This window comes from Symsagittifera roscoffensis, chromosome 9, assembly GCF_963678635.1.
Source record: "Symsagittifera roscoffensis chromosome 9, txSymRosc1.1, whole genome shotgun sequence".
Taxonomy (NCBI): Eukaryota; Metazoa; Xenacoelomorpha; order Acoela; family Convolutidae; genus Symsagittifera; species Symsagittifera roscoffensis.
The window spans coordinates 36752668-36824756 of record NC_087070.1 but is presented as its reverse complement, the minus strand read 5'-3'; the positions used below and the strand labels follow the sequence as shown (position 1 = coordinate 36824756).

At 36.9% G+C, this 72089-nt stretch overlaps 4 protein-coding genes across 5 annotated transcripts in view; 2 read left to right on the top strand and 2 right to left on the bottom strand.

Moving 5' to 3' along the window:
* LOC134854832 (dynein intermediate chain 3, ciliary-like) overlaps positions 1–4730 on the top strand; it is a 14854-nt gene extending 10124 nt beyond the window's left edge. The window contains exons 4-6 of the mRNA XM_063871191.1: positions 2028–2234; positions 3221–3377; positions 4362–4730. Coding sequence (XP_063727261.1) covers positions 2028–2234; positions 3221–3377; positions 4362–4730 — 733 coding nt within the window. The remainder of the gene's footprint in view (positions 1–2027; positions 2235–3220; positions 3378–4361) is intronic.
* Positions 4731–16552: 11822 nt separating this feature from the next.
* Positions 16553–18816, bottom strand: LOC134854304 (uncharacterized). Its single transcript, XM_063870505.1, has 2 exons — positions 17743–18816; positions 16553–17368 (listed from the first exon to the last, which is right to left on the bottom strand). Exons 1-2 carry the CDS (start codon positions 18779–18781, stop codon positions 16581–16583), a joined length of 1827 nt encoding a protein of 608 aa, XP_063726575.1. The 5' UTR covers positions 18782–18816; the 3' UTR covers positions 16553–16580.
* A 13452-nt stretch (positions 18817–32268) lies between these two features.
* On the top strand, positions 32269–46123 carry LOC134854090 (solute carrier family 2, facilitated glucose transporter member 1-like). The gene is made up of 7 exons (XM_063870190.1): positions 32269–32722; positions 35508–35790; positions 36046–36311; positions 36727–36872; positions 40887–41004; positions 44269–44392; positions 45188–46123. The coding sequence occupies exons 1-7, from the start codon at positions 32501–32503 to the stop codon at positions 45613–45615; spliced, it is 1587 nt and encodes a 528-aa protein (XP_063726260.1). The 5' UTR covers positions 32269–32500; the 3' UTR covers positions 45616–46123.
* A 17694-nt stretch (positions 46124–63817) lies between these two features.
* Positions 63818–71368, bottom strand: LOC134853924 (uncharacterized). 2 transcript variants are annotated; one of them, XM_063869895.1, is made up of 4 exons: positions 69178–71368; positions 67795–67812; positions 65924–66078; positions 63818–65357 (listed from the first exon to the last, which is right to left on the bottom strand). In XM_063869895.1, exons 1-4 carry the CDS (start codon positions 70887–70889, stop codon positions 63895–63897), a joined length of 3348 nt encoding a protein of 1115 aa, XP_063725965.1. In that variant the 5' UTR covers positions 70890–71368; the 3' UTR covers positions 63818–63894. The 2 variants fall into 2 exon arrangements, with proteins under 2 accessions (XP_063725965.1, XP_063725966.1); XM_063869896.1 differs by lacking the exon at positions 67795–67812.
* Between the last annotated feature and the right edge of the window lie 721 nt (positions 71369–72089).

Sequence of the window (72089 nt, the reverse complement as noted above, 5' to 3'; positions counted from 1 at the left end):
GAAAAGTCAGTGTTTTGATTTTTTGACCGTTTTTTCAAATTTTTTGACTTTTCTCGAAATAATCTTTCCAAATTTAACTTTTTGGGTTCAATGGAGAGAACAAGTTCTAGGAAACTCCTATGAGTTAGCGGCTAAAACTGCAACTTTTGGCACGAAAAATTATGACTCTTGGAAAACTCAAACTTTTGTCTTTTCGATTGTTTTTTCTAACATTTTGATTTTTCTCAAAAACTAGCTTAGCAAATCTGAGATGTTGTGTTTAATGGAGAGAACAGGTTAGGGGAAGTTCTTTTGTTCTAGCTGCTGGGACCCAGTTTTTTCTGTTCAAACACTTATCGTCCTTGAAAAAGTCACTTATCATCTTTTCAAATTTTTGTCAAAAACTGCCCTCCGAAATCTGAGAATTTGGTTTCAATTGAAAAAAAGATTTCTCGCGAAATGTTAGGATCCGAGAAAAAATCAATGTTGACTTTTTGAAAGTTCTGAAATTTTTCAACTTTTCTCAAAAACTACCATCTCAAATCTAATATTTTGATTTCAATTCAACAAATGACGAGTTGTGAGAAGTTCCCTTGCATAATTTTTTCCCTTTTGAATACTTTGCCTAAATTTTTTCTCCACAAAATGTTAGGGTCCTCGGAAAAGTCATAAGTTTGATTTTTTGATCGTTTTTGGAACTTTCTTAACTTTTCTCAGAAATTATCCTGTCAAGTCTGAGAATTTGGATTAATGTAGAGAACGAGTTGTAAGAAAATCCCCGGTAATATCGGCTAATCCCAAACTTTTTTACACAAAATATATCGTCCTGGGAAAAATCATATTTCTGATTTTTTGACCGTTTTTTGGAATGTTGACTTTTCTCAAAAACTATGTTCGCAGATCTGAGATTTTAAATTCAATAAAAAATTTCATTAAGTGAATTTCCCTGAAAAGCGGTTTTTCCGATTTTTTTCCAAAAATTGCTAGGCTTCTCAGAAAAGTGAAGTATTTGATCTTTTTTTTTTGGTGTTCAAACTTTTTGACTTTTCTCGAAAACTATCATCCCAAATCTGAGGTTTTGGGCTTAAAGGAGAAAATGAGTTTTAAGATAAACTCCTGCTGAAAAATTGGACCTCGGAAAAATCAAATATTTGTTTGTTTGACCGTTTTTTGAAACATAATTTTTGACCGTTTGTTGAAACTTTTTGACATGTCTTGAAAAGTACCACAGCAAATCTCAGATTTTGGGATCAATCAAAGGAAGAGTTAAGCAAAGCTCTCTTGTATGAACGGTGATCTCCAAATTTCCTAACAAAAAATATGGCCCTCAGAAAAGCCACTATTTTGATTTCGTGTCGTTTTTTGTTGGCTCTTCTCGAAAACTACTCAGCTGAACCTGATATCTTGGGTTTAATCGAGGCAACAGGTTGTGGGAAACCTCCGTGAAAAAACCGTCACGCCTCAATTTTTGTTTTAAATATTTTAAATCTTTGGGAAAATTCCAAGTTGAAGATATTTAATTGAAGAAGCAACTGGGTGGGGCCAAACTTTTGATATTAAGAAATTGTCTATTTCATCTCACATCAGTGGAACAAATTCAAAAAATATCAAACAGATACCCCCAGTTTTAGCTGAGCCCATTCTTCCCTGAAATGGAAGAAGTTGAGAAACTTAGTTATTTAATTTGAATGAAAATTATTTATCACTGCGTGCAACAAATGCCACGATTCTGATTGGCTCAAAATTCCAATTAAGAAAGAAGTCAACACTCCTGTTCTACCACTATGAGCGGAGGGAATTAGGTTTACTCGATTCGTTAAAAGTGAAGTTGATGAAATTTTAAGAAAATATATAAAATAAATTTAAAAAAATTAAAAAGTAGAAGAGATTTGGAGATGCCACCCGACAGACTGATGCCTTTTTGGTATACTTCCAAGCCCAATTAAAATGTACCATACAACTTCTGGTTATCTAGAATGTCTGGTTATAAGTTTCAGGCTTGAGTTTTAAATAATTGATTATAATAGTTAAAAATGATGTGAACTTAGGTACCATGAGGACATAGACCGATCGAGTGAGAAGACACACAGAATGTACGCTGAGATGATACACCACGGGAGGAGTCTGTTCCAGTTGGATGACAAGGCGTTGGAGGAGTTGCAGAGAGACATGGATCTCACACATACAGACATGAACCACATTGAACTACTCATCAATACGATTAAGAATGAAGAGAAAGCCAAAGCACGCAGGAGGTGATAGAAGGATCAAATCAAGTTAACAACACCCCCTCCCCTCCCAGATAGATTGGTCCAAAGGATCTTCGTAACAATCCCCCCTATGGTACCTACTAAAGAGTCTCCACCTCTGTAAGAAGAAACCGTAAATTAGCACTTTAGTTTTCTAGTGAGAATTCTAATTTTGCTGCATTATGATTGGTCGAAAATTTGACTAACTTTGAATGGGAGCTTGTTGGGTAGCTCCGAAAAAAAAAAGATTCAAACCGGATATTCTCAGCTCCGTAGAGGAAAACGGCCTTTGCCAAAACCTTGAGCTATCAAAAAATCCTTCAACTTAATACGATTCACCTAAATGCAAACAAAACTCACTTCGCTTTCACTTAAAAATGATAATTTGAAAAATCGAAGTTCTGTCGAGGAGCTAACGAGCAAGTTAAAGTTTTTTAATGATCCAATAAAAAGTCATCGTTTTTATTCATGATTTGATTTGTATGTGGATGTACGAGTTTATTCGTTTCTTAGTTTAGAAAATCCAAACACCCCGGGCTGAAGAATAATGCAAACAAAAGCATCCAAAAACCAAGAAGTACTGGTTGAAACCCTCCAAAATTGAACATCTAAATAAAACATTCATGATAATTAAAGAATCTAAATGAGAAGTTACAATGTTAGATAGTCGTTGAGTTTTTTGAATGACTGCTTTTGTGAATGTTTCCATTTATGTTTCAATTTTTCATGGAGATACCACCCGACAGGCTATGATGTCTTTTTCTAATGTTCTCCCAAGCCGAACTAAAACGTATTTCATACAATGTTTGGTTATAAGTTTCTGGCTTGAAAATAAAATAATTGTTCTTAAGTTTCTGTTTTTCGTTCAGATCCTTTTAAGACACCACGCAGAAAATAACAACACTTTTTTTTAGTTTATGGTCGGGACATTCTTAGCTTATTACTCTTCAATTGCACTTAGCTTATGAAATACATGCAGACATAATGTGTAGGTCATCGGTGACTTCTGTGTCGTCGCGAGTGAAGGCGCCTCGGAGGATCTCACACACAATTGTGGAGGAGCCAAGATTCAATCCAGACAAGAACAGAAACAACAACAACACACTGGCCATCGAAGAACAGACCGAGATACAGTCTACCAGGAATGCTGTATTTTTACTCAACCCTAAACACACCAAAACGCAAAGCCCCGTACCCCCCCCCCCCCCCCGCCACCCCCAGAGCCCCCAAATCTGCTTGCTTTTTTCAAAAAGAGCCACCCCTTGTCAAGTTGCTCCAGGAGTTTCCTTGCTTATATTTGAAGGAAGTCCCCAAAATCCGCCAGCCCTTTTTTCATAGACCCAGATTTGCCCTTCTCTCTTTCCATGCACTTTCCGGTTCGCCAATTCTTCAAAATTTCCCCTTCCAAACTGTTTTAAATACATTTGAATTAATTGGTGAGAAACTGCTGCAAAAAAATTAGCACGGATTCCGCAGATTAGTGAAGAATTCCTGTTTGATGCATTGCAATTCGGATTTTCGAAGATTATCAATCAGGTACCTGCAGCTTTTTAAGTACAGAACATTTTAACTCTCAGCAGTGGCGTGCGTAGAATTTTTTCTAAGGGGGGCGGGGGTTCTGCGGTTTCTCTCCGAAAATATTTAAAGGGCCCTAATAAATCAAAAATTTTCTGCGCCGCCGGCAAATTTTTTAAAAAAGAAACGGCTAAAAAAAATTTGAGCACGTTTTGAGCACTTTTTAAAAACCGTCGACCAAAAATTTGCGTTTTTTCGGGGCACGCTCCTCTCTCAAGTTCAGTTTTTTGGCACCAAAGGAGCCTTTAAAAAATTTTGAGGTTGGCCAGCCAAAAATGGATGAAAATGAATTTGTTCGACCTAAAAAAGGCCAACAAAACTTTCAGTTTTTTGTTTGAAAATCCGCTCCGCCCCCTCGAGAAAATCCTAGATCTGCCCCCCACCTTCAATTTTTGTTCACATTGTTCGATTGTTACAAAAATTGGGCTCTTTTTCAGTTTCCCCTCCCCTTTCAAATTCAATTTAGAAAAATCTATTTAAGGTTGTCATAATGCAATGAAATTTGGCGTGGTGAACAAATCGACAATTCTGAAAAGATTTGTTCTTCATACGTTACAGCGTAACATCGCGTATTTAGCCGTAATAACACGTAAAACATACATAAAACTCGGTATTTCGAAAGGGAGGAACTGGAAAAGAGCCGAAAATTGGCATGGGGGGAGGGGAGAAAGGAGCCACGTTCAGTTATTTATCAGGTATGGCGGCACTACCAACATGAGCCAAGAGGTGCCCGATTGGGAGACGGAGGACGGAGACGAGGCAGGGGGAGGGAGAGGGGGCATCAAGGAGGAGGAGGAAGGAGAGGGCAAGTCAGCCCCGGGTGGGGAGCAGGGGACCGAAGGACGCCCAGAGGGCGGAGGAGCAAGCGGGGGAGGAGCTGAGAGCAAAATCGAGCAAGACCGAGCAGAGTCTGAGACGAAAAAATAAAAAATAACAAATGCCAAAACATGCTGATTACATTTTCATAATTAACAATAGTTATTGCAAAAGAAACTTGAAATCAGTGATTTAGAAGCCTTTTGACAGCAACGAAACTGTATACAAGCGTACCGAGAGAAAGGGGGCGACTGCCCCCGCCGCCGCCCGCTCATATCTGGTTGCCAAATTTTCCAAAACGTCCCCTTTTGGTGTAAATTCACGAAATCAATTTTTGGCTGGCTAACATTAAAAATATTCTGAAGTCGTCTTCGGCGCCAATAAAGCTAATATTGAGGTGGAGCCCGCGCCGAAAAAGCGCAAATTTTTGGACAAACAATTTTTAAAAGGGCTCAAAACGTCAATTTTTTGATAGTTTGCTTGCGGCAAAGAAAATTTTTGACAAAATAGGGTCGTGAAATATTTTCGGAGAGCTCGGAAAATCAAATCGGTCGACCTTAAAAAAAAGACGACAAAAATATTTTTTTAACAAAAATTTCAATTTTTTTTTCAAAAACCCACTAGAAACATTTGTGTGTAAGAAGCGGAGAATTTTTAACGTGATACACCTCTCCGACTTTTGAAGACCATAAGGAATTTAGATATAGATGCTCGTGGTGACTTTTTATTCAGACCAATTTTTAAAAGAATTTGTCTCTCAAGTCATGATTTTTCAAATATTCATGTTCTTTTCTAATTGTAGCTAATTGTTTTCATTAATTCAATGCACAACTCAAAGTTTACCATTTAAAATTTTATATTATCAAATAATGGGCAGCTTAATATGCAATCGAAACTTGCATTGATACGAGCAGTTTTGTTGTTCCGACTTTATTTCGTTGGTTTTCTTATTAAGACCAACTTTAGAAAAGTTGACTGCATATGGGCTTTTCAGATTGCCAAGCGAGTATGCTTGCACTAGAATAAAGTGCTGTTTTGCTGTTGGAGTATTACTTTGAAAGTTTGTTTCAATACGCGAAATATTTAAGCGTGGCGAATTGTCAGCATTCATAAACGTTCCAAATTGAATTGACGCGAGCTAATTGGTCTTATTAGTTCCATAAACGACTCAAATATTTACTCCGTATTTCAAGATTTTATATTGATGCTACATGCCTTATCTGAAAAAGAGAGCGACAAATTTTTTTATGCGCCAGGCTATGTATTAGGATATGATATTTATGTTTTGAGATAAAGAATAGATTTCGTCTTGTATTAAAATATGATATAGGTTTTCCTAGATATTGAGATAAGTCCTATCCTGTTTCCAGGTTTTACCATCTTTTAAAATTTTGGCGCGCAATTTTCCCATGTTTTACGATAAGGAATTAAATCCATGCTTTAAAATAGGGAAGTTTCATGTATCAGGGTCTCCAATGTTTTAAGATAGAGTTTGTTTTGTTTCAAGGTAGGAAACAAAAAGTTTGCGTGTTAAGATGAGAATAGTAAGATCACTGATAAATTTTTGTCGAACTGACTCAAATATTTATGTTTGTTTAGCGTTTAAATTGTTCACCAAATTGCTAAGAACATTCTAAAACAAGCTAACATTTTGCTATGAACTGGCTTAAAATTGAATAAAAATTCAAACAATTGGTAAAGACGTCGATTTTCAACTAATTTAGATAGATTACACGTGCAAACCAAATTTAAAAAGTTTCGACCGAGACCGCTAAATCCGGATTAAAGACAAGACTGTAATTTTGTCCCCACTATTTTGAAATAGCTTTTTTTTAATTGTATTGTCGCGCAATTTCATTTATTGAATGCGTTTTGCAAAGTGAGGTTAGAGGACCAACCTTTCAAAACTTTTTTAAGACAATTAGAAAGCAACGCTATGAGTTTGCCGATCTAAAGCATTTGACTTTAATTTTTGAAAAATCTCATGGTATGAATGTTTTAAATCTAACTCCAATTAATTGTTCCATTTTTTCTACTGAAAACAATTGAGCTAAATAATTAATTTTCACCGTTTTCAAATGTTATTTTTCCCTTTTTTTAAAACTGTTCTTAAGTTTGGTCTATTGTGTGTAACGGCACCTTTCTTTGGTTGAATGGATGTAAATGGGTTTTAAGACGTGATAGTTTTTGTATCATGTGGAAATTAATTAAATTTTATAAATAGATGCTTATTTTTCGCTATGCTTATGATTAATACAACAAATGCAACAATGAATAAATTTTGACCGCTGTTTCGATATAGTTGATGGATTTTAAAAGTGAAAAAATTTAGTTTTGGAAAATGTAGTTAAATTCAGAAAATATACAAATACAAACATTGCATTTTATCAATTTAATTGAAAGAAAAGATCAAAGATTGCAAATTTGCATCGTTTCAAAATTGATTGCAAAATTGACTCAATCGTTTTTTTTTACTGTTTTTTTTCTAAGTTTTTATCCTCGATATCATATCGCTGAATCTCAATCAGTTTATCTAATATACTGAGAACTGACAAGCCACTCGCTAAAAATTGTTCTTTTACTCTACGAACTAACTACTCGGCTCTCCAGTACCCTCTAGTTTCTTATCTTTCTTTATACTTAGTTTTAGTTTATTCAGGCCTTTTCTGTCAGATCTGGCATCCACTTAGTTCACTCCTCAGCACCTGTTTTTTTTTCACGCCGTCTCTCCCATTTCATTACTGGCGAATGCCAAGTTTGGTTTCTTTGATCAATTTTGTCACGCATATTAGACCTTATTCGTGGGTGACTAAGTCGTTTCGAGAATCTCAAATTTCAATCTATACTCTATTCTAGCCCCGACTTTCTAGGGAACGTTAAGGGGGTTAACACATCGCGGGGACTTTTTTAATCTTTTAAGGGTTAAGTTGAGCCAGAAGGTCACCTCCGGGATCCCAGTGATTTTCCCGTTCAATCACATCATTTTTGAGACTTACTTCCCATGCCTCACTCCTTTCACTGCATATTGCGTTTGCTCTAGTTGAATTCCTGTTAAAACTCTTAACTATCATAATCACCTCAATCGAATGTTTAAAAGCTCCATTTGATTTATTTTTACTATTTCAAAACTATAAGCAAAGAACAAGATAAATATTAGGCCCCAATTTTTTCAATGCCTCCCACTCCTGTTCATCCTAAGCAACCCCATTTGATCCCACTAAAAACTTTCAAGACTAAGTTCCCTTTAGGTGTTAATTCTAAAGGTTTCCATGCATTTTGGGATCATAACACCCAAAGGTCAACCTAAGGTCACCCGGAGTCAATCTCTCATTTTTGGGATAAACATCCCATGAAGGAACTGCCCATCACGTTTCATCCATAACCCATTTTTGGGGAAAGGTTGTTTTCCAAAGTGCTGAAAACTTCCGGTTCAACAGATATAAAACACCGGAAAACTATGTGACGCATCGAAGTTAAATTTGTATATGGTTTTTGAAAAATCAAGAAAAAACTTTGTGAGGCTTTTTTAACAAATCTTTAAGTGGCAAGAACCCTTGCAAACCATGTGGTGCTTCATGAGCAAATCCGTATTAGATATAAAAAAAATAGTATTCCATGAGATACATCAAGAACAAATCTGTATGAGGTATAAATCACTAGAAAACACTCCGAGGCATCACGAATAAGTCTTTAACAAGTATACATCACTAAAAAACTTTAGTAGATACCAAGGACAAACATGTAGCTAGTATGTTTTTCTAGTAAACCAAAGAGGCATCAAAATCAAATCTGTAACTTATAAAAACTCTATATAACCATAGGAGGCACAAGTCAAAATTAAGTCTGGAACATGCATAAGAATCTAGCCAACCAAATGAGGCATCGAGAACAAACATGTACCAAGTTTAAACCAATAGTTACCATGTGAGGCATCCAGAACATATCTGCTACATGTATAAAACACTAGTAAACCATGTGATCCATTAAGAACAAATATGTAAAATGTACACAACACTATCAATCCATAAGGGCATCAAAAACAAACAAGTAATTGGTTTGAAACAATACAAAAACCCTGTGAAGTATCGAAAACAAATCTATAACAAGCATGCTACACTAGTACTACACGTGAGGCATCAAAAACTCTTATGTAACAGATATAAAGTACTACTAAATTCTGTGAGGCAACAAAAACAAATCTGTGATAGGTATTGAAAAAAATTAACCATGGGATTCATCAAGGACAACCTTTAACAATCAATAACAACCTATAAATCAATAACAAAAACCCTCCGAGGTATGAAGAATAAGTCTGTAACAAGTATAAAATACTAGAAAACTATGTGACGCGTCAAGATTAAAGCTGTATCTGGTTTTTAAAAATTCACTAGCAATACATGTAAGGCTTTTTAACTAATTTGTGAAAGGTAAAAAAAAACCAGGAAAAAATGTGGTTCCTCAAAAAAAAAATCTGTAATAGGCATAAAAAATTAGTATGCCATGAGCTATACATCAAAAACAAATCTGTAACAGGTATAAAACACAAGAAACACTCCGAGGCATCACGAATAAGTCTAGAACAAGTATAAAACAATAGAAAACTATGTGACGCATCAGGATTAAATCTGTAACTGGTTTTGAAAAAATCACTAGTAAACCATGTGAGGCTTTTTAAACAAACCTGTAAAAGGTGCAAACACTAGAAAACCATGTGTTGCTTCAAGAACAATTCTGAAATAGATATAAAAAACTAGTAGGCCATGAGATACATCAAGAACAAATCTGTAACAGGTATAAATCACTAGAAAATCCTCTGAGGCATAACTAATAAGTCTTTACATCACATAATAAGTCTTTACAAGTATACATCACTAGAAAACTTTAGTAGTTACCAAGGACAAACCTGTAGCTAGTATGTTTTTCTATTAAACTATTAGAGGCATCAAAATCAAATCTGTAACTTATAAAAATTCTATAAAACCATAGGAGGCACAACAAGTCAAGTACAAGTCTGTAACATGCATAAGAATCTAGCCAACCAAATGAGGCATCGAGAACAAACATGTACCAAGTTTAAACCAAAAGTTACCAAATGAGGCATCCAGAACATATATGTTATATGTATACAACACTAGTAAACCATGTGATGCATTAAGAACAAATATGTAAAATGTACACAACACTATCAATCCATAAGATCATCAAAAACAAACAAATAATTGGTTTGAAACACTACAAAAACTCTGTGAAGCATCGAAAAAAAATCTGTAACAAGCATGCTACACTATTGAACCACTACAAAAATTCTGTGATGCATCGAAAAAAAATCTGTAACAAGCATGCTACACTATTGAACCACGTGAGGCATCAAAAATTCATATGTAACAGATATAAAGTACTGATAAATTCTGTGAGGCAACAAAAACAAATCTGTGATAGGTATTGAAAAAACTAATCAAGGGATTCATCAAGGACAAACTTTAACAGGTATAAATCAATAATAAAAACCCTCCGAGGTATGAGGAATAAGTCTGTAACAGTAAGTAAAATACTAGAACACTATGCGACGCGTCAAGACTAAAACTGTATCTGGTTTTTTAAAAGTTCACTAGCAATACATGTGAGGCTTTTTAACTAATCTGTGAAAGGTACAAAAACTAGTAAAAAATATGGTGCTCAAAAAAATTTGTAATAGGTATAAATCACAAGAAACCTACCGAGGCATCACGAATAAGTCTGTAACAAGTATAAAATATAGAAAACTATGTGACGCATCAGGATTAAATCTGTAACTGATTCTAAAAAATCAGTAGTAAACCTTGTGAGTCTTTATTAACAAATCTGTAAAAGGTATAAAAAGGTAGTAAGCCGTGAGATACATCATGAACAACTCTGTAACAGTTTTAAATCACTAGAAAAACTTCTGAGGCACCACAAATAAGTCTGTAACAAGTATAGATCACTAGAAAACTATAATACATATCAACGACAAACCACCTGTATCTAGTATGGTTTTAGAGTAAATTATGGGAGGCATCAAAGAGAAATCTGTAACAAAAAAATCTATAAAACCAAGGAAGGCACAAATCAAGTTTAATTCTGTAATTTGTATAAGCTTTTAGGAGACCAATGAGGCATCATGAACAAATCTGTAACAAATATAAGTCAATCGTAACCATGTGAGGCGTCAAAAACATATCTGCAACAGGTATAAAACACTTGTAAATCATTTGGTGCATTAAGAACAAATATGTTAATGCATACAACAATATTAAGTCAAGTGAGGCATCAAAAACAAACAAGCAATTGGTATAAAAAACCTGTGAAGCATCAAGAATAATTTTGTAAGAAGCATAATACGGTGGTGAACCATATGAGGCATCAAGAAACCATCTGTAACAGATATAAGACACTAGCAAAATTTGTGAGGCAACAAGAAAAAATCAGTTAGAACTTTTTGAAAATTAGTAAGCCATAGGATACATCAAGAGTCTCTAGCAGGTATAAATCACCGAAAAACTCTTTAAAGTATCAATAATAAGTCAGTAACAAGTATAAAACACTAAAAAATACTTGACGCATCAAGATTAAATCTGTATCTGGTTTTAAAAAACAACAATAGTAAAGCCATGTGAGGCTTTCTTAAGTAATATGTAAGTAGTAAAAATACTAGTAAACCATGTGGTGCTTCACGAAAAAACCTGTAATAGGCATAAAAAACTAGTAAGCCAGGAGATACGTCAAAGACAAATCTTTAACAGGTATAAATCACTAGAAAACCCACTGGGGCGTCAAGAAGAAGTCTGTAACGAGTTTAAATCATTAGAAAACTATATGACGCATCAAAATTAAATCTGTATGTGATTTTAAAGCAAACAATACTAAACCACTTGAGGTTTTTTTTTACTAGAAGGTAAGTACTAAAAAAACTAGTATACCATGTGTTGCTTCAAGAAAAAATCTGTATTAGGCATTAAAAACTAGTAGGCCATGAGAGACATAGAGAACAAATCTGTAACAGGTATGAATCACTAGAAAACCCTCTGAGGCATCACGAAGAAGTCTGTAACAAGTATACATCACTAGAAAACTTTAGTAGATACCATGGACAAATCTGTAGCTAGTATGTTTTTCTAGTAAATCATTAGAGACATCAAAATCAAATCTCTAACATATAAAAACTCTATAAAACCATAAGAGGCTTAAGTCAAGTACAAGTCTTTTACTTGTATAAGATTCTAGCCGAGCAAAAGAGGCATCGAGAACAAACAAGTACCAAGTTTAAATTAATAGGTACCATGTGAGGCATCCAGAACATATCTGTTATATGTATAAAACACTTGTAAACCATGTGATGGATTAAGAACAAATATGTAAAATGTACACAACACTATCAATCCATAAGATCATCAAAAACAAACAATTAATTGGTTTGAAACACTACAAAACTCTGTGAAGCATCGAAAACAAGTCTGTAACAAGCATGCTACACTATTGAACCACGTAAGGCGTCAAGAAATCAGATGTAACAGATAAAAATTACAAATAAAATCTGTGAGGCAACAAAAACAAATCTGTGATAGTTATGAAAAACAATAAACCATGGTATTCATCAAGGGCAATCTTTAACAGGTATAAATCAATAACAAAAACCCTCTGAGGTATCAAGAATAAGTTTGTAACAAGTATAAAACACTAGAAAACTATATGACGCGTCAAGATTAAAGCTATATCTGCCTTTTTAATAAATCCTTGGCAATACATGTGAGGCTTTTTAACTAAACCGTGAAAGGTAAAAAAACTAGTTAACAATGTGGTGCTTCAAAAAAACCTGTAATAGGCATAAAAAACTAGTAAGCCAGGAGATACGTCAAAGAAAAATGTTAAACAGGTATAAATCACTAGAAAACCTTCTGGGGCATCACAAAAAAGTCTGTAACGAGTTTAGACCACTGAAAAAAGACGAATCGAAATTAAAAATGCACCTGATTCCAAATCCAGTAATACTAAACGTGAGGCTTTTTAACTAGACTTCAAGTACTAAAAACACTAGTAAACCACGTGGTGCTTCAAAAAAAATCTGTATTAGGCATAAAAAATTAATAAAACTTGAGATACATCAAAAACAAAACTGTCACAGGTATAAATCAACAGAAGACCCACTGAGGCACCACGAATAAGATTGTAACAGGTTTAAATCACTAGAAAAACTATGAAAGATATCAAGGACACAGCTGTAACTTGTATGATTTTCTAGTATACTACCAGAATCATCGAAACCAATTCTGTAGTTAATAAAAAACACTATAACCATGATATGCACTAGCCAAAACAAATATGTTACATGTATAAGTTTCTAGCATCACGAAAAAGTCTGATACTGAAAAAAAATTGAAACAATTAAGACATCGAGATAAAAACAGTATCAGTTAGTGAACACCAGTAAACACTGCGAAGCAAAAAGAATAAATCTGTATGAGCTATAATACACTAGTAAGTCTGTAACAAGTATAAAACACAAGTAAACGACAAAAGGCATAAAGATCAAGTCTGTAATAGGAAAAAAAAAACATTTTAAAACTTTATGAGTAATCTGCAACTAATACAAATCGTGTTTTAAAAATTCGTAAGCCAATTCAGGTATTAAGAACAAATCTGCAACCGGCATGAAACTCTAGTAAGCTATGTGAGTCATCAAGCAGAAACCTGTAACAGGTTTAAACCACTAGAATCAAATTGTAACAGATAAAATCAAGAGTCAGCCATGTGATGCTTCAGGATCAAATACATAACTCGTATAGAACACAAATATATATCTAAGAATGTTCAAGAACTAATTTCTTTTTGGCATGAAAAATTTGCGAATCTTGTTGGACATCGAGATCAAGTCTCCAATTGCTATAAATTTCTACTAAACCAATTGAGGCATCAAGAACAAAACTATACCTTGTGCAAAACACTACTTAACCTTATGAGGCATCAAGTAAGTCGTTAACTAGCTTAAAACAATACTGAATCACAAAAGACATAAAGAACAAACCTGAAATGGTTATAAAAACTAATAAACTAATCGAAGCATAAGCATCATAAACAAATTTTTAATTGTTAAAAATTACTGGTAACTATAGAATGCATCAAAAACAAGTCTGTTTTTGATATGAAAAACATATGGACCTTGTGAGATATCACATCTGTAAATAATTTAACACTTTAATAAACCATGGGAGGCGACAAGAACAAATCTGCAATTGGTATGAAACACTGTAAGCCATGTGAGGCATCAATAACAAATCTGTAATTGGATTAAAACAATATAAAAAAGTAGTAAATCATAGAGGCATCAGGAACAAGTCTTTCATTGGTATAAAACACTAGTCAACCCGTGGAGGCATCAAAAATCGGTCTGTAACTGGTGTAAACACTAGTAAACCACAAAAAGCAAGTCTGTAATTGGAACAAAATTTTATTAAACTATGACACAATAATGGACTTTGTGAGGTATCGAGAACAAATTTGTAACTAGTGTAGAACTTTAATAAATCATGTGAGTCTTCAAGAACATATCTGTACTTGGAAAGAAACACTGTAAACCATGTGAGGCATCAAAAATAACCTCAAATTTGATTAAGAGAGTATAAAAACGTAGTAAACCTCATGAGGCAATGTGAACAGTCTTTTTTTGGTATAAAACCCTAGTAAACGACAAAAGGCATAGAGATTAGGTCTGTACTTGGAATAAAATTTTATTAAATTATAAGAGTCATCTAGGACAAACTCAAATCTGGTTTAAAAACTAGTAAATCATATGAGGCAATAAAAACAACTCTGTAACAGGTTTAAAAGAAATTAAACCAAGAGAGGCGTCAAGAACGAGACTGTAATTGGAATAAAACAATGGTAAATTATGTGAGGCGTCAAGAACAAATAAGAACAAATCTGTACCTGGTATAAACTACTACCAAATCAAATGAGGTTTTGATCAAATCTGTAATTGTGGTATGAAATTCTAATGAACCAGGTACGGCATCATGAAGAAATCTGTAGCTGGTAAAAAACAAGGGTAAACCAAAAGAGGCATTAAGAGTAAGTCTGCTTTTGGTATAGATGTGAAATAATATTAACTTGTATGACTCATCAAGGTTAAATATTGAATCTGTATCTGGTGTTTAAAAAAATCAAGTAAGCTATGTGAGGCAATATTAACATATCTGTAAGTGATAAAAACATTTTTAAACCGTGTAGGGCTTCAGGAAAAAACGTGCATCTGGTATGAAACACTGTAAATGATGTGAGACAGCAAGAACGAACCTGTAGTTATTATCAGGACTAGCAAACTATGTGAAACATCGTAAACAATTCTATGAATGGTATTAAACGCAACAAGAATTGGTTCGTCGTGCAGAAATTTCAGCATAAAACTGTTGAAATAGTTTTTTCAAACCCTACGAACAAAGAGTGGGGTTCGGTAAAGTGCGATAGAACAAGTTGTAGTTTTGTAATACTACACGGACCGAGGACCATTGACTAAATTGCTTACTTAAAACAACCCAATTCTAAATTAAAGCGTGCCTTTTAAATGAAAACTTAACTCACTAAATCAGACTTTGAATGATTTATTCTCAATAGGACTTTGATATCATGTTTTGAAAACATGCTACTTTTTATATACTTGTCCAATTTTTCTCTTTTTTTCATGCTCATAATTTCATAAGGGCGGTGATTCTTAACACTTCCCTTTTATACATAACATAACACAATGTGGGTTAATATTTAATAGTCTTGCCGGCTGCCCAGTTTTTCTCCTTGCTTTGATTAAACAGAGATGCACCTGAAATATGATGCATCGGAAGAAATACTTTCAATTTTTAATAAGATTGAACTGAAGGCTGAGTTTTTATTCAAAAGCGACTAAAAAATAAAAAATATTTGATTCGAAAAAATCAACTAAATTCTAGTTGAAAAATCCCATATGATGAAGGGAGATTAAAGGAGCAGGTGAAACCTGAGTGCTTTGATAGATGAATTAGCCACCGGTTTAGGCTTACAAGCAAAAGGACTGGCCTGAAAACTTCAGTATTTCGTTTTGCTCAGTTGGCAGCAAGTTTATAAATTTAGTTTTTTGAAGAAAAAGAACAGAATTCAGTTTTGTTTCATAACTACGATAAAAAAGCAAATAATCAATAACGACACAAATCAGAGCCTGAAGATCACCGGACAAATCTTCACAAGACGGCTCAGAAGAACGGACCCACCGAAGATTGACTCGATAATTTTACCCCATCATCAACCTTAGTAAGAAGATAAAATATAAAAAAGAAAATAGGACTTAAGACTCCGTCAACCATAGGTATATTTCTTTAAGCTGTTCAATTCCTTTATATAATCTAATAACCCTGTACTTTATATTCATCAAGCTCAAAAATTCACACTCTTTTCTTACTATTTTTTCTACTATAACTTTTGTCAAGAAACTTGACGTCTTATGTGAGATTTATAACTTAAGATAGATTAATCAGCAATCAACCAGCAATGAACGCTCAGTAAAATGTGGTCACTCAACGGGTTTCAACTGAGAATGAAATTTTCGAGTTGGCTGACCTAAAAAAAGATGACAAGAGTTTTCAAAAAGCCAAACGTACCCAACCCTTTCTTTCTTGCTCTACCTCGACTAAGAAAACCACTATCTTGCCATAAATTCAATATAAAAACATATGAAGGGTTCAAAACAACCAATAGCAGATTTAGTGCGGATGCCCTCACGTCAGAAATATAAAACAAATTTACCCCCTTCTGGGACTGACGCCTGAGACGCCTGTAGAAATCTTTGAAAAAGTCAGCTATATTTCGGCGCTGTAAAAAGTATAAGAAGTGGCAATTATGTTTCCTTTAAACCTAAGCATATTAAAAATTGAACTTTGTGTTAGGTCGTTTCCATAAGTTTTAATTAAATAAATAAATACTTCAGGAATAAAACTTGATTTCGTTTTCTGGTGTTGTAAAACTTGACGATGATGCTGCTATCGGCGCTGGTTGTATTGGAAGCTCTGGCGGTATTGATGATACTGATAATGGTAATAATGATGATGACAATGATAATGATGTACTTGCGCTAGCAACGTTTCCAGAGTTGGGACCGTAGACATTTCTGAAGTGGTTTTCCGGATGTTCTATTTCGGCCAAATTAAAGTGAAGTTCACTTGAATTTGTCTCTGTGTTTTCAGTTTTGTTAACTCCATGTGACTTCAAATGTCTCGTCATTGTACACTTTTGTTTGCTAGCATACGAACAAAAAGTACACTTGAAAGGCCTTAGATCTGAGTGGCAATTCATCTTATGAATTTTAACTTTATAAGCACCTTTTCCGTGATAATTACAATACTCGCATTTCACAAGGCGTTTTTCGAGGGGTTTTGTTCGGCTGTTGAAATTTTTCGTTGCAGCTGAGTTCTTATTGGTTGCACTAGTTGCAGGATTTCGTAACGTTGGTATGGGGTAATTCGACTTGTTACCCACATTTGAAGTTAAAATTTCCAACATATTGATACATTTTTGAGGATCTGAGTTTTGAATATTTGTAGGCAAGTTGTTTGGCTCGTTAGAAGTCCTCATTACAAAATCATTCGATGAGTTCGATTCGTTCGGGCTCATTTTCATGAGGCGCGGGGAAGGATCTAAGAAAACGTTCGGTAGCATTTGTTTCGGCAACATTTGAGTTGTTATTGAAGGAGTGTTTTGCACGTCAGCAAAGCCTTTAAAACAACATTCAAGTTAAATGAATAATCTGCATTAAATTTAGGACTTATACACCAAGGTTTTATGTTTAATGGGACAAAAACGCAAAACAGAGGTTATTGTTGGTCTTTTTTTTCTCCAAATAGGCCAAAAATTTTTATCGTTTGGAACATTTTGAAAGGTTTTGATTTTTAAAATGTGTTTTATTCACGCGCGGTTCCTTCTCGCAACGTTATCATTGTTGCACCTGCTTCCTTCAAAAGTTATAAAGTTGATCAGACAAACATGGCTGTCGTAAAATAGTATTAAAGGTGGTTCCTGTGAGAACTGAAGGAGCAAACCGAAACCCCCCCCCCCTACCCTGGTTCCATCTAAATAAAACCCAACTTACCATCAAGTTTGGTAGAAAGAGTAAAATGCGCAACTTTGGGTTCTTCTCTGCTGTTGCGTTTAATCACACTAACTTTACTCGAAGACTGAACGCGGGTGTGTAAACTATCGTTACCGGCACTTCGTTTGCAGTTATTGGGCGACGTAGTCCGCTCTTCTTTTATCTCTGCATGGTCATCGCAGCATAACCTTCTCTTCAAACTTTCATCATCTCTCCAAAAAATTTGTGCTACCCTTCCGTCAATTACGGTTGTTCCGTCACTTTCGGGTTTTCCTTTAAATTTGGCCGTTCCGCCAACTTTGGTTGTTCCGATAACTTCGTTGGTTCCGACAACTTCCGTGGTTCCGACAACTTCGGTGGTTCCGACAACTTCGGTTGTTTCGCTAACTTCTGTTGTTCCGTCAACTTTGGACGTTCCGTCAACTTTAATCGTTTCGTCAATTTCGGGTTTTCCGTTGAATTCAGCCGTTCGGTCAACTTCGGCTGTTCCGCTAGTTTCTGTTATTTTGTTAATTTTGGTTGTTCCGTTAGCCTCTGAGTTTTTGACTGATCCTGCATGCTCATTGTTTTCGCTCTCAAAACTTTCGCAGCATTTACTAGTCAGATCAATGAGTGATTTTCCTGACTGAGTTGACTTTTGGCCGAAGAAATTTTCATTGATGTCTGTCGAGACATCCAACGAGAATTTGATCGAACCAAAACAACGCGCTAAACCTCGGCTCACTAGAAACATTTCCGCAGGAAAGTTATCGGAATCGTTAATTACAGAACAACTTTTTGAATCCACGGAACTCTTAGTAATCAATTGTTCCAAAAAACTCGGATCCAGCGACATGGAAATATTAAAAAGGCCAGACTTTGCTGGCTCGTTTAATGCAAACATTTCACTCTCAAAAATATAAACTCTTCGCTTTTGCAAAACAAAATACCTGCTCGAAGATAAAAATACAAAGAAGACTGACAGTTGAAGATGTTTTGGAGCAAAAAGTAATGCCGTTTGCAAAGTTCTGTTTACTCGCATCTTGTTAAGTAGCTTCATGCGCGCATACCATTACCAAAACAACAAACTTTAGCCAAAAAGGAGTCCCCCTCATGAAACTATCATCAAACTATCAGTATCAGATAGTAAATGCTAGTATATAATACGCTTGTGTTGTGTACTTGTTGTATGAACTTTCATACAAATGACAATATGTTTACTACGGACGCAAGCTGATCAAGTTATGCATTAAAAAACTAATACCATACTACAGGTACACAAGAAAAACTTATTCAAAATGCATGGATGTTTAGATTCATTTCTATTCAAAAACCTCAAAAATATTTGGGAGAACTTCTTTTATTGAAAAATTTGCAGAGAAGATAACAAAATTATGACAATTTCTATCTAAGTAGCTTTGAATATAGTTAGAGTTTTAACAAGGGAAGCAAAAAATAGTTTTTCGGCGCTTCGGTAATTAAAGTTTTTCACCGAGTTACAACACATGAGTAGACGCTTAAATCAACGAGCAAATAAACGGAATTGTTTTTCTCCACGTTTTTTTTTCATTTTCTCTGCAACTAATTAATCTATAGGATTAAAAATTTATCGCATGCAAGATGATATTATTTGAAAGGACTTAGTCAGGTTGAGAAATCATACTTTGAAGGCGTGGAATAGCCAGTATACGCGAAGTAAGTTCAAAGTTGTTCTTGATGTGGAAACATCCTCGCAAACAACACAAGAAACTTAAATTCATAGGCTCAAACTGATTCTTGGGGAGACTGATTTGGCTTACTCTTTATACCGCCGAAAAACGACAGACACAATAACTGAAAGCTAACTCGGTCAGCCGTCAAAAAAATTATTAAATACATAAAAATCACTCATTGAATTTCTCTGTCTGTCGTTTCTCCAGGGTATAATTCGTAAGATAAGCTCATAAGTCTCCCAAAGAACCACTTTGAGCCCATGATGTCATGTTTCATGTTTAATTCATGTGTAATGTTTTGGTAAGTGCAAATTTCTTGCCTCATTTCAATTTTGTTTGATTTAATGTGTCGCTTTGTTTTAAAAACAATTTTGTTTTATTTCATTGAATTTTTAAATGTTATTACTGCTCCATAAACCTTAAAAGGCAATAGCAACTTTCAGGGCTTCGCCCTGATGCGAGCAGTTTTGTTGTTTTAGGTAAATCTTTTTTCAAATGTGATTTTTGGTGACAATGTTCCAATTGGTTTTAAAAACTTACGCAGTATGTTTTTACCATCTGAAACAAATATCAAAACGTTTCGACCGCTTCTACCAATTTAACGTATGGTGCTACTTTCTCAATAAAAAAAATTGTGTTTGACTACTCGACACAAACGAGATATGTTCCGACCATCTCAATCACATTCTAGCATACTTTGAATTTCAATAACAAACAAGACTGCTCGTATCAGCTCGAAGCCCTGAATGTTTTGACTGCTTTTTTATGATTTATGGAGCATCAATAACAAAAAAAATTAAATGTATTAAAAAATGCTTTTTTTCTAAAATCTTAGATTTTTATTTGTAAAAATCATCCCCCCACACGCCATATAAAGTACAAAAGGATAGATTTCGCTGATTGTAGCAAATCAATTATGGCAAATAAGCTTCTTTAGATCAATTTGGAACGATTTCTAGGACGGATTAAAACTCCGCTTACGCGTTCATAATGCGAAAAATATCGCGCTTTAATTGTCCCAAATTGGCCGAAATGGCAATCTTTAAACCCCCATATTTTCACGAAAAATGATCACAGGTAAAACATCTTTTCAAATTTGAGCTCAGGACAACAGTTTGAATGATATTAATTGAAATTGGTCTGAAGAAAAACCCACTCCGAGCAGAAATATTCCGTTACTTTTGTTAAAAAAATAAATGTAATAAAAAAATGAGATGTTGAAAACTATTAATGTTGAAAACATCTTAATGTTGAAAACTAATAAGAAATAAAAAATTGTTCTCTCTGCTTTTGAGTTAAGTCTCTGGGTAATTTTCTACCGACAAAAAATTTTTCAAAATAAAAAGTAATTATATTAGTTTGTAGAAATGAACTTATTTTGGAATCGTGTTGTCTCTCTTACGAATATTCTGTGCTTCATTTTGCGCCAAATTTTGATCTTTGTAAATTATAGGTTTTCTGTAATTTTCTCTGTCCAACTGCTAAACAATTTCGCTCAAGGAATGTATTGGCTGTACTTGAGGTGTATTTTCACGTTCGACGTAGTTTTTATCCTACTTGAGGTATTCTTGGACCTTCCTCGATAAAACATCGATATATTTGAGGTATATCGACCGTGCTTGAGGTATATTTCGAGCTTTTGCTTGACTCAAATTCTTGTTTCAACTATTAATTTTTGGTCAAGTTCTGACATTTGTTTCGAATTCAAAAATTGCGATACAAATTGAGCACATCGAGCGGAAATCATGAAACTTCTCATTATAGAGTTGAAGAGTTTCAGCCACCTAATTGAAACAAACTGCAAACAAGCAATCTTTTTCTCTTTTGCTGCCCTTTTTCTCCCAAAGTACTTGGCCATCTTCAATATTTTCTAGATAACGGCGACATAAGAGTTACACAATGCAATCATTAACCAAAAGTTGATGGTTTTTGGTTCAATCAAAAGAAAATTGATTTTTTTTTCAAAAATGACAATTCTTTTGCTTAAGTTGAAAAGTGACATTTTTAAGTTCTCTATCTGAGCTGTTCGACTGATTTCTTGGCGTAATCTTCAATTGATATCAAAGTGGATGGTCAAAAATTCTCGTCTTTGCTCAAATAGGCTCGCTTTGCTTGATTTTCACGTACACTGTTAGTTTTTGCTTAACTTTTTTTCTACAAACCAACCTGAGTTCATGAAAAAAGAAATCATAGTCCTTCTTTTTCAAGAACACTTTCATAAATGTCACTTGTATACAATAATTCTTAATGTAGTTTTATTTTCCTGGAAAAAACTTACAATATTGCATTGACTTCCAAGCAACTTAGAAACAACAAAAAAAACACTTTTTCAACCTTTTTTGAAATACTGTTTCTACCATTGGAACCATAAGACTTCAATATTTTTAAAAACCCAAAATTTACTAACTGTTTTAAAACATGAGTAGAATGTTGCTCAAAGAAAAATTTCACGGAAGGAGTTATTTTTCGCTGATTAGTTCGATCGAGAACAGAAATAAGTTTTCTGAAGAATTAGTATAAAGGCAAACTAGCTGTGCTGAAGATATGGCTTCATCCTGATTCTCTAATTATTGACTTGACCGATGTAACCGTGTTTGTATTATAATTAGACACTGTTTAAATTTTGGTTCGATCCTGTATGACTCAACTCAGGATTCTAATTATCTCACGACTCACGATTGCACTTCGTCTAAGAATTGAATTATAATATCCAATTCATACAGCTGGCTCAATTTTAGACTGGAACTTGTGAAATTTCGCTTTGGCTGTGTCATACTGCTACTGCAATAGCAGTAATTGCTTGATGTAATAATAACCTTCAGTGGTATCAGTTATTATTATTACGATATGTCCAAGGTCAACAGTGCACTGACATTGGTACACAGCTAAGAGCTCAGAGTTTGAATCTGCAGTATCGCTCTCAGTGACTAAAATTAGACAACAAGAAAATATTTAATTCAAGCAACAAAGAAAATATTCTTGAATTATTACCAACAAGATACCGTATAGGATATCACATGGCGCAGCCAGCAAGATTCGCAGCTCAAGATAATCGTATTGGTATGGGAATACCCGTATTTTGGGCGTCAGCAAATTTAGACCCACCGTGGCAATTTTAAATCTGGTTCGAGCAATTTCTATTTACAGTAACTGTAAAAGAAAATGTAAACCAAGAAGTTATGTTGGTATAACCAAAAGACAAATTAAAAGAACCACCTCCACGACCAGAAAAGCCACGAGAGGGAGAGAATGAAGCTGCGATGACACCCAGAAATCTTAGAGATAAGCTAGCAAGAGATCGAGTAATGCTGGAAAATGCGGACAGAAGAACACGTGTCCCAAGGGTTGACCACAATGTTTTTTATAATGAGGTACAAAAGAAGCTTGCATCCAGATTATTCCTCTCTCTGGGAACAGAAGGAAAGCAAAGATTTTTACAGAAAAATCCACACGCCAAAAATTCCAAAAGGTCGTTCTGGGATATTACGGAGCTAGCAGCGGTCTCGTTTCAAAAGGTAAAGTGCGTCATCTATGAAAGATATAAATTGTTCACACGAATGCAAGAACCGGACATCAAACGAGCAAAACCGGAAAAATCGCTAAAACAAACTGCTATCGCAGTTGATCAGAACAACGAACAATCAATATCCACTCTGGATACCTCAAACAAAGACGTTCAATCGAGCTCCACTCTAAAAACCAAACAAAAGGCTAAACAAAAGAAGATAGACTCAGAAACCCGACGAGGAAATCCTCGACACGTTTCAATACCGAAACCTGGCTTCTGCTGAGTGGGAGAATTTTGCAGACCAACTTCTCAAATTCATTTTCCACTTGAGGGTGTATGTACTACTGCTACTGCAATAGCAGTAATTGCTTGATGTAATAACAACCTTCAGTGGTATCAATTGTTTTTACTATGACGTGTCCAAAGTCACGAGTGCACTGACATTGGTACACAGCTAAGAGCTCAGAGTTTGAATCTGCAGTATCGCTCTCAGTGATTAAAATTAGACAACAAGAATATATTTAATTCAAGCAACAAAGAAAACTCTTTTGAATTATTAGTAGTTTTCCAACAAGATACCGTATAGGATATCACATGGCGCAGCCAGCAAGATTCGCAGCTCAAGATAATCGTATTAGTATGGGAATACCCGTATTTTGGGCGTCAGCAAATTTAAACCCACCGTGGGAATTTTCAATCTGGTTCGAACAATTTCTAATTACAGTAACTGTAAAAGAAAATGTAAACCAAGAAGTTATGTTGGTATAACCAAAAGACAAATTAAAAGAACCACCTCCACGACCAGAAAAGCCACGAGAGGGAGAGAATGAAGCTGCGATGACACCCAGAAATCTTAGAGATAAGCTAGCAAGAAATCGAATAATGCTGGAAAATGAGAAGAGAAGAACACGGGGCCCAGGGGTTGGCCACAAAGTTTTTTATAATGAGGTACAAAAGAAGGTTGTATCCAGATTATTCCTCTCTCTCGGAACAGAAGGAAAAAAAAAATAGTTTTACAGAAAAATCCACACGCCAAAATTTCTAAAAGGTCATTCAGGGACATTACAGAGCTAGCAGCGGTCTCGTTTCAAAAGGTAAAGTGCGTGATCTATGAAAGGTAAAAATTGTTCACACGAATGCAAAAATCCGGGGAATCACTGGAGGCATTTCATGCAGCTTTAACTGCTCAAGCAGCTAGATCAGAACTGAAAACACTGGAAATCGAGATAGTTCGTGACCTATTCATTTTGAAATTGACAATGCAGGATACACTGACTTTTGAAACGTTAGATCCAGAGGAAGTGTTGAAGCGGGCTATAAAAATCGAACATAGCAAATTGACTACAATGGCATTTCAGAAGACAAATGCAGCAGCAACAGTAGGAACGAGTAACAACTACAACTCTGGGGTGAGGATAAAACAAGAACCAGTGATGGCTGTCAGGAACTCAACAGGAAACACAAAAAATCAACAATATAAGAGGGAAGCGAATAACAACAGAAATTCCAATGGTAAAACAAAACCATGTAACAGATGTGGAAGATCATTTGACCAGGGATATTTAAAAAGCTGTTCAGCACTGGGCAAAAGTTGTATGAATTGCGGAAAACCCAATCACTTTGCAAAAATGTGTAGATCTCAGCAAGTGAGTGAGGTCACGGAAGAATCCGAAAGATCAGAAGAGGAATGTGACCTGATAAGAGAAAACTTCGGCTCATCTAGTGACTTTGAAGTAATGTCAACACAAACAATCAGCAGGAGAACGATAGAATCTCGAAATACGTGGGCGATAGAAATAACGAAAACAACAAGAAGAGAAATGGGGAGAAGATGCAAGTTCAACAAAATTGACTTACTCCGAGACCCAACGTCGAATAGAGTAAAATCACTAAGGGCCATGGTTAGAATATATAATCAAATCATACAACTGACGGTAGATACCGGAAGTCCAGCTTCCTCTTAAATTGGGCGACGACAAAAGAAATAATTGATAAATCAAACAAAGCAAGATTCATTCCGTCCGATAAACTGAATTTGGCTACCCAATTCGTCGACTACAAAAAACAACCAATCTGTGTTTTGTGGGCATTGAAGACAAATTGTCGCTCGGTAGGCTCGGAGTTGAAAAGAGCTACCTTTCTGGTGACGGAACGTAAAATCAGATGCATAATGGGATTGGACTTACAAGGACAAGTAGGGAATGCCACCACACAAAAACCAGCACCAAGAGAACTGTCCAAGCTTTGACGTGCTCATGTGCGAGCAGTCAGAAAGTTGTAAAAACAAATTCTTTGATAAATTTAGCGACTTATTTGATAGACAAGGTATCTCAAAAAATCACATTGTTAGTTCAAATTATATATATATATATATACCCTCTATGTCCGATTCAAGAAAATGGGAGAAGAATCCCAATTCTTATGTAAGATAAGGTAGAAAAAGAAATTGAAAAACTGTTGACGGAAGGTCACATCACAAAGCTGGACATATGTACAAGTGATTGCTTCATAGCCACAATTGTAGTAACAGTAAAAAAGGACGACTCGATAAAATTGGCGATGTACGCAAAACTGATAATTAGACAATTGTTCAAAAATAAGTACTAATTGCCCAATGTAGGTGAACTCATAGATGGGGTAAGCCAAATCGTTACAGAAAACAAAGAGGGCACACTTAACTTCACAGTATTAGATTTAAAGTACGCGCATAGCCAGATCAAATTGGCAGTAGATACAGCTAAGCAGTGTAACTTCAATATTGTCGATGGAAAGGCTACCGGGACGTATAGATTCCTTACAGGGTTATATGGACTAGCAGACATGCCAGACGAATATCAAAAAGCCATGGACAGAACTGTTAACCACGCAAAAAAACACACTTTTTGTTTTTTGGATGATTTTCTCATTGTGTCGAAAGGTAGGTAAATGATATTCTCATTGTGTCGAAGGGTCGAAAGTACACGAAAAATTAGTAGAAACGGTACTGAAAAAATTGGATGACGAATATCTGGCATTAAAAATTTCGAAATGCGAATTCTTCAAAAACCAGATAAGCTGGTAGGGGCATCACCTTTCGGAGTCAGGGGTCAGTCCAAAGTTTAATAAACCCGAAGCGATACAAAATCTTAATCCATCAAAAATGCTACAGCAATTAAGATCATTTCTGGGTAGTATAAATCATCTAGCAAAAAATATACCCAACGCAGCAAGCTTAACAGAAAAGTTGTGGCCACTTCTTAAAGAGGAGAATCAAAAGGAAAAGCTGAAAAACATGAAACTACCAGTAAAAAAATTTGAGTGGAGGATGAACACACAGTGGTGTTTGATGCCATACAAAACGCAGTAGCGAACATTTCAAAAGTAAACTACTACGACGCTAATTGTGAACCAAGAGTTTAAATTGACGCAAGCGACAATGGCTTGGGGGCTTCATTAGAACAACAAACAGATGAAGGTTCGTGGGTTCCGATCTCATTTGCATCCAGGTACCTAAATACACAAGAAAAAAAATACTCAACAAATCAGTTGGAGTTACTTGAAGTTGTTTGGGCAGTTGACGGATACAAACATTACCTCTTAGGTAAAACATTTACTATGGCAACACATCACAAAGCTCTAACATCAGCCTTAGATGGGAATAAGTAAAAAAAGAACCAATCTTTCCCGATTGACCCGGTGGGTCGATCGATTGTTGCCATATCAATTTAAAATAGTCCACATTCCAGGGAGGGACATGGGGATAGTCGATTATTTATCGCGTGATCCTTATAACGATTCTTGGCCCGAATCGGAATTAGATGAAAAGTTTGTAGTGGCAACAATAAACTCTTTTCACGAAGCGTTTTAATGCATGAGCAGTAGGCTAGAAAGCACTGGATCGCTCAACCGGAACGAAAACGTTCTAGAATATTCTAGAAGTAATGTTGCAAAACAATCATCGCTTAGTGGTTGCTATGGCAACCAAAACGGTCAAAAATGAGTAAAGCTCGACCGGAACGAAAAAAAAAAACAACTTTCGCGACCGTCCAAACAGCGAAACAGCAGCTCACAAAGGAAACCGATCATTTTTTCTTCATTTCCATTCAGCAAATAGTCGTGTCCAAAAACTGCAAAAACAATTCAGTCGATCAAAAAAATTCAGACAAAAAAAACAGACTCAAAAAAGGAGATGTCAGAAAATTTCAATCGTTCATACGACTGGTGGTCGGATACACCACAGGAATGGCGAAATGATGAAAAAGAGGAGTGCGTTTTGGACCCGAAGCGGAATCGCTCCCTATCAAACATAAACGAATTGTCCGAAGAGGAGGAGGTTACGGAGACACTGCAACGCACAAGAAAAATAATTCGTGGAGGCAGGAGAAACAGTGACAGCTCGGACAGCGAGACAAGACTCCAATCAAAGGTTAAATGGCAACTGCAACCGAAGCAACAAAAAGAAGCGGACAGCAGACTTCTTTCGTTCTGGCAATTGATCGGGGGAGAATCAACCACTACGAAAAACATCATTCGGGAACTAGTGGCAACATCGGAAGAAACTGATAAATATCCGGAAGAAACCGATCAAGGACCGATTAGCATCACACCGGCTAATCCGAACGAAAAAAAATTGAGCGATGTTTAAGTAATCCAGGTAGATCTGACAACCACAGAAGACATGGAGAGCAACCAGGAGGTGTGCGCGATAGAACCGCGCAAAAAGTCCAATAAACAGAAGGAACAGAAGCTGCAGAAACAGCAAACGGAGGAGTCATTGGACAATCTCTCCAAATAGTTTGAGAAAAGTCTCCTGGCAGAATTGACTTCCAAAGACACATGGATGGACCGCCTCAGACAAGTCATAGAAAGAGGAGACAAAGAGGGCTTCGAGCTGATGGGACCGTATACGAATCCATTGTGGTCGCAGATGGCGGTGCAGGACGATTGCATTCTGGTGATCAACAGACTGGCAGTACCTCTTCAACTGAGACAAGCTGTACTCAAACGAACTCATCGGTGACATCCGGGTCAAGTGGCTATGCTAGGGTTGTCACAATACCTGTGGTGGCCGCATACACACAAGAATATAGTGAGCCTCGCGGAAGAGTGTCGTAGTTGCACCAGATATGGTAAGAACGTAAAATATTTTATTCCAAAAAATGCGTCAAAACCACTGCCACTGCTCACGCAACCGGGCCAAGAATTACAATTAGACTACGCGCGACCGTTAAAAAACACCGAGGAAAAAAGATCTACCTTCTAGTAGCTATAGATAGAATCTCGAAATTTTCATCGGTAAGGGTCACTAAATCAACAAGTGGAAAGTGTACGGTAAACTCTTGAGATCGTATATAGACACACATGGCATTCCGGAACCAATACGATCTGACCAATTTTCAGGATTTAAGGGGAAAACACTCAAAAAATTTTGCACTGAACTAAATATCGAACAAAAATTCTGTCCGGTGGGTGATTATCGGGGTTGCGGTCTAGTAGAAAGAACAATACAAACCATAAAAAGAAGATTGGGGGTAATATTGTTAGAAGAAAAAATCGATCGATCAAACTATCTCTTAGTACCATAATGCAAGACTTACGGTGGAACAAGCAGAAAACTATTCAAGTATCTCCTTTCCAGGCACATTTCGGCAGACTTCCAAAAAACTAATTTAATTCTCACGCGATAAATTTATAAACATCTGACTATTTAGACAAACAGCATCTGAAACGATCGGCGCTAACGTCATCACAACTAAAGCGAAGAATTGACCAATCTCGGGAGAATCTGAAGACAGTCAGAAAGGGGGAACTCAGCAGGGACACCAGCCCAATGCACATACAGCAAGTACACTCAGACAGAGATCGTCAGAGAGCAAAAGCTCTCAAGGAACCGCTGGAAGCGAACGCTCACTGGAACGAGGACACAAGAGACGCAGCGAAAAACGAAATACGGCGGATTATCGATGAAACAGGTTTATCTAACCAAAAACTGCGAAAGGAGATGATATACTCCTGGGAGAAGGGGTTCATAGAGGATAGGGAACAGGAAAATACGCAGTGTCCGAAGAAAAAAATTCTGCTAAGGACGAATTACGTAAGAGTGGCCAAGCGCTCACAAAACCGCTAAAGGGGAGAAACGGGGTCGACAGTCAAAACGTCGACAGGATCAATTTACAGGAAATTGGATTTCGCTCAAGCGAAAACTTGCTTACCACAGGAGAAAACTCGGAGCTAAAGCAAAAGTCCATCGGCGGAACCACATAAGAAGCTTCAAAGAATAAGTTCCCCAGAAAATTTAGAGGACATTGATTCGGATGAAGAAATGCGACGGGCCGTGGAACTAGCCGATTTCGTGAACCCGGTGGATCGCTTTCAACAAAGCCAAATTGTCAAAACCTCAAAGGACACGGAAGCTAGAGGGGATCTGAATCTGAACATCAAACGAGCAAAGCCAAATACAGCGGGCCCTAGTTCAATACCTGGACCTAAAACTCAGGAAGAGGTTGCACTAAAGAAGTGTGAGAAAAAGATGAAAGACAAGAAATCAGACGACAAACCGGAAAAATCGCTAAAACAAACTGCTATCGCAGTTGACCAGAACAACAAACAATCAACATCCACTCTGGATACCTCGAAAGAAAACATTCCATCGAGCTCCACTCCAAAAACCAAACAAAAGGCTAAACAAAAGGAGATAGACTCAGAAACCCGACCTGAGGACATCCTCGACACATTTCAAAACCGAAAACTGGCACCTGCGGAGTGGGAGAATTTTGCAGACCAACTTCTCAAAAGGAGGGTCCAAAAGGTGGCGGACGATCTCAGAGGACACGTTCAGCCAGCAACTGAACGGGATACGAGATTTGAGCCTCCTCAGGGGGTTTCAGACGATTCTGGCGCCAAAGAATTGGGAGTACGACGAAGCTCTAGTCAATTTAAGAGTAAAGAGTCAAAACGGTTTGGAGACCCGGTCAAACATTCCATCAAGGAAGTATTGGAGGAGTTGTCAGGGGGAGCATTTCTCAAGGCTGCACTCCAGGAGTACCGAAGAAGACTAACAGACTTCCAAGAACGGGGTGACAGGCCTATAGAGTCCACATTACGACTACTAGAAAGACACTTAGTACGGAGGAAATTCGGCTACGCAACGCTGGACAAAGGAATAAATTGAAATCCTTGCTGGAGAGTCGACCTTGAAAAAAACTAAGGAATTGAATGTCTGAAATTACAAATCTTCCAAATTCGGGAACTCTTTGTGAACTGAGTGTATAAAACTCTTTAAAGAATAAATTATTTCATATATCGAAAAAAAATTTTCCATTTGAGGGGGTATAAAATACTGCTACTGCAATAGCAGTAATTGCATGATGTAATAACAACCTTCAGTGGTATCAATTATTTTTACTATGATGTGACCAAGGTCACGAGTGCAGTGACATTGGTACACAGCTAAGAGCTCAGAGTTTGAATCTGCAGTATCACTCTCAGTGACTAAAATCAGACAACAAGAAAACATTTAATTCAAGCAACAAAGAATACATTCTTGAATTATTACAGTTTTCCAACAAGATACCGTATAGGATATCACAGGCTGCGATGGCTGATTGCGGGGTTTGAGGGCTAGACAAGACATCCAAGCCTGGAAAAAAATTAAATATGTCTTACTCAAGGTCAAACCTTCGGCTTGTATGAACGTCCCCGTATGTTGGTACCTTCCCTCCTGGAAAATTGATGCGGAACAAGTTTTTAGGATGCAAGATATGACCCGGGAAAAAGTTTTGTTTTTTAAATTGCTCTCGGAGTTTTTATCTATTGATTAAATTTATTTTCTAATTCAACCTTCTAATTCAATTTTTGAATTGGTGGTCATTGAGTCAGGGCCAAATAATTATTGTCATGATTGTCATCTGTCAGTAAATTCCCAATTATTTCAAAATGAGAAGATCGCATAAAATCGCCCGCCGTTTTGTCTTCATATTTTTCTCACTTTGTGAGGAGAAAACAAGGCGCTTGGAGGCCCAGGAGAAAACAAGGCGCTTGGAGGCCAATCTTGATCCGTTTTCGTTGCCTGCGGATAGAACCAACAATTATTGGCTCAGAAAAGAACCATGAAAATAATTTTTTTAGGTTTGTAACTGCAGCTTCCTCAATACAGTTCGTACCTCGAGTGGATAAATCAACATAATCTTAAGAACTGAAACATTGTTTATATGAGTTCATTGAGATTTTGGGCTAATTAAAAGCTAATTACTGGCCATCAAGTCATCGCGTTTGCTCCAAGCAAACAGCAAAAAAACCTATAAACCTATAAAAATGTTACTCTTTCTAATAGGTTTGCCATGATACTTTTTGTCGTAACAATCTGTAATGCTTGCACGTCTATCTGCTATTGCACATTAAGTTTGTTCTCTTTGCTTGAAAACAATTCTGGTTGGACAGCTCAAAGCCGTTAAATATAATGTTTTCCAGTCATAAATAGTTAATACGGCTTCAAATTTTTGTTGCCTTCGAACATCTTTTAATGCACATTTTCATTTTTGTTCTAACAATTCACGAAATGATTAGAAGGAACGATGACGAAGGCTTTTCCGCCTAATTTTAGGTACTTAAAGTAAACTTGCATAGGGTCAAGTGTGATGTCAAAACAGAGTCCTATTAATTGCGATTCGGATTCAGAATAAATAAAAAAAATGCCTCAGTTAACAAATAAAAAAATTCGTGTGGAAGTTTTCCGAGTTAAGATTTATGAAAGTATGAAATTAAATTTATAAATGATACGATCACAAACTGAACTCTGAGTTCAATTCTAGTGCAATTTTTTTTTACTTTTAAAGGATTTTTAACGTAAATTTTGGATGTTAAAATAACAAGAATTTAGGTGGAAAAAGAAAAAAAATTGAAGAAAAAAATTTCTCGTTTTTTGTTAAAAACGTTTTTCTTACTTTTGAATTGTTGAATTCAATCATTGCGGTCTGAATTTTTGTACTACTTGTGCAGCGTGCTAGTGCTATCTTTGTTTCTTTGGAAATTTGTTTCATTAGTCAAAGATAAGATTATGACTGATAATTGTCCAAAAATTATTTTAGATTTTAAGTATCTAGTTTACGGGTTGATTTGAAGATACTTTCTTTTCTTTGGTGACAAATCAACGAATTTATCCCTCAAATTATTTAATAAATCCATATTTTGTCGCTCCCCAACGCACTTTTGAACCACAAATAAAGCCTATTTTGCACTTGCAATTAGCCAACAATAAAACAGCTGGCTGTCAAATTCTCCGGCAAACTTCGATGTCCGTTTATTTAAGTGCACCCTTGACATCTTTAGAGAAAACGAAACAAATAAGTATTGAAGTCAACCTATCGAATTAAATTTACCAATGGTGACCAATTTAAACTGGACACACCGTTTAAACTGATTACATTCCATTCGGTTCAAATCCTGTATTCTATTCTTAATTGAACCTTAAGACCAACTTGACTTTTATTTTGCAAATTTTTTTGCTTTTCTCTAGCTAACTTTTTTGGAGCTCTTTTTTGTTTATAAAAATTGCAATAGAAACTTAACTGTTTCTTCAAAAATGCCAAAACGTTCGTTTTCATGCTCGATGCAGAGCAATGATGAAGGCCAGTTTTTGATTAACAACTTGAAAGACTCGAAGGATTCAGGCAAACAAACTGGGCCGAGAAAAGGGGCGCAGGAGGGCTCTTGGACCCCAACTTTGTGTCTGTCTGCTTTCAGTGCTGTGATTGGTGCAGCCTTGCCTATGGGATATAACAATGGAGTCCTGAACACGCCTGAGGTAAGTTGCACGTTGTATAACAACTGTAAAAAAAGGATTTTTGTTTCGACCCCTAGCCTTACTAACTGCTGAGACATCTAGTGGTAAGGAATGTCATTCATTTTACCGTAGCTTTTCCCACTTAGAGGAGTCGGATGACATTGGGAACCCGCCGTCCGGAACTGCAGTGAGATTAGAACCACTTGTGTTAAGAGCCATGCACATTACCCACTTCAAATGCAGCAATCAACGCGCGTTGTTTAATTGCCTAACTAAACCAAGAAAAGTTTCTTTTATTGACTACACCAAAAATCTAAGAAGGGGCGGATCTAGAGTTTTCTCGAGGGGGGGGGGCGGATTTTCAAAATATTTTGGAAAATTTTGTCCAACTTTTTTTAGGTCGACCAAAATGATTTTCCGAGCTCTCCCAAAGCACTATAAAGACCGTGTTTTGTCCAAATTTTCCGCGCAGCAGGCGGCAAAACTGTGGAGAAATAGGCCAAAAATAGCGGTTTCAGGCACTTTTTCGAAAATGTTCACCAAAAAACCGCGGTTTTTTGGCGCGCGCTCCTCCCTAAAATTTAGTGTATATTGGCGACAAAGACTCCTTTTGAAAAATTTTTAGGTTCATCAGCTAAAAATGGATAACCCAAAATAGTACAAAAGGGGACCCTTTGGGTTGGCAGGATGTCGAATCTCTGAGGAAAAAAAGACATCCTCCCCATCCCCGCCCCACCCTAAATCCACCCTTGAATCCTGAATCTAGGTACCAAAAACCATCTTTAACCCTCTTAAGCTATTTTTTGTCCATATAACGGAATTTGGGAAACATCGAAGCAAAAAGTGAATCGGAAGAGATCACTGTAATAAATCTAGTATTGAAGGTTTTCTGAAACATATTATGTGATATTGTCACTTGAACAACTATTAGAAATTTTTCTGATCAGAAACATTGTGTTCCTAATGATTATGTTGAATTAATTTGAACTCGTTGAATTTGAAGTGATAAAAGAAAAACTTGAAAAAAGTGAAACATAAAAACTTGAAAAAGAAGTGATAAAAGAGAAAAAATCTGGCAATGCAGCCCCAACACTGGTTCGTTTCCGCCTTTTTGTTTTACTTTTTATTTTGTTTTTTCTATCAAACCTATAAATTTGATTAAACATGCGTATTTATCATATCATCTCATTGTCTAAGTTTTTGTTTCTAATCATCACAAAAATAACCTCACAAAAGACTTTTATTAGTCGATTGTATTAGCGCTGGTGTCAAGACTATATACCCCAGGACAAATAGACTTATGCTAACTTGCCGCATACTAAAATACCCCAATAAAAGTTTGTAAAATGCCAACTTGCCCCATATGGCAACTTGTCTTATGCCGTTTTCTCCCATAAATAATTCTTCTATTTATTTATTTGATGATCAAATCGAGTAAAGTTTTGGACCAGCAAGTGTTAATGGTAAACTCAACTTGTTTCGTGATAAGAATACAAGCTAATTCAATATGGCTGCATCTTAATCTCAAAAATCATCTGAGCCAAAGTTGTTGTCAATTGAACGCAAAGTTTTGACAATATTCCGATATCAACGCTTTTGAAACAGAATAAACACAGAATATTTTTTTATTTCGCGAAATGGCTTAATCTTTTGTCTGCAAACGTAAAACATAGTTACTATGAGTCAAACTACGTGGGGAAACTCTCAACGAAACAAACGAACGCTCATTATTGATGGAAATGTCTTCACAAAAAAGCAAGCAACAAAAAGAACTGATAACTGGATTTGGGCACAATACAGTTAACATAAATGTTCGAATGCTTGCCGCAACAGCTGGATATGAGCAGCTGTCTAGATGCAACCATTAGCGCTATACTTTATCTATAACTTAATTGATGCATTTTTGGTGGCGATGTTGTTGCAATCCATTCAAAACTGTCTCGCTTCACACATTTATATCTCAGATTAAAACTTCGAAGAAAGTGATTATGCTCGCGGTAGTTTTTTTATTCAGACCATTTTAAAAAAAACTCTGGGCTTTAGGATAATTCATCTCTTGATCTGCATGGGGCCAGCCGATTGTGCACATCACTATAGAAACCTGCTATGAACATGGCTAAAACGGCTAGTTTTTTTTATTCCGCTCTACAGGACCGTTCCAAAATGAGCTGAGGCAGCTATTGGTTTTATTAACTTATAGTTTTGCCATTATTCAATTTACTAAAAACTATTCGAGAATAATTAAAGGCAGTCGGAACTATCAGGGCTTTGCCCTGATACTAGCAGTCTTGTTATATATTTTCCATGTCTACTGTAATTTAAAACATTCAGGTCACTTTAAAACTTTCTGAATTTGTTTAGCTTTTTAATGTTGTTTTGACTTAATAAAAATGTAGATTTAGATGCATATCGAGATGCACCGAAATGATCTGCACAATTTTTTTTAATGTATGAAACACAATCGAAAAACCCTAGTGGATCAAAGAGAATGAAGATTATCTCACAAGATATTGCACAATTTTTTTTATTGCACGCTTTTAAGTATCAAAAAATCATTTTTCAATAAGACTTTTAAAAATGTCAATTTTTAGCTATTTATCATCTTTTTTCTCAAAGACATTCAATATATAGGCGCAAGTTCCGCTCATAAATTTAATCTAACTTCTGAAAATTCTGGAAAAAAAAGATGATAAAAAAATAAAACTGATATCGTTTTTGACCTTGTGAACAGAGCTACATAATAAACTTCCGTTTCATTAACACAGCAACCACAAACTCTTATTATTATGCTTGTATTTCTGTTTAGGATATAATCAAGAACTTCTTTAATCAGTCCCACTTACGCGAACACGACACCCCTTTCAAGCCTGACAATCTCAACTTCATGTGGAACCTCACAGTTGCCAGTTACTGTCTAGGAGCTCCTTTAGGCTGTCTGTTTGGCTCCTGGATTGCAGAGAGGATTGGAAGGAAGTCTTCGCTTCTTTATCTGAACATACTTCTGGTGGTTGGGGGACTGTATCAAGTTGTCTGCTCCGAAGCGGGATTTAATCGGTATCAATTGTTTATAGCTGGACGAGTCATCAATGGTTAGTCCAAGTTATTGTCAAAGTAATTGGACGAGTCAAACTTATTGTTAAATTTGACACATAGAATTTTTGGAACGACCATTTATTCTTCTTATTTTCTAATTGAGGACCAAGTTTTAAGGTCAAGCTGACAAAAAATTATTTGCAACACTCAACCACTTAATCTAATAGTTGTAACACTTCTTGTAGAAAACCTCGTACAAAAATGAACGCCAAAAACGAAAACGATATTTTTAAATTATAATTCCAATTTAGGTTTCAAAGACGGCGCTGCTTGTGTCGTGTGTCCCATGTATCTCTCCGAAATAGCCCCGAATAAAATCCGAGGCGGCATCGGACTAATGTTCCAACTGGCAGTCGTGTTCGGTACTCTTCTCGCGTCACTTCTCGGCTGTGAAATCTGTCTCGGAACTGAAAATCGGTGGCCCTTTTTGTTTGATGTTCTACTCGGTTTTGGATGTCTGCAATGTATTCTTCTATCTCTATGTCCCGAAAGTCCTCGGTTTATTTTGATCAAGCAGGTAAAAACTTTCCAGAATTTGTTTCCCAGAAATATGGAAAATAACGAAAACATTTTGTCAAAAAATGAGAAATGAGAACATGAAAACATTTAAGAGTTTTCATCTACCTCTTGATTTTCTTTTGGATTTATTAGGGCCACTTCGATGGAATACGAGCAGGTTTTTATACCATTTAATCGGATATTGTTTTGTAAATGTTTGGGAAATAAAAATTTTTCTTGACACTGACAAAATTTTTGGGAACCTTCTAAATGTTGATCGACGCAGCGAAGATATATTTAACGTTTAAAAAACTTCCTTACACCCAAATGCATTGTTCTCCCCCACTTTCAGGGGTCAGGACAAAAAACTCAGCAGAATTAAGTTGAAAGTGACAAAGTGAAGTAAGATTAGGGGACAATATTAGATTTTTCAGGGTAATGCAGTCCTGTGTGAAAGTGAGTTGCGCCGATTGAGGGGCGATGGATGTGACTTAGCGGCAGAGATGCACGAGATCATTGACGAGGACAAGAAACTCAAGTCGGAACCGACAAGGACTCTCAAAGACTTCTTCCTCATCAGGTGTGAAAATTGTTCATCGTCACAAACGACCGTATAATATCTTCAAAAACATTTACTTTTTTTCTGGTCACTCAAAAATGAGTCACTGAAATTTTAGAACACCCTGGTTGATTTTTCAGATTAGTGCTAGGAAATTGAAGCGACACTCCATTACGCATAGCATTTTTAGTATATTTTTTTAGTGTTGAAATATTACAAGTTTTTTTGAGTTACCATTCCGGTCGATCTCTGATTTGCGCAGCGAGGCTCGGGGAAATTCACCGCACGCAGTCGACGATTTGTCGCATTTATTAAAAGCGACCATTCGCACCGCTCGACGATTCGAAGCAGGCGACGGTGGCGTCCTCTATGCTGAGGAAATCTCAAATTAGGCGAAAGAATCCAGGCCATTAAAGTCTAAATGACCGATTGCAAAATAAGGAGATTCATGAATTTTCAAATATTATGAGATCGAAGTTGCATTGGAAGAATAAAAGTAATACATCAATTACACCAGTTTTAAAAAAGTGCATAAGGTAAAAAAAATTTGTTTTATATCTGCACGAACCCCGCGCTCAAACTACCATCCCCGCGCGCACCCCCCCCCCCCCAAGCGATAAATGATAAGTGCGAGGTAGGTGAAGACTTCGGTGTCGGTGTGGTGAACTGGGACTTAGACGTGGGCTTGGTAAACTGTGGGGTTGGGAAGGGCAAAAACTGAGTAGGTTCAGATTCCGAATAGGTGGAGAATAATGCAGAAATTGTAGCAAAGTTTGCGAAGAATTTTACAAAAAACTTATAATAGTACCCCTCTTTGGTTTTTTCTGAAAATGGATCAATGAAAGCTCATTCAAAATGACTTTTTATGATTTAAGATGTAACAAAATGTGTCAGTGTGAACAATTGAACAAAATTTCGGCTCTCTTCCAGTCCCCGCTTATTTTTTTCTGAAATTCAACACATGAAAATATAAATTGCGTTAAAACATCAAAGTGAACAGGTGAACAAATTTTAACATTTCTAGCACGTAAAATGCCGTGTTAACAATTTTTGAACAACTTTGTTTTGTAATTTGACGAGAGGGTGCCCGGGTTGAGTTAACAGGAAAAATTATTGCTAATTCAGAGATATCGCAGCGAAATAGCGCTAAATTTTCAGGTATGAATCAGCCATAAATCATCCACAAATCAAGGATAGATTTTCACTGCAATAACCCTGAAGACCTATGAATCAGGGATATCTCATTCCTGGAAAATTCCTGAATAGCCACACACATACAAACATACATTGCATACCTACATTCCATACATAACATTTACCCAACTTGCAAAAATTGGATCAACCGGCAATGTTTTTAATCCGCTGGAAATCTAAAAAAAAAATTCCATTTTCAAAACTAGAAATTGTTCATGATTTTTTTTGCGGCATTCCGTATTATAGAAAATGGAAAAAAAACAGATGGAGTAATTCATCAAACGCTTGATTGATTGTTCATTTTACAGCTATCACTGCATGACAACAAAACATCCGACCACAGATCGGAAAAAAAACAAAAGCGAAAAAATCTGAAAAAAAAACAATTAAATTGTGCCAGTTATTTATTCAGATTCTAAATTTATAGCAAATATTTGAACATTATATTTAGTTCATCAAAAAATACATCACATAATTTTTACCAAAAGTGTTTTTTTTTAAATCACCGGAAGGCTGTAGTTGAATGCAGATGATTGTTGGTTCATAGTAGATTCTGGTTGACGATATTCTGGCTGATAATGGTATATAAAGAGGACGTAAAAAGATTGAGAATCAAACAAGATCTGAATTTACCCTAAACTGGGACAAACTGTAGAATAGGTCACAATAGGTCACAAAGATTAGGTCACAATTTTGTACTTGAACTGGTCATTTGTTTACCGCGATTAAGTTTGAAAAAACCGCAGCGCTATAATGCATACATACAATGCATGCATACATATATTGCAAGCATACATGCATTGCAAGCATACATGCATTGCGAGCATAAATACATTCCATGCATACGCAGCCCTATAATGTGAAATTTAAAAACAACCGCAGCACTATAATGCATGCATACTATTTCTACATTTTCGCGAAAAAAAATTTAACAATTTTAAAAATTACAAGGCATCACTTTTTTATAAAAAAAAAAGACTTTTTTTTCAAAAATTTTTACCAAAAATTGCCGCGTTTCCGGTAAATTCAGTTGCTCATTAATTTTAACCACAAAAAACTACTCATTTCTACTTTTTTGCGGAGAAAAATTTTCATTTTTAGGTTGTTTTGCGCTCATTTTTAGCTGTGCGGGGATGCATCTTTTTTTTTATAAAAAAAAAAGATTTTTTATATTTTTTACCAAAAATTGCCGCGTTTCCGGTATATTTAGTTGCTCATTTTTTTAACCACTAAAGCTTACACATTTCTACATTTTCGCAAAAAAACTGCGTTTCGAGTTTGTTTTGCGCTTATTTTTAGCTGTGGGGTGATGCATCACTTTTTTATTTAAAAAAAAAGTTTTTTTTTTAAATATTTTTTACCAAAAATTGCCGCGTTCCCGGTATTTTTAATTGCTCATTAATTTAAACCGCCAAAACTTACACATTTCTACATTTTCGCGAAAAAAAATAACTGCGTTCTCAGGTTGTTTTGTGCTTATTTTTAAGTATGGGGAATGGGGGGATGTAACACTTCTTTATAAAAAAGATTTTTTAAATAATGTTTACCAAAAATTGCCGCGTTTCCGGTAAATTCAGTTGTTCATTAATTTTAGCCACAAAAATCCTACATATTTCTACTTTTTTGCGGAGAAAAAGTTTCATTTCTAGGTTGTTTTGCGCTCATTTTTAGCTGTGGGGGAATGCATCTTTTTTTTATTAAAAAAAGATTTTTTTTAAATATTTTTCACCAAAAATTGTCGCGTTTCCGTGAAATTTAGTTGCTAATTAAACTTAACCACCAAAGCTTACACATTTCTACATTTTCGCAAAAAAAAACTGCGTTTCGAGTTTGTTTTGCGCTTATTTTTAGCTGTGGGGTGATGCATCACTTTTTTATTTAAAAAAAAAGTTTTTTTTTCAATATTTTTTACCAAAAATTGCCGCGTTCCCGGTATTTTTAATTGCTCATTAATTTAAACCGCCAAAGCTTACACATTTCTACATTTTCGCGAAAAAAAAACTCGTTCTTAGGTTGTTTTGCGCTTATTTTTAACTATGGGGAATGGGGGGATGTATCACTTCTTTATAAAAAAGATTTTTTAAATAATTTTTACCAAAAATTGCCGCGTTTCCGGTAAATTCAGTTGCTCATTAATTTTTGCCACAAAAATTCTACACATTTCTACATTTTCGCAAAAAAAACTACGTTTCGAGTTTGTTTTGCGCTTATTTTTAGCTGTGGGGTGATGCATCACTTTTTAATTTAAAAAAAAAAAAATTTTTTCAATATTTTTTACCAAAAATTGCCGCGTTTCCGGTATATTTAGTTGTTCATTTTTTTAACCACTAAAGCTTACACATTTCTACATTTTTGCAAAAAAAAATTGCGTTTCACGGTTGTTTTCAGCAGTTGGTAGCAACAATTGTTTTACTTTGATGCTAAATATGAAATTTTTGAACTTTGAAACGACACGTGACAAAACTTTGAATCTCATTCGAAATTTTAATTTTTTTTCAGCGCTGTTTCGGGGATTTTTCATGGCTAAATTATCCTTGATTATTGCTGGGAAAATTAGCCATGAAATACCCCTGAGCCATCGCTAAAAATTTCATAAAAATGGGATATGCCTGAATTAGCCATTAGTTTTTCAACAAAACTTATAACTCTGAATCAGCGATAATGTTTCCTGTCAACTTAACCCGGGTGGCAAACTGGAAAAGAGACAATCTTTCTCACATGCAAATTGACGTATGAACAAAATTTAATAAATTAATTTGTTATCTTTCGAGAGGGTTGGGAAACTGGAAAAGAGTTCCAAAATCTGGTTGCCTGCCTAAAAGCCATGTCTGTTGTGTTTAGATCTCTGCGCAAGCCCCTCATCCTGGCATGTTTCATGTCTCTGTCTCAGCAGCTGTCTGGAATCAATTCCATGGCCACTTTCTCCGGATCCATCTTCAAGGCCGCCCTCAGCTCTCAGGTGGGGATAAGTTAGTTCAGCCCCACCCACCCTCATCCATAATTAATTCAACTCCCCCCACCTCATATAAGCATCACTTTTATGGTGTAGCGAGTGGTTTTACAAAGTTGAGTATGAAAATCGAATATGTCTGTTATGGTCTTATCAATCCGTATGCCAATTTTTGAAGCAACTGAACACTGTGAGTAGGAAAATTACCTATAAAAATATGCTGGTGGGTGATAAGGAATTAGAGCCATAATTTCGTTTTCAAGTCTTTGTAAAGGGCCAGATTCTCAATTTTTGAGTGAGGTTAGTTTTTGACCCCAATTGTTTTAAGTCTTATTTCATTAAAAACTTGAATGTTTTCGTCATTCAAGGCAGTTTCAAGGCAATTTCAAGGCAGTTTCCTTGTGGACAGTCAATTTTAAAAATTACAATCTACGCCAACTATTTTAATGCCTGGGATAGCACAATTGAATCTAAAGGAGGTACGCCCACATGTGTCTCAGAGCGGAAATTTTTTTGTTAGTTCTTTGATGATGGGTGAGAAAAAATTCTCAATGTTTAAACTAAAATTAATTGATTACTTGATTACATAGCAACCTATAAGTTAGTGGTTGAATGAATTCACGTGCTGGAAGGAAGATTTTGCTGACGTTTATAAGAAAATTAGGTTGATAGATTAGGATAGCGTTTAACATTTTTCTTGGCCCATCAACAAATTATCTATTTGAGTTTTTTAAACCTGTTGGCAGTTTTCTTGGTGTACTGAGCAAGTCTAAAAGTTTGTTTACTTTGTTATCCGTAAGGAATTCATTCCAGTTGGAACAGGGTTTTCACTTCAACTTGGAAACTTAGAGACTGTTTTCACTAGTTCAAACGATGGAGCTTATTAATAAAAAAAATTTTTTTTCAAGTTTTGATTTTGAACTGTTTCGTATTGACGCGCTGTTAAAATATTTCTGAATAAGCGCTTATTTTTTGTGTTATATTAGTTTTGTTCTGTAAGGGATAATGGGTTCATTGCCGGTTCTATATTAATTGAAATATGTGAAAATATGTAAAATATTGAAAATAGAGAAAAAATTATAGATCTTATTACCAAAATTTATGCAGTAAGCAACATCAATTGCAGCAAATTGATCAAACAAAAACTTGAATCTTCAGAGAATTATTAGTAATCACTTCAGACTGCAAGATATATATTGTTTGAAATTGCAATTCCTACAAAATTCGATCTGAAATATGAGAAACTGCTCGGATTTTGGGTCGGAAGTCACTGATTGAGCCTATTGTGAACATCTACTCAGGTATTTTTTGTGGATGCGTAAGCCAAAACGCCATATCGTAATATTAGTTGCTCAAAAGTTTTGTAAGCTGTAAAAATTGCTTGGTCGAAAAAATTTCGTAGCTTATAAAATTTTTTAGCCAAAAATAAAAACGCGTTCATCAAAGCTTAGATGTCATATGTAAGAATTACAAGACAAAGGAAATAATTTTTGACTCCGTTGGCTGAAAACTTAATTTGATACTTTGTGGTTTTTATTAGTTCAAACGATGGAGCTTATTAATAAAAAAAATTTTTTTCAAGTTTTGATTTTGAACTGTTTCGTATTGACGCGCTGTTAAAATATTTCTGAATATGCGCTTATTTTTTGTGTTATATTAGTTTTGTTCTGTAAGGGATAATGGGTTCATTGCCGGTTCTATATTAATTGAAATATGTGAAAATATGTAAAATATTGAAAATAGAGAAAAAATTATAGATCTTATTACCAAAATTTATGCAGTAAGCAACATCAATTGCAGCAAATTGATCAAACAAAAACTTGAATCTTTAGAGAATTATTAGTAATCACTTCAGACTGCAAGATATATATTGTTTGAAATTGCAATTCCTACAAAATTCGATCTGAAATATGAGAAACTGCTCGGATTTTGGGTCGGAAGTCACTGATTGAGCCTATTGTGAACATCTACTCAGGTATTTTTTGTGGATGCGTAAGCCAAAACGCCATATCGTAATATTAGTTGCTCAAAAGTTTTGTAAGCTGTAAAAATTGTTTGGTCGAAAAAATTTCGTAGCTTATAAAATTTTTTAGCCAAAAATAAAAACGCGTTCATCAAAGCTTAGATGTCATATGTAAGAATTACAAGACAAAGGAAATAATTTTTGACTCCGTTGGCTGAAAACTTAATTTGATACTTTGTGGTTTTTATTAGTTCAAACGATGGAGCTTATTAATAAAAAATTTTTTTTTCAAGTTTTGATTTTGAACTGTTTCGTATTGACGCGCTGTTAAAATATTTCTGAAAATGCGCTTATTTTTTGTGTTATATTAGTTTTGTTCTGTAAGGGATAATGGGTTCATTGCCGGTTCTATATTAATTGAAATATGTGAAAATATGTAAAATATTGAAAATAGAGAAAAAATTATAGATCTTATTACCAAAATTTATGCAGTAAGCAACATCAATTGCAGCAAATTGATCAAACAAAAACTTGAATCTTTAGAGAATTATTAGTAATCACTTCAGACTGCAAGATATATATTGTTTGAAATTGCAATTCCTACAAAATTCGATCTGAAATATGAGAAACTGCTCGGATTTTGGGTCGGAAGTCACTGATTGAGCCTATTGTGAACATCTACTCAGGTATTTTTTGTGGATGCGTAAGCCAAAACGCCATATCGTAATATTAGTTGCTCAAAAGTTTTGTAAGCTGTAAAAATTGCTTGGTCGAAAAAATTTTTGACTCCGTTGGCTGAAAACTTAATTTGATACTTTGTGGTTTTTATTTTTTCCGCTTCTTTTTGCTGAAATTAAAGTTTGATGCTAGGTTGTTATGTTAAAACCATTCGGCTGTTTTGTTCAAAGCAGCTTGGTGTTTAGCTTGCACAGTTATCAACCTTGAAAATGTCCTAGTTAGAACATGGTGTGCTTATAGTATAGATTTTGCGTTTTCCTGATTTGAGTTGATATGATTCATAAAATTTATGAAAAGCAGTGGACCATGAATAGAACCTTGAAAAAAACCAAAACGAACCCCCCTCAGTTTTGAGTGTGCAGGTTAAGTGGCTACTAAGAGCTTTCTATGACTTAAATAAAGACTTAATTACTGATCATTGAAAACTCTTAGCCCTTAGGTCTCGCTTTATTTTGAACAAGAGTAAGTGATCCGCTATATCCAACGCCTTAAAATCAGTAAATGTGTTTTGTGTCAGTTTTGTTTGATGGTCAAAACTGACTCAATGTATGAATAGTTTTATTTGTTGATAGGTTCAGAAGAAAAGTGACCTAAAGAACTACATGGTGGTGGCGATGTGGGGTGTCAGTTTCCTCTTCACCCTAGTTGCAGTTCCCTTAGTTGACAGGGCAGGGCGCAAGGTCTCTCATCTCACAGGTACAACATCAGTTCTATTGTTTCTTTTTCCCCACTTGCGATTTTTTATAATCAAAATTTCTGATCACATTGTGTGAAAAATTGTACGAAAATCAGCATTCTGACTTATTGGGCTATGGCAAACAAATTTGGTCTTCATACTCAGCTTTGTATAACCCCACGTAACACCATACCATAAACTTGATGCTTATGTCAGGAGAGAGGAAAAGGAAAAAGGACCAAGAGCCAAGTCCCTATTCGACTTCCACAAAATTTTAGAGGTTCCGCACGAAACAACCCAATTTTTTATACAAAACTCCTTTTCTAAAAAAGTTACCAACCGGATTTCCCGAATTCTTTGTAAAAAATGCTCCTTTTCGACGAAAGTTTCAACCGTAGGAGAATACAGAAAATCACTTTGTTTCAGCCATCAAAAATCGAACTCAATGATTTTTCCTTCTCGTGAAAACATAAGATCAGCCCCGTGAACATGGTTAATGACAGACTTATAGTCGAATATTGAACAGCTATGGAAATTGAAATTGGGGCTCTTATCGTGTCCATCCCATCCCTCCTCCCCCTTCTATAATAATCAGCCAGTTTCCAGTTTCCCACCCCCTTGTAAGACTCCAGTAAAAAAAATTGTTTAAAAATTGTTTATATTGTAATAAGAAATGTTATACAAAATTTTTTCACTTTTGCACGCACGTTTTATTGTTGATTACAAAAATGTCATTTTAAACAGGCTTTTGAAAATCAACTATCAGGAAAAACCAAAAGGTGGATTTGAAAAAAGTCAAATTTGTTTTTGTCCAGGTCTCATTGGAATGACTGCATGCAGCTTGGTAGTGTCATTTTTACTCAGCGACCTGCGAACTTCAGACGACCAAAACTGCCCTGGCATCAATCTGGACAAATACCCCTGGACAAACTACCTCTCAGTAACCCTTCTCTTCATCTACCTTATCTTCTTCGCCATTGGACCCAGTTGCGTACCGTGGATGCTGACTCCGGAACTATTCACAGTCGGGACAGTATCCACCGCGGCTTCAATCGCTGGAATCGTAAACTGGCTTGCCAACTTTTCAGTCCAGTTTGGGTTTGGAACTTTACTGGATTACTTATGCGGCTGGGTGTTCTTAATTTTCGTCGGGTTCATGTCGTTTTTTATTGTGTATTTGAAAATACATCTACCTGAGACAAAAGGGATGGCGATAACTGAAATTGTAGCACTTTTTGAATGATCACGTGATGCTATCCTGTAATCAAATTTATGTAAGTTGGGCACTCAAAAATTATTATGATATCTAATGATGACTTCGAAAGAAACTAGCTTAGATAATTTATCATTGAAACTGTCTTAGTTTTAATTTCTTAACATAATAAGGCTCTCATATGGTGTTTTTTCCGCTTTATTAGGACGCTGCCATTTTTTAAGGTTTCATGAATATGCTGGAGCGGATTAAGGGGGGCGGGGAGGGGATGGAGAACCCTTCTCATCAGGGAGCCGACCCACTGCCAAACAAAAGGGTCCACCTTTGTACTAATTTGAGATATCCATTTTTGTTGACAGAACCTAAAAGTTTTCTTATGGCGCCTCTGGGCCTAATTTTGAGAGAGGAGCGCGCGCCAAAAAAAAAACACTTTTGGACTTGTTTTGGTCAAAAATTTCCAAAAAATGCCTAAAAACAACCATTTTGACTTGTTTTTCAAATATTTTGCCAGAAATTTTGCCCAAAACAGGGTCTTTTTTAGTCCTTTGGGAGAGCTTGGAAAATCAATTTGGTCGACCTAAAAAGAATTGACGAAATTTTCAAAAATTCCCCCCCCCCTCGAGAAAATTCTAGTTCCGCCCCTGATTTAAACCTATTAGGAAGAGGAACATTTTTAAATTTTAAACTGTTTTTCTTGCTGTTTGCTTGGAGCCAGAAATTAGCTTTTAGTTAGCCCGAAATTTCAATTAAATTATCAAAAACAATATTTGTTTTCTTAAGGTTATGTTGATTTATCCACTCGAGATACGAGCTGTATTAAGGAAAGCTGTAGTAACAAACCTAAGAACTAAATTTATTTTCTTTTTTTCTTTTCTGAGCCAATAATTGTTGCTTCAAACTGCACGCAACAAACACGATCATGATTGGCCTCCAAGCACCTAGTTTTCTCCTGAGAACCTAGTCATTTCAAGGTCGCCTCTGTGACAATCAAATTCAGCAATGCGAGTAATAAATTTGTGTTTTTTGGTCTTTTTTAATCAAACTTAAGCAGGAGCGGATTTAGGGGGGGGGGGGGGGGTCGGACGCCTCCTTTCTTCAAGGATTCCATTCTGTGCTGACACAAAGAGTCCCCGTTTAAACCATTTTAAGAAATCCATTTTGAATTACCGGCCCTAAAACTTTTCTAGAGGGGCCTTTGGTGCCAATAAATACTAATTTTGAGGAGCGAGCGCCAGACAAAACACGGTTGTTTGTCAAAATTTTCCAAAAAGTGCTCAAAAACGGCGTTCTTGAACTGTTTTCATTTTCGGAAATTTGCTTGCGGAGCAAAGTTTTTTGTCTAAATACGGTCTTCTCGTCTTATGGGAGCACTCGGAAGTTCAATTTGGCCGACCTTAGAAAAAAGTCAACAAAGTTTTCAAAAAATTCATGGAAATCCACCCCTCCTCGAGAAAATCTTGGATCCGCCCCTGTGTATATGTGAATATCGTCTATTTTCGAAACATCATTCCATTACATCAACAATTGATTTTATCAGTATGTGCGCCTCAATCTCCACGGATTGTAAAAATATCGGGTTTCAACAATTTAATTCGAGCATTTTATCGGCAAAATAACTCGGTAACAATAATACTCAATTTATCGGTAAGAATGATATTTTTACCAAACTTTTGTATTGTTAACATCGGTCACATCGGCACAAAAAACTCCATAACTCAAAGCAAGTTGCAAAAATGGCCAGTATTTGTCCTTGAGACAAATTGCTCTTTTTAAAGGTCAGCCTTAATCAAGGCTGAACCAAATTAGAGCGAAAAGACGGTTAAAATCGGTTTTGGGGGGGGGGGGACCGAACCTGGTTACGGAGCATCCCATCAGGTTCGGTGCACATTCGAGTTCTAGACAGGAAATGACCTAGTCGGGATTCGAACCGGCGCCGAACCCGCCGGGACGCACCATGTATACGCTTGGATACTGTCCCTGTATGCATTTACTTTTATATGCATTTATACTCTCGCACATTTACGTTTATATGCATTTGTACTATTGTTTTATATTTGCGCTGCAACATCCTCCACCCCTAAACAAGGAAGAACGGGAGCGAGCTTTACGGTCGGGCGAATCAGTTCGCTCGTAACGGTCTTTATGTCGGCGGATCGCGCGCATCCGTCTTTGCCGTAGTGTAGTTTAGCAATACGGGCGAGTGGGTAATGCCCACGTGGGCTGTCGGGTTCGACTACCCAAACCAAGTCTCCGGTTTTCAGTGTGACATCCGAATCATTATGCCACTTTGCTCTCTTGTTGAGAGATGGTACATATTCACGCAGCCAGCGTGACCAAACTGCGTTAGCGTACGATTGTGCTCTGGCGTAACGCTTTTTATGATCAAAGTTATCTTCGAAACTTAACGACGGGAAGCTAGCTGCGCTGTGACCGAGAATGAAGTGATTCGGGGTGAGTGCCTCTAGGTCGTGCGGATCGGAACTGACCGGAGTGATCGGTCTTGCGTTAAGTAATTGTTCAACTAGGCAGAGCGTTGTTCCTAGAACTTCCTCAGTTAATCTCCTGCTGCCTAATATGTCGTACAACACTCGCTTAACACTTCTCACTAGCCGCTCCCAGGCGCCACCGTGATGAGGGGCACTGGGCGGGTTAAACTTCCACTTAACGCCTTTGTGGACGAAAACGGCCGGGGCGACTTTGTTCCAATTTTGGACACAGGATAGGAGCTCCTTTTGAGCACCAACAAAATTCGTGCCATTGTCAGAAAGAATGGTTTTGGGGGTACCTCGACTTGCAATAAATCGCTCTACGCCCATGACGCAGGAACTAGTATCGAGAGATGGAACCAACTCGATGTGAACTGCTCGAGTCGTGAGGCAGGTAAATAGGAAACCCCATCTCTTTTCGGTACTTCGGCGTATTGGCACTTGAAACGGGCCAAAGTAATCAACACCTGTGTTGGAGAAGGGAGGCTGCTTGTAACCCAGTCTTTCAATCGGTAGGTCAGACATAATGGGCACAACTGTTTTTGCTTTGCGCTTACGGCATGTTATGCAAGTATTTTCGATGTTCCCAAGTAACCAGCGCAACTTCAGAACAATGTATTTCAACTGAACTACAGCACGCATGTAATCCAACCCCTGATGTGCATGTTGAAAGTGCATATGCCTAACCAACATATGAGCAACTCGGTGTCGACCATCCAGTATTATTGGATGTTTGCTATCAAAGTCGGTATCAACAAGACGGCTGATACGTCCAGTTGAACGCAGGATGCCAGCTGGGCCGATGAACGGAGAATATTTAGCAATCCGACTTTTCTTTGCTATCCGTTTATCGGACTGAAGTATTTTCACTTCGGCAGGAAATGATTCGGACTGAGCGAGATAAATGAGCTTCTGCTCGGCAATATCTAACTCGGACGGGTCGGTTATTTCCAGCGTTTTTGTACGGAAGTGTTTATGCGATGGTAGCACACGAAGCATAAATGCTAAAACACGTTTGTACTTTACAATTGAGCTGAATTTATCCCAATTTTTAAACAGACGGATCGACGGCGCTTTCTCAGATGAAGCATCAACAACAAACGTAGATGCAGTCTCAAGGCATGTATCAATGTCACAGAGTGGGCCTTTTAATTGGATCTTTTTGATGACAGCAGTGTTCGGCTTGAATGGCCAATCACATGTCCTCAATATACTAGGGCCTCTAACCCAGCTGCTATCCTTGAGGGCTTCCGAAGAAATCCCTCGTGTGCCGGTATCAGCTGGGTTATCACCACTGAGTACATGATTCCATTGATCAATGGTGGTGGACTCCAAGATTTCACCAGTGCGGTTTCCAACAAACACAGGAAGTTTGTTGCACGAGTTAAGCCACTGGAGAACGGTGGTAGAATCAGTCCACATGAATACATTTCTTACTTTGAAAGTAAGCGCTTTCAAAATCTCTTCTTTGAGTCGAGTCGCAAGCAGAGCAGCCTGAAGCTCTAACTTGGGAATGGAGAGCATCTTCATAGGCGCTACACGGGCTTTCCCAAATACAAAAGCTAACTCGGTCTTTTGCGATTTAGCAAGTCGGGCTCGGAGAAACGATACGGCGCAAAAACGTCCTGCGAACTATCACCGAACGTGTGAAGTTCACAGCGGTCGAACGGTTCGGTAAAGTAGCTACGAGGTATCGTCAGAGTACCTAATAGTGGAAGTCCTGAGTGCCAATCTAGAAATTGTTGTTTAATTTCCTCTGGGAGATCATCATCCCACTTTTGACCACTGATTCTCCATATGTCTTTTAGTAAAAGGCGCGCTTTCACAGTATATGGAGCTACCAGTCCTATTGGATCAAAAACTGAGGAAACAAAACTCAACACGGTGCGTTGAGTAATTGCTTTATCTAGTGGTCGATCAACACCTCTACTTACTACTAGGGTATCTTTTACATGATCCCACCTGAGACCAAGAACATGCGACGATTGGTCTGGACTCTTACAAATATCCTTAACTGACGGGTTGGACTCACGGTTGTCCGGATTAAGAGCTGTTGTAACTTCGGGTACATTGCTAACAAACTTTGTCAGGTTAAACCCACCTAATTTGAGCATTGCGACTAAGTCTTTACTTAGGCTAAGAGCGTCAGCGGTATTTTCGAACGAGTCAAGATAGTCGTCCATGTAAAACTTCTGGACAACGGCTGAAGCGGCTTCGGGGTATTCAGCTTGATTATCAGAAGCAGTTTTTTGTAGCGCGAAATTCGCACAAGTTGGCGAATCACGAGCGCCAAAAATATGACGGGTGTATTGGTGAACCACCACACTTGAAGTGGGGTCCTCCCGCCACAAAAAACGGAGAGACGGTTGATCTCGCGCAAGTACTCCAACTTGTAAGAACATACCTTCTATGTCCGCTGAAACGGCGTACTTGTGTTGACGGAACCTCAACAGTACAAAAATAAGATTTTGAAGGAGATCCGGGCCAACCAAGAGAGATCTATTTAAGGAAGTGCCATGAAATTTGGATGCTCCATTGAGCACACGGCGCACCTTGCCGGGTTTGTTCGGGTTCAAAACCGGATGGTGTGGAAGATACCACTCACGTTCGGCTCGTGAGCTGGGATCGTGCGGGTTGACGGTTATGACATATCCTTTACTTATATCTTCTCTGATTGTTTCGGTATAATTCTCGCGAAGTAACGGATCTCTATCTAATCTTTTCTCTAACGAATTTAATTGGGCTAATGAAGAATAATAATTGTTAGGCAAGCTAACATCATTATCACTCCACAGCATCGGTACAGTGTAACGCTCACCATCGTGAACGGTTTCAGTTTTTAGGATCGACAAAGCACGCTTGTCTGCGGCGGAACGGGCATCTACTTGCTTGAACGCACCATACGACTCTAACTCATACCAAGTTTTGATTTGGTCGGTCAGAGAAGTATCGTCCGTGACGCAGTTAAAGGAAGAAGAATTTAAGGACGAACGATCAGGAGACGGACCACTAATGACCCAACCTATCGGAAGTCGGACGGCGCACGGTGAGTCAAGTTCATCTCCGAAGACATGTTCGAGGGGTCTTATCGCATGATAGAAGTCCTGTCTTATAACTATCTCAATCTCTTTGTAATTATACGCAGTCGTCTTTAACGGGGCTAGTTGCGGGTATTTGACCTGCAATTCGGAAACGTTTATAACATCGGGTCCTATATACATGTTGTGCTTAACGAAAGCGACAAACGAAAACGAAAATTCACTTTCATTGGGCTTTGCGGAAACTTTCAAGTGAACTCGTTGAGTTTTAGATACCTTGGCTGAGTTAAAATCATCGGTCGTAACATTTACGGGCGTGCCAACTAATTTCAGACGTTCAACGAGTGCCGCGGAAACCCAAGAATGAGTGGAACCGGTGTCACAAAGTGCTAGTGCATTCGAATTTTCCGAACCAGAGGACACATCTACCAACGCAACGGGAAGAATACCTTTTGCAGTTCCCTCACAAGGTTTAACACAAGCTGCGTTATTTGCAGAAGTAGTGTTTGTATTAGTTTGAGTCGATGGTGATCGGTCGGCCTCTTTGGGCGGGAAAACTTTCTCGGCTCCATGAAGAAGCACATTGTGAGTGCTCTCACTGTCCTGTTTTGGGCATTTTCTTGCCTTTTGGCACTTTCGGAAGGTATGGTTGCCTTGTAAACAAGAAAAACAGAGCTTTTGTTCTGCTACATATTTAGTCCTTTGTGTTGCGTTTTTCTCTTTGAACACGGAACAGTTCCAGAGTGCATGCTGCCCTTTGCATAGCGAGCATGGAGGAAACCTCGTCTTTTCTCTACTTTTCTCATCCTTAGAACTTACCTTAGTGTTACCTGCAAGCACTTTTGTAACTACTTTTTGTTTAACTGGCTGCACGACTTTGACTAAAGATTTCAATCGCTCATGGCCTTCTGCCTTATTCTTAAGCCAATCGTTGAAGTCTAGCAATGTTAATCGCTGCCAATGTTGTCTAACAGTATGCATGGACCATGCCTCTTTTAGATTTGGAGGAAGCTTACTGACGGCTTGATTTAATAGGTTCACACTTTTCAAGTCGTCATTGAACGACAAAGACCTAAAAACAGCTACGAGCCCAGAAATCAACGCAGAAAAACTTATAACATGGTCAGAGTTGTGCATCTTCAATGCGGGAAAATTCTTCAACTTATCCAAATGTGCACCAACTACAACATGAGGTTGCCCAAACTTTCTCTGGAGGGTTGCTAGAGCATCCTTATACAACACTCCACTGTAGCCGTGTTCCGCAATTGCACTATTGGCTTTGTCTTTAACGTGTGTTTTCAGATATTTGAGTTTTTCATCATCAGTTAGCATAGCCGAATCAACTGTTGCTTGGAACTGCCCGAACCATTCATACCAGTTAAGTGGTTCTCCATCAAACACTTCCAAGTTCAACTCCGGTAGACGGTCTTTGCGGCTATGCAGAATGATATCTGCTAACTCTCTCGCCGAGATGGGTTGTTCGCTATTAGGCACGTAAGACGGGCCCGTAGTGGGCGCAGGATATGTAGGTGGATAACCTTGATGCGCTGTTTCAACAACTGGATGAGTTTGCGGCTGGGTGTAAAACACAGTCCCAAAACTTGTATAAGGAACTACGGTGTTTGGTGGAACAACAGGAGTTGTCACTGAGAAAACGTTTGACGGCGGTGCGCAGTATTGAGGAACTGGCATCGTTTGCGCAGTCGCGGCAGGTCTCCACAAACTGCTATACGGGTTATAGTGTTCACTTGAGAAACTTGTTGAGTTGTTTGGAACATTTATAGGTTGATGGGATGGCGCTGCAGGCGCCTGATACCCAGTTGAAACGGGGCCGGAATGTGGCTGACTGACCGGAAGCAAAGAGGGAATAGGAACGGTTGACGGGACAAATGGTTGAATAATCGGAAGCGAAATGGGAATCGGAACGGTTAATGGAGGAACAAAAGGTTGACTCGCCGGAAGCGAAACTGGATTAGTAACGGTCGACACAGAAGGCGGTGCCACATTAATGGTGGGATTACCAAAGGGCATTGAAGCGGGAATGCTACCACTTGCTTGTGGTATCAGATTGTGATTTTGCGAAACTTCAGCATGAGGTGTTGAAGCTAAGTGTGGAGTAACAAAGTTTGAGCTGGAGGCAACGAACTGTCGTAAACTAGATGGGTTCTCGATTGAGTGCAATGACAGACGCGATTGGACCAAACTTGATCTCTGAGCCTGAATTCGATTCCTATTGTGGCCTCCCGGTTCACTGTATCTGGTTTGACCAGCGTTGACGACGGCACCCCCGCTGACGACGGCACCAACCCCTTGCAAAACATCAGTAGCAATCAAAGTGGAACTCTCGACTACTGGATGACTTTGCTCTGAGCTTGCAACAACTTCGGCCTGCTCTTGCTCAGTGACAACGTTTTCTACCCATTGTTCAGTACGTTGTGGGTCAACATGTGTTACGCTAGCATTTCCTATCTTCTCACTTGCTGCAGAAAGCTCTTCTTCCAACTCGAATTCCTTTAACTCAATTTCAGCCAGTTTCTTGCGGTGTACCTCAGCTAGTTCTTCCAACTCTAAATTACCTTGCTGTTCTTTTATTTTATTTTGCTGCGCTTTCAACTTCAATGACACCTTTGCTTGTCTCTCAAGTTCCTCCTGCTGCTTCTTCAAAACCAACAAATCTCGCCTCTTCTCAGTTGATGTTTTTGACTGCGCGACGGTATAGCGACTGGATTTTTGCGAACCTGATTTATGATGTCGACTACTGTACCGCGACACCTTAGAGCGCGCATCTGCTTCATGTGAATCTTGTGCTTGTGTTGTTACGATCGTACTTAACGATTCTGCAACATTGTCAAGCTCTGTTTCCTCAGGTTCAACGTTTAAGCCAGCTTTATATGATGCAGCCTTCTGTAAAACTGTATCGTTTCTTGATGTAACCGTATGAAGCCACATATCCTGCGCTGGTATCAATTTATCAGGATCAACACTTTTAGAAGCTAACTTAATCAATTCCTCATTTATTTCAACTGCAGTCTCTATCAGGCTCTTGCAATTCTGAATCTGAGTGTCAATCTTTGATGAGCGACTCTGACTTTCAATGTTGTCAAATATAATTTCATGGCACTTGTACAGTTCATTTTCAAGCTTGGTTCGCTTCGCAAATAACCTTTGAACCCTCTTCTGAAAGTTCTCATCCATGGCTCTAGGGTCTATACTTAACTCAAACTATACTTAACGGTTATCGGGCGTTTGCGGGGCGATTCGGAACGGTTTTCGGTGAGTAAAGTTACCAATGGGGCTGGGGATTAAGTAAGTCGGTTGATATCAAACAACACACACGGAGTAAACCTGAGGATGAATAAAACCAACTTAACTTACTTAATATCACCTCCCTGACCACTTAGGATGATGTTACGGCGTACGAAATTTGTTGAACGGTCGTACGACGGTGCGTCACTACTAATCGGCTAGTAGCTCGACGAATTACCAAGAGGTTTGGGAATTAAGCAAGTCGGTTGAAAACCAACAACACACGCGGAGCAAACCTGAGGATGAAAGACAACAACTTAACTTGCTTAATTTTACCGTCCCGGACCACTTAGTCAGTCGTTGCGAAACGAATGTTTTGAAAAGCGAACGGATGCAAACAGGTATCAAGTCGTTGTAAACCTTAAGTTTACCAATGGGGTTGGAGAATCAGGCAAATCGGTTAAGTTCCAACAACACACGCGGAAAAAACCTGAGGATGAAAAAACTCAAATTAATTTGCCTAATATTTCGCTACCAGACCACTTACCATAAGGTTAGTGTCATGTTACAGCACAGTTTCGCAGAATTATGGGGACGTTTTGACGATTTTTTGGAAATTTTTACTTTTTTCCCAAAATTTTTTCGGAAAATTTTGGTCAGCAGGTTCGAGTCATAAGCCAATCCAAAAAACTAGTCTAGTACCCCTTGTCTATGATCCGATTTCACGGATTAATATTCTGTTCACAAATATCCAAAAATTTTTGGTATCGAGAAAAAATTACCACTTGTAGCTTGCTATGAGTTGGGATACACAATAACACATCGTACGTAATTTTATTGCAAAGAATGGTTTGTAAAGATTAGACTAGTCTTACATTTTTTTTACGATTTTTTGGAGATTGAGTGGTCACCGGTTTCGGGTTGTCAAGCCTTCGGTCAGTCGCAGATCTGTGGTGCAGCAGTCAGTCGCAGAACAGTCAGTCGCAGGACAGACTGTCGCCTTCGGTCAGTCGCAGAACAGATGTGGCCACCAAGATCTGTTGTGCAGAGATCCCTTCTTTAACTCCCACAAAACGTCTGTTGTTGACTCCTACTCACACAAAGCGTCTCAGTTGCACTCGACAGCCGCTCTCCTTCGGCGGGAAGCTCCTCTTCGGCGGGAGGCTCTTCTTCGGGCGAGGGATCTTCAGCAGGGGCCAAGGAATCACCTGACCTGCTCGCTGTCGATCTCGTTCGTAACTCTGGTTTTGTGAATCACCCGTATCATCAGTCGACTAATTTCGCACGCAATTCTGCTGGGCTAATTTATCCGAAGAATAGGAAGGTCACGGCCGAATCAATGCAAATGGAATTGGGTCCTTTGTGCAGATTGTTGAATCGTGTCCCTTGGGCTCTTCGTGAATAACTTCGTTGTTCCTTGTGTCGACTTCGTCGTGTGCAGGTTTCGTGAGTAACTTCGGACTTCGTGGTCCCTTGTGGGGCGCCAAAATGTGCGCCTCAATCTCCACGGATTGTAAAAATATCGGGTTTCAACAATTTAATTCGAGCATTTTATCGGCAAAATAACTCGGTAACAATAATACTCAATTTATCGGTAAGAATGATATTTTTACCAAACTTTTGTATTGTTAACATCGGTCACATCGGCACAAAAAACTCCATAACTCAAAGCAAGCTGCAAAAATGGCCAGTATTTGTCCTTGAGACAAATTGCTCTTTTTAAAGGTCAGCCTTAATCAAGGCTGAACCAAATTAGAGCGAAAAGACGGTTAAAATCGGTTTGGGGGGGGGGGGGGACCGAACCTGGTTACGGAGCATCCCATCAGGTTCGGTGCACATTCGAGTTCTAGAAAGGAAATGACCTAGTCGGGATTCGAACCGGCGCCGGACCCGCCGGGACGCACCATGTATACGCTTGGCTACTGTCCCTGTATGCATTTACTTTTATATGCATTTATACTCTCGCACATTTACGTTTATATGCATTTGTACTATTGTTTTATATTTGCGCTGCAACACAGTATTTAAAAAAATTACTAGCTTAAAATATATCCTTAAAAGCCAGCTCACCTGCTGGCATTAGAGTGCGGAGGGGGGCGGGGTAGGTCTGGCGACTGCCTCTTCCCCTTAATTCTGGTTGCCAACTTTTTCCAAAGGGTCCCCTCCTTGGCATAACTTCAAGACATCCGTTTTTGGGTGACCAAGCTTACATTTTTCTAAAGGCGCCTTTGGCGCCAATATAACTAATTTTGAGATGGGAGCACGCGCCGAAAAAACGCAATTTTTTCGTCAAAAGTTTCCGAAAAGTGCCTAAAAACTGCAGGCTGCTTGTCAATTGGAGCCTCTGCCTATATTTCAAAATCGGATGTTTCCGATATTACTGATACTTAGAATTTTTTGTGTATTCTGAGAATGCATCAAAATGTAACACTTCTTCTCGGAAAAATGGGCAAAAAAGCAGTCGCAGAAAAATGTACAAGCAAAAATTCAGACAAGAGGAGACAAATTGTTGAAAGCGACAAGTGGTCGGCTGAAACACTCGTCCATTATCAGCTTTTTCGGTGCCGGCTTTTCTTCTGTCAGCTTATTTGCCTGCTATCACAGAAGAACGTTTAAGATCACTGTAAAAAATGTTTACCGTAGACATCAAAATAACGCCCTAGTACACAGAATGGAAATAGAAAATTTGAATTTGCCAAAGTGCGAACGGTGATATCGAAAGGTTAGTAATTCTGATTGGCTGAAACTAACTAAAAATAAATTTCCAACGTTCTTTCCCGTTAACATATGTAAATGTTGAATTTGCCAAGGTGCGAATGCTAAAAAGTATAGCATTACCGTTCGCACCTTGGCAACATTAGCATTTTATTTTTCACCAATCTGTGAAAAAAATTTAAAAGCAAAAAGGCCAGAACCGGGTCGCAATACCCAAGAACACCTTGCGAATAACAAAAATGATTACCTAACAAGTTATATTTGACTGACTAAATGAAATATCCAAAAACGAATTTTTCAAGTTTGTATCGATCCACATCTTGCACAACAAACACATAATCTTGCACAACAAACACATAAGCCATGTCTTAAAACGTTCAGCCAAATCTTACATCTCAATTTGAGGCAGTCGAATCAACAAAAACCTGAAAGCAAAATATTTGGCTTGGGCGTTTGAAAACCAAAACACGCCAATTTTTTTGTCTCTATCTGCCCGTGAAAAAAGCTCCTTTTTTCTTTCGTACGCATATGAAATATTTGATTAGACATAAACAAAAACTAATTTTTGTTGTTTCTACAACAATAATATAATAAAACATCAGAATGTTGAAGACGAATAATTCAGCAGGTAACTGCCAAAAAATCTGTATGCTTTCTGATAGCAAAAAATTATACAATTTCGATGTTATCAATCGGAAACGATTTTCCCATTCGGTTGCATTTTCGTTTTTCGTTAAACTATTGCCGACAAAAACAAAATGCATCCGAGCGTTAAATTGTTGTAATGAATAGTCGAATGATGAAAAAAAAATTCAAACCAAAATAATTTTTTTCCAGAAAAGCTGAATTAAAAATTTAATTTATCATTTCATTCTAAAAATTTGGGAAAGAAAACCTAGTTTTCGAAGCTTTTTTAAGCGCTTTGAAACTTAGATGATTGAAGTCAGTTACGTTCAAATTTATTGATAATAGCATTATTTCACTGATGCAATTTTCAACACTTTTTTTTCAAATATACTCTAATTGTAATTACCAGGCAGCGATAAGTGCATTTTTAATAAGCGGATAACCCAACAGGCGGATACTTATGGAAATAACCAATTGAAATTTCAATTGCTGGAAAATATCAACACAAGAATCGAACACACGTTGGCTAGAAGAAAAAACAATTAATTTTACACAACACAAAGTGTTACTGAAGAAAAAAACATCAAACTTGCGCCTTTCTCAATCCTGTAAAGAAGTCTGTAAGTTCAGTCTGCGAAGTTTGTCGGTGAAAATATAAGTGAACAGCCATTTTCCTTTTTCAAAAGTGCATGAACAGCCACTGCCAGAACTAAAGCTTTGCGATTTTGAGAGCACTTTAAACTAGAGCTCAAACGGATTTTCCATAATTTGCGCCCAAACATGTTTTTATCAACTGAAATAAGTTTTTAACAGGCGCAAAAAGCAATGATTATTGGGACACGAATGTTAATCTCTCTAATTAGCGTAAACACAAAATACCGGCGTACAGTTTTGGGTTGCCACATTTTGCGGAGTAGTTGGCTGGTTACAAGGGTAATCAGACTTTCTAAAACAACAAAATGATTTCCCTATGCTCCCTATCACCAAAATGGACTGGAGATTTTGTGTGCTCGAGTTAAACCACTACTTATAAAACCTTTTTTTAACTACTATTTTATGTGTCTGAATTAATCTTTTTTTTTAATTTTTTCTCTCTTAGTCTCAACTTTATTGGCGAGTACCTCTGCTTACAGAAATCAAAATAGAGCAGTTCATCTTCGACAACTAATAATGCTCCCACTCCAAACCAAGGTAAAACAGACTCTAGTCTTATAGGGAAAAAACTAGTGATATATGGATTAGCAGAAAATATACAGGACGATAGAGTTGTACAAACTAAAAGGGGCAGTAATAGTGTGCTGCGATTGTTCAGAGATAGGATGGAACTTTAAAAAATTACTGTGAGCGAATGTTTTAGACTTGGTAAAGTTAAACATACAAATCAAGACCTCTTGTGTTTTACATTCCATCTCCTTGGCATCCAAAATTTGTTTTTGTGTCATTGAGAAAGCTAAAGAATTCGAATGTGTATATCAAGGAATTTATGAATTATGCGGACTGTCAGAACGAAAGGAAAAATCTGAAACATAGATACGATGTGAGTTCTTTGATGCAAAAAGAAAAACCAGAATTCAAAATAAAGGCTGGAAGCCTTGTTTTTGGCACGTACACAATTGACTGTCAGAAAGAGGTTCAATCTGAGTGGGATCGAATTCTTGGAAAAGAGAACTCTTATTCTTGACTACCAAATGACAATAAATTTTTGTCACTTAATTGCAGATCAATTGTAACAATTGAACGGAAAATCAAGCTTGACAATTTATTGCATATCCATCAACCTGACATTATTGCCCTAAGTGAAACATGGTTGGATAAACATGTTGAAAATACTGCAGTCTTCTGCACAGATGTATATGAAAAATTCACCGTTCTGATTGGAAATCTGGACCTCATAGAGGAGTCCTACTTGCGGTTGAAACATCATCTAAGTTAAATTTTATCGATGATTAATCAGTTATTTATGATTTTGGTTTATCTTTGTTTGTGAAGCTGAATAACTTGAAAATTTGCGTAACAGTCATTTACAATCCACCGCATGACATTCCTCATACTCTAAACGGATTATATTTGAAAAAAAATTTGAGTGAAGTGAGCAAACAACGCAACCTTCATATGGTAGAATCTAACTTGAACACAACGGATTTAATGCGGCGATCTGAACTTAACTTCAGTTGATTAGAATACTTTGTCAAGTGATGATCAACGTGAATCCAGTTTTTTGGATTCAATTGCGAAGTCCAATCTTGGTTCATTGACAGATAATGATGTTTTACAGCGAGACGTATTATTAACAGACAACCCTTTTTTAGGTAATCACTTCGAAATAAACCAAAACTTCACAGATCATCCTGCACTTTCCTGTCAAATAGCAGTTGAAACTGAAACAGAACATATCAATCTAAACCGTTACTGTATCCGTAAAGCAAACTCCGAATCATTGCTTTTGTTTTTCTTAAGCACTAGATTTCATTGCTCGAATGATGCAAATAAAAGGCTTGAAACGTTTTGTGGGTTGTAATTTTAAGCCGTTAATAAATATATTCCAAAAAAGACAATTTGTTGCTCTAAAGCTCACCATCGGATGTCATCACACTCAATAAAACTGAAAACCGCCTTCAGGTGGCATTGAAAAATACTTATTGTAACTCTTAATTATAAGAAAGTTATTCTACGAAAGTTAAACGCTGCAACCAAGAAATGAAAGATTCTTTAAAAGTAGACAAAGCCGTTTACTTTGAGTCAATGAAAGACTATGATTTAAAAAAACTTGCAAATTTCTCAGATCGATAAACGCAAAAGTACCCGAAAAAATTTCATACAAAAATACCAGTATGTTTTCTTGCATCTGTGTACAAAATAATTAACGGACCATTGAATGTTCCAAGCGAAAGTGTTTTTCCAGGAATATGCTTATCAGATATTTTCGTTTGGCAATTCGAAATTCTTAACGAATTGAGTAGATGCAAATCAGAAACCAGTTCAGTTGATGGTATATCACCTATCAAATTAATTTTCGTTTTAAGGTTCATTTTGAATGATATTGTTGAACTGTTCGATTGAATAGTCAGTAAAAAACAGTTTCCAGATATCTGCAAAATAGCACACATTAATCCTTCACAAAAAAAGTTTCTCGTATGAACATTGAAAACTACAGGCCAATTTCAAAACTTCCTGCCCTCGCCCTAATATTTGAACGAGTTTTAAATAACAAGATAAAAGGGTTCATTCAAAGAAAGTTGTGTAAAAACCAACATGGATTTAGAAAACATCATTCGACTGACAAACCTAATATTTTACTGTGATGATGTATACAAGAAATTAGAACAAGGAGATTGACCTCTCAAGCTATTTAAAGATATTGCAAAAGCTTTCGAATCTATTAGCCATAACATCATTTTATACAAGCTCTCCAAAATAGGCTTTGACTATGAGCTTCATAAATTTTTTGCATCATATCTCACAAACAGAAAACAAATACTTTTTCTTCGTAATACATTGTCTCATTCTCGCAATTTAACGAGTGGTGGTCCACGAGGATCCATTTTTGCAGATTTCTAGTTGTCTTTATATAAAAACGATGTGCCAGAAATTATTGACAACACTTCCTTTTTATATGCTGACGATACAAAAGTAATTGGAAATTGATTTGACCTTTCTTCGATTAAAACAGACTGTGTGGACCTGGTAATAACCTGGGCAGCAGAAAAAAGAATTGACCTCAATTTTGAGAAACTTGAACCAATTAGATTTCAAAAAACTAACGAGCGATATAATTTAAGCGATCTTTTATCTATTGATGGAGAACAAATAGTTTTAAAAGACAAGGTGTTTGGTGCAAGACCTTAGTGAAAAAAGTTTGAAAGACCTTGGTGTTTGGTGCAATTTCAAAATGTCATAGATATACCACATCACCGAAAAGCCTAAAAAGCAAACATGAAATTTAAAAACATCAGAAGAGTAGCTCTGTTCGGGTTTCGCTTTTTAAAAGTTGCTTACTATCAATAATTTTTTATGCATCTGATGTTTGGTTTGCGACTAAAAACCAATGTAAGTGAATAGAAAATTTAAACGACAATGTATAAATTGGTGCTAAAAAAACATGAATTGAATGATGAGGATTACATTTTTTACTTGGATAAAAGCAAACTGTAGCTAAATTAACTGACGTTTTTTAAAAACGATTTAATTTTGGTGACTGACATTCTTAATAACAAGTTGCCGATAAATTTTTCTCCATTTTTAGACAATTGACTATGGCCCATATTCAACTCGAAAAGGAAACAAGACGTTTTTGAGAATGCCATTGATAACACGGAGCAATCTTTGTAAATTTTTTTTTATCGAGTCGCAGAAATGTCAAACACCCTCGCGAGATCGAACAATTTGCCTGGCTATGATCCTTCTCAAGAACCTGTAATTTTTAGAAAGAATTTGAACCTGTTTTTGGTTGACAAACAACAAACATTTAAATACTCGATGTGTTCAGAGTCATGGTTTTTAGGTTTATTTTACTAACTTTGTTATCAATGACTAAGAGCAACTAATCCCCGCTTTGAGGGCTTAATTCAATATTATTATTGTTATGATTATTATCAATCAAAAGTCGAAATGTTTTGTGCTTTGCTTAGTTATTTGTCTGTTATGTTCTTAGTTATTTTTCGATTTTTTGAAAAAGAGTTTTCGAACGTCATTTTTAAACTATCTAAAGGACCTTTTATATGACTTCAAATCAAGAAATATTTCTTGCTCAAACTATTTGTGGAAAAATTCTGAAACTTTGAAAAAGTATTTTCTTATTATATACTTTTAGTGCATATTTTCATTGCGAAACTGGCGTTGAGATATGTTATTTTTAATTCCTTAATTTTATCAACATAACAATTTTCATGCAAAAAGTCTTTCGGTTTCTAGAGCAACTGGGTTGAAAGCGTTGAAAGGTGCCAAGAAACGAGCTCTTTTATTAGGGAGTTACATTGGAAAAAAGTAGAGCCATACTAATACAACTCTCCCTATGAGTAACTATGAGTAACTCTCGCATGAGTAACTATTTTGCTAGGTATTTTGATTTATCTCAACACGTTTAGATTGTCTGTTTTTTGTCTATTTTTCGTAGGAAATCGTGTTTTTTCGCATGAGTAACTATTTTGCTAGGTATTTTGATTTATCTCAACACGTTTAGATTGTCTGTTTTTTGTCTATTTTTCGTAGGAAATCGTGTTTTTTTGGAGTTTTCGTCAACGCCAATGAAATCGCAGTTTAGAAATTAAAAACATTAATCAATTTTTCCGCTCAGACGTCTAAAATCCAAATCTCTCACGTTTAAGTTAAATAGTTGTAAATACGGTTTTATAACGCCAAATTGTGTTATATTAGCTTGAAGACAATTCAGAATATCATTTATCAAAAACTGAGCCCAAATTTTTTTTATTTTTCAAATGACGCTGAGACACTATTTTTTGAACGACAATTTCAAGCCTCCTAGTAAACGCAAAGACTGACCTAAATGGAAAGTCGGTTTATAGCCTTTCTTATAGAACGGCTACAGTCGAAATCCCAATATATGATATTTTTTTATAACGTCAGGTGTTGCGATGCATCACCACGAGGGATTTGAGATATCATTTAATAGGTGTGCTTCATTTCATTTCAATTTTTTTGAACAGTTTAATGTGTTTTTAAAATCTTGATTATATATTTTGAAATCTAAATTCATCAGCGTGTTTTTTTTTGACATTGTTGTTTTGAAGGTAGTTTGTGGACCATCTGAAAAACATAGGCGCCCAAAGTTCCAATATAGAAGGATGCTTTTCTCTCAAATTATTGTTCGTCTAGTTGAGTGTTTGAATTGGGACAAACTAATTGTTACACATTACGCGATTAGATACCATTTAAACCATTTTGTACGTGGTTCAAGTTTCAAAAAATTGAGTTGAAATACTTTTTCGTAGTTTCCGAAGTTTTTCCTCCAAACTATAGTAGCTCCATTAAACGTAGTCAAATAATTCAACGCTTTGACTAGGTACAAATATTTTTTACTAGTTTTATTTCCTTTTTCCCTAAACTGATTCAAAAAAAATAGTCATACAAAAACGTAGTTTTTTCAAACTGAACTGGGTACTTAAAACGGCGATGCTTAAACTGCAATTCAAAATTCGTAATTAAATCTACAAAATAATAGAATACATGAAATTAAATAGTTACACTGCAGTCTCTATTTTGCCAGTTTCTATATTTTTCCCAGCATTTTGAATACTTTCAGATCGATTAGGATCGATTTCACTCGCGGACGAATTCGTTTTTGACGTTGACTGATTTGAAGCTGCTGAGTTGCTTTGATTCAAAACATCAGAAATTCTTTTCTGGCATAAATCTGAGGCATCTCGGCACAGTTTGCTAACCAACACGAAATTGAGAAACCCGTGAGGCAAACTCTCCAAGACGTCAAATGTAACATCATTATTCAACTTTTTCAATCGTTTCGCGAATACGACGCTTTCGTCTAGAAGGGGATCCATTGCACCACATAAGATACTTACTGGGGGCAGTTTTCGCAAATCCTCGTCACTTGCAATCAAGGGACAGTGTAGCGGGTTTTTAACATGCGGGTTTCTTATTGTGTCCAAAATTGCCTTTTTCTTTTTGGCCTTCAAAAACTTCAATTCATTTTCGAAGTCTACATATTGTTGGCTCTTTTCATTTGAACTTTGACCAGAGGTCGCACTTTTATTAGAACTTTTCGAAGCTTTTGAATCTATCGATAACGTTTCCAGGGGAACCGCAGCTGCCGGGGCAACTTGTCCAAACCAGTTACTGGTTGATTTAGCACCATGTGTAGCAGTTATTGAATCATCTTTACATGTGTTCACTCTATCAAAGGTATCTTCACTGCTCAAAATTACATGCGAATCCAAAGATGGTAAGCTAGATGACTTAGTGATACTAATTGATCTAGTTAACACTATATGATGACCTTTGCAATCAGTACTTAAGCTTTCATCGATGTCTTCATTATTTCCCAGGTTTCCGTGAGCAACAGCTGGTGCTTTATTAGCACGTCGAGTCATTTGCTTGAAACTCGATCCCAATTTATTCCGCGCTGCATTCGCGCGACTACTGATAAACCCCGGACTACTTGTCAAATTACTGCTACCGGGTACACCTATTGGATTATCGTTCGAACTTTTTCTCTGCTTTGATTTTTTCGTTTCGCTTTTTGTTGAATCTTTGGATGACCTTCTTGAGCCCAAAGGGGGTTCCAACAACTCACATTTCGCATTTGCACTTTCAGGGCCGTCATTTTTGTCAGACGCCTTCTTCGCCTCTGTTTTTTCATTCAAATGCTTCAATTGAGCTTCAACGTTTATCATTGGATCCGGGATCTTCGGTAGCGACCCCTTTCGAAGATCATGAGTCGGCTGCTCTGTGATGCAGTCTTGCTCTAGAGGACCAATCTGAGCAGTTGAATCATCGTCCACAATCTTGACTGCTTCTGCCGCTTCGAGTGTCTGGGAGGATTCACTGCTACACCTGGATATCGAGATCCAGTCTGAGTTTTCGACCATCTCCAGCTTGTACTCTTTCAAGATATCGTCTGATGACTCCAGTTCAGTGGGTTCTTTCGGCGATATTTCTCCATTCTTCTGATCATTTGGGCCACTCACTTGAAAACAAACAATGCTAAATGAATAAGCACTTCTGATTAGTAGAGCAAGAAACTACTACGAAAAAAAACAAGCAAAATCCAAAGCAGTTTAATCTATATATTCTCAATTCAAAGTTTTTATTTTCCACCTTACGATTTGGAACATTCGAATAGGTTAAAAACTTTTCAAATTGTTATCAAACTTACTCAAAAACTCTGCTTAACGGTCGGGATTTTGACAGGGTACAAAACTTGACAATCCTGCAGCCAAAAATCTGAATATACGTCCAATCGTAAAAAAAGACCATGGGCAATTTAGGCTTAGCCGGAAGCATTTTCTTAAATCAAGGGGGAGCGGTGGCGAGGTCAGCGGTGGTGAAGTGGTTACGTCTCCATCTCTCGATCAAACGGTCGAATGTTTGAGCCCCACCATGAGCCGTGCTCGTTTTTTGAGTGTGAGTCAACATTACCCAACCCAAAAAACGTCAATTTTCTTGTTTTCGATGCTTGAAAGTTAACCTTTCTTTTTGTTTAGCAGAAAATAACCTAAAATTCTAACGCTCAGGAAGATGATTAGAGCTTACTTGGGGTTGTTCCTTGCTTCTGTCTGTTGTTGCTGTCTGAGTTCGGCTTTCTCACCAGGCGGTACAGCCAGGACCCACATGCCAGAGTGGGTAACATAGCCAGGCCAGATCCGCCAGCGCCCATGCCAATTCCACTGACCGATGGCTCAGATAGCCTAACCAACAGACAAGTATCAGAACTACCAAATGCACAATTGCAAAGGTTCCGACTAGACAAAATTAAACAAAAAGAGCAGTCTGTGAAAATTTAAATGAGTTTCAAATACGATTTCAGTCAGAAAAAAAATTGGAAATAGCCGTTGCTCGTTTAAGTTGATTTTGCTTATCCATTTTTGCAACCGCACACAACAGAGAGTAAAGCAACAATTTAGCGTAAATAAACAAAGGTAATTAGTTAGCTCATCGTCAAGAGAAGAATTTACACAATCACACCATAGTTAGTTTACAGGTGGAGTTGGATGAAGAACTGTATTTGTGAGGACGCAACTTTCCACAGACAGTTTCAATTTTAAAAATGAAAAATAAAGCACACAGGAGAAGCTGAACTTTGCACCAATTGCCATACAACACAAAAATACCATGGCAGCGAAGCCACGAAAATAGGAGGGAAGTCACAGACTCGAAAAAAAACAAAGAAGCAACTAAAAACATCGAATAAATGTTCCGACCATTGAAAATGAGAGGAACTTTTTTTCGTGTGTTTCAGGTTTTTTCTTTTTTTCCCACGCAAAATCAGCCACCATAAATAATCATCGGACTTAGTTGAGTGATATATCATATTAAAGCCCTTACAGTCGTGATTCGAACCACATTAAAAAACTTTTATCCCAGTGTCGAGAAAAACCCGTTTGAAATTTTTGTCTTTTCATCTTATTTCGAGCGAATAAAGCTAGCGAGCGGTCTTATTTTAACTGCTTAAAAGCTTACAATAGCCTAATTTAAAAATAAAAACTTAGCTTAAAAATAAAATCAAAATTGCCAGAAGTTCAAAAAAAACTTTTTCAATTTGGTTATTTTATTATCGCTGTCGAATATACCTAATCTCCAGTTTTTTGTTCAGCTCCTTTTATCACACCACGCCTTAATTTGAAAAAAAAAACTTTTTTGTTGAATTTTTTAAGACAATGGTCGTAACATTCTGTGCTACTTGCACAGGAACCAGCTATGCGTGTTATTTTTTAAATTTGTCTCGAGAAGTTCAATTTGAGAAAAGATGCTCAGAAAAAAATTGTCAATATTAAATAATTTGAAAAACTAAATTTATCAAGCGGTTACTAAATAAAAAAAAATGGGGCAGACGATCGTTGAGACGAAAAAAATTTTGCCTTCAAAAGACAAATTATGAGGCATCTAAACAGATATAATATCAACTGAAACCATTTGAGCCGAATAAAACGTTAAAGCGAGCTAAAAAACGACAAATTTTAAGCGGAAAAAAAAAGAAATAAAAATTAACTTCCAACACAAAAAAAAATCGAATGCTCGAAAATAACTGTTGAGCAAACCTTCCATCAAAACAGATATGCGAACTGCTTCATGAGTGATTCAAATGATTTTGTTAAACTAGTTCTCAACCTGAAAAAAAATATATTCCGATTTGCTGACGCTTGCTCCTCGCAAGAGTAAAAAGCTGAGAACTGAATTAAAGTTCATTCAGATTAGTTAACAGCTCGAAGTTTCAAAAATCTCTTTCAAAGTTTCAACTGCAAATTAACCTCCTTCCAGACATCGAAGCTTTAGACAAAATTTTCCGCCTGAAATCAGCCCCCTAAGCAAAAAATGTGCCGGTCAGATAAGCATATGCGGAAAAAGAACAATTATAATAAGTTTATAGCAATCAGATGTTATTAAGCGGTTAGTTAATTTATTACCATTCGCTCAGATCGGTACTGGAACAAACATGCAAACATCACATCTCAACTATCAACAGTTCAAAGGTAAATTTTCATGTAATATTTAGTTATTTCAGATATCAGAACATAGCCAACAGACAGTTGGAAAAGAGTCAATGAACGCAAGTAAACAGAAAAAAATACTGAATTGTTTTTTGAAAAACCTTTCGAACTTAAAAAAAAAAATAGATCAATTTTTGATTTGCAGACAAAAAAGATCCAGAACACTTAATGCTTGGCACTTTTTGACAAAACTAACCCAATTTGCGAAAACTGAATCTATAAGAAAAATTTTCATTTCGCAGGGAAATATGAGAATTAATTCCATTTTCGAAACTAGAAGTCAATCACGTTTTTGTAACCTTCACACGTTTGCTGTTCGATAGTGGAGTCTGCCTTCCTTATTGCAAAGGAATTGAACTGAACTAAAAAAGAAATCAAAAGTCAAACAGCGCAAACGTAAATTTGAGCCTGAACCAGACTTTTCCTAAAAAGAACGAAACAAAAAAATCATCGCGACCAATATACGAGTTCATCTACGTTCATCGACTCTTAATAAACCGACAAGACATGTTACTTTTGAATCAAAATATATAGCAGACACAACATAATCTTTATCAATATCAATTTGAGATCATTTGAACAAAAAACAGCAACAAACTACATTTTTTTTGATATCCAAGATCTGACACGACGCGACACTTTCTTTCTAAAATATTTGTGATTACGGGTCAAAATCTGGGTGTATCTTATGTCGGTTTGGATAGTTTCTGATTCAAACGTTCCTATCCCTTGAAAATTAAAACATCTTTGGACTCTTTCTCTGTAAATATTAAAAGTTTTAGTATTTTGAGAATTTGTTGAATGGTTATCTTTTGCGGATCAGTGAGCGGTGTCCCGTAGTTCTCAGAAAAGATGTTTAACTCAATTACTTCTGATTCATGTGTTCATATTCCATGAGATTTTGGACCCTCATTTTGGACTCGCAAAATATATAACCAGTTTTTTAGGGTTATTTGGCAGAGCAAGAAAAGATGAGAGCCTAAACTTCCATGGAATAAGAACACATGAACCAGAAATGATTATTGAGTTGAAATATCCTTTCTGGGAACTTTTGGACACCACTCATTAATACGCAAAAATACAAAACAAATTTGCAAAAATACAAAAATACTTAGAAACCGTAGTATACCGTAAAATAGTGACGGTAAATGACCATGTCAGAATACTGTGAAAGGCAACGTTGAAAACTAATATCTTTTTTCTTTTATTGCTATATCAAATAATTCGTAAGAAAAACTTTTCAACAAGCATGTGCTTGGTTTGATCAAAACTCTCAAGCAATATTTCTGCAAGTCTTACCTGTACTCCCACTCTCCTTGATAGTGTTCCAAGACTCGACTTAATTTAAACGACGGCAACGGATCCTCCTCACCCAGATATGCAAGCAAACACTGGTCCAAGATCCCTACTGCCAGCAAACAGTCCATTACACTTAGAACTCGCGACGGGGACAGTGCGTACTGGGGAAACACCGCTGGATACACAGCCACGATTCCGTCCGGCTTCCGGATGTATGTCTGGATACACCTCAATGCAATTGCTAGAACCAAGTTCCCGCCCGCCGAGTCGCCGACTAAACATATCTTGGCCGATCTTTTGCAACCGAGCTTCTCCAAGTTGTTCAAAATCCAACAGTAACAGTAGAAAGATTCGTCAACAGCAGTCGGGAACGGATGCTCAGGCGCTAACGAATAGTCAATTGCTACGATTGGAATGTTGAGAGCTTTGGCCCACGATCTGAGATATATCTCGTGACTTCTCGACGACTGTGATACGAAACCTCCGCCATGACAGTGAATCACAATCGCGTCACTTAACGGTGCTATATTCGGATTTTTCTTCTTTTGAGCTTTCGTTGCGTTTGTTAGTGCCGCTGTGGCTTGACTTGTAACAGCGGATGTCATCGCGCCCATAGGGTTCACCAACGTCGCGGTAGTCGGAATCGGGTACCCTTGGAGAACTCCTGTAGCCGCTACTGCAACTTGGGTACCGCTAGTGGAAATGACGCTTGTTTCGGGAACCATTCCTTCTCTGGTGAGATATGATATAAGTCGCATAAAAAACGGTGGCGAGTTTTCGCCCTTTGATTCGGAGGTGTGAGGGTATGGCACTTCGACCGGTTCAAACATTTTTCCAGCTGATATCACCGGCGGCATCATGAAAAGAGTAGTTTTTTCCAATTCTATCACTCTGTTCACTTCTACCGAATTACATACCAAACTCGGTACATGTTGAATCATGTTTAGTTCCGTCAGACTCCAAAAAGATTTGCCAAAGCTCATATCACATAGCCTTGATAAAACATCCATTGCGTAACCTCTAAGTTTGTTATTCAAGTAGAACTTGCCGCCGGATAGAAACGCCGTGGCTTTACGTGCAAAGCCGTTCGATTCGTATAACTCTGCGTATGATAACTCTGATACGACTATGGCAAGTAAAGGGTTTACTAAACTCGGATCATAGTGGAATCCAATAGTTCGACCGTAAAACGGGGCTCTGGGTAGCTCCTCGAAGCTGTCATACAGCTCTTCGATTAACTTCTGTGGATGATTTTCCAGCGATATAATCAGATTGTTGCCCTGTATAAACAGTTCCTCGTTTGCAACGACAAAATCCAAACATTTTCCAAGTGCGCTCAAGCATTGCGCGTAAGCTTGTAAATCTCGAAGCGGGTTTTTAGTTTTCAGCAACGTGCTTTGGTAGTGATAACTGGTCACGTAATTAATCAACTCCTGTAGTCTCATAAGACATAGCTTGCAAATCCGACACAAGGACCAAAAACCATTGGCTCGTGTATTTTCATCGAAGTCAAATCTTGGCGCCAAATTGTCTTCAATGGTCACCAATTTTGAAACCATACTTTGAGAGGCTTCTTTGATAACTTCAAAGTTATCGGTGATGTTTGAAACATAGTCAGAATTCAGGTCTTCGCGGTCTAAAATGATATCAAGCTGATCTTTTGCTAAATCGGAGACCTCTTTGCATAAAACGGAAGCCTTCAAACGTTCCATAGCTCTTGTCGAACTCAATTTATCCCGTTTATTTTGACAGATTCGAATCGAGCTATATGTAGCTGATAGTCTAAATCCCCCATAAGAGTGAAATGTTCTTGACCTTTTCAGGAATTTGCGTCTTCGTTTTTTTCGTGAAAAAGCTTTAAGCTCAGAAACTAACCAAATTTTAGTCGCTGGTAACCGATTCAAAAATCTTGGATGCAAATTGTTATTGCTATACGATGAAGAGCTTTGTTTTTCACAATCAATAACTTCATTTTGTAACTTCGATGACTGGCAATCATGATGACGTAAATGAGATGCTTTTTTGTCGAAATCAAAATTTAAAAAGTCGTCAGTTTTTACGGAACATTCTGATAACTGTTCACTGCTTGTCGTTTCAAAATCGTAGCCGAAATTTCTGTTCCACGGCGGAAAGGAATCCGCTCTCTTTTCGAGATCCTTTCGCCTTCGGGAGAACTTGGCGAAGGAAACACTTTTCTGAAAATAGTCTGACCTTACTAAACTGTCTCGAAATGATGTCATTTCAACTTCCCCAAGCCGATTTAAATATAATGCAATTCAAATGCTTTTGATGTTAAAATTACGGTAATTTTCAGTCAAATAGGCAATTGTTCCTGACTGTGTGTGTCATATAAAATACAAAGCATAAATCAATCTCAACAAAAAGTTCTAGAAATGTCTTGGCGAGCAAAAGCTGGAAAACTGTCTTATTCTAATAGTTAATAATTTTAGTTAACAATCCTTTAACACAAACAAAAATTTAAAATTGTTCTTAAAAACTTTCTTTAGTTCAAAAATAATCTACAAATAAACAATGAATAGAATTAAAATTGACGATGAGGTTTATCATTTGAAGTTAGTTGCAAGTTCATCATGAGCAAAGTATCTATGATGCCCTGTTATTGATAAGCACGTGAGAAGATGAGCAGTTGTCAGAAGTCAAACAGCTAGCTATCATTTTTGAAAAGAGTAGACAACCTAAAAGCCTTCTTCTATTTTAAGAGACATGACAAGCAACAGATATTTCAAAATCTAAAAGCGAAAACTTGTCTTAAGAGCCTCAATTATTATATAAATCAATTTCTGTCAAATAAAATAACATTGAGATCAAAAAACTAATAGAGGCAATGAAACCCTGACATCACATATTTTAAGCAAAAACAAAGATTTAATGATGCTCCAAGTGTTTAATTT

Coding starts and splice junctions, on each gene's coding strand:
- LOC134854304 (XM_063870505.1), bottom strand. CDS start 18,781: ATGAAGCTACTTAACAAGATGCGAGTAAACAGAACTTTGCAAACGGCA. Junction 17,369..17,742: donor TCTTTCTACCAAACTTGATG/GTAAGTTGGGTT, acceptor GTTGTTTTAAAG/GCTTTGCTGACGTGCAAAAC.
- LOC134854090 (XM_063870190.1), top strand. CDS start 32,501: ATGCCAAAACGTTCGTTTTCATGCTCGATGCAGAGCAATGATGAAGGC. Junction 32,723..35,507: donor GAGTCCTGAACACGCCTGAG/GTAAGTTGCACG, acceptor ATTTCTGTTTAG/GATATAATCAAGAACTTCTT. Junction 36,312..36,726: donor GGTTTATTTTGATCAAGCAG/GTAAAAACTTTC, acceptor TAGATTTTTCAG/GGTAATGCAGTCCTGTGTGA.
- LOC134853924 (XM_063869895.1), bottom strand. CDS start 70,889: ATGGAACGTTTGAAGGCTTCCGTTTTATGCAAAGAGGTCTCCGATTTA. Junction 65,358..65,923: donor GAAGCAAGGAACAACCCCAA/GTAAGCTCTAAT, acceptor TTTGTTTTCAAG/TGAGTGGCCCAAATGATCAG.